Here is a 71,780-nt window from a genome sequence, read left to right on the forward strand (position 1 = left end):
CACCAATAAGTTTGAGGCCTGATGTGTACAGCACATGCATTTGTCCATCACAGTTGATGCACTGATTTCTCTGTTGGTTTTCCTTTAGCACATGCATTTGTCAAGCAGAACTGTCTTCTGCCGAGGAGCTCCAGTGCAGAGAGGGCCCAACTACATAACTCTCAAAGTAAAGAGTTCTCTTTAAATTGACAGCCAAAATCTGAATGCATACCTATATTTAGAAAGTGGGCATTATTCAAAGAGGCAGGTGACTGGCTGGCATAATGTCCAGCAGTTTCAGTATTCAGTAGAACTGCACAAGTCAGGACTTGCTGGCCAGTGTACCCTCCCTCAAATCATTTTCCTACCAATTTCTCCCTTTTATATGTACAAATACCTTTCCTGTTTATGGGCCCGATCCTGCAACTCCTTCTCATGCAACTTGTCCTTACCCACCACAGTATTCACTGACACTACTCACTTGCATAAGATTTTGCAGGACTGAGCCTTTTGGTTTTTTTTTTTTTTAAACTTCCCCTCCCAGGTAAAGCTTGAGAATTCTTGGAACCTGTTTGATTCTGGCGTCTGTAGCTGCCCTGGGGAAAATGGCCCTTAGTGCATAGCCAGAAGACAACTGGAAACTACAAAAAGGCATCCCAGCACCTCAGCTACAGGCTGTCATTAGTGTTCCCACTCCAAAAGGATTGCTCACAACAGGGTGAGGTGTATGGAAATAAGCTTGATCCTCAGCTGGTGTAATACAGCCTAGCTCTACTTTGAAGTTTTGAGTTTGAGCCCTGGAGGCTTCAATGCAGCTACACTGATTTTACCCCAGGTGAGAATCTGAACCAAAACACATCACACATTTTACTCTGCCTTGGGAGAACCAGCATCTCTTTCCACTTGCCCAGAGATGGCTACCAGCAACTGAGTTGTCAAATTTCTCCCCTGTAGATTTCAGCTGTTGCTGTAAGGCCCACTGGGGCTTGGCAGGCCTTAGGGCTTCTGAACGATTTTAAAACTAAACAACATCTTTTTTTTTCTTTTTAAGGGAACATTTTTCAAGACTCCTTATCACTGAAGTGAAATTTTTTTTAATTCTTTGATTCAATACACAAAACTGTAACAAGGAGTGTTTCCTAAAAGCAACAATATGCTTCGCAAAGCACTGTGAACCCCTTCCTTGCACATCTCAGGCAGTTGCTGAGTGATACACTTGCTGTGTATCTGGAACCAAACCCATACCTTGTCATGTAGTGGGGTAAGACGTATATTATATAATGAATGGACAGAATTCCTCTCAGATTCAAACAGTTCTCTTATATAAGGGGGCTGTGTCCTGTGTTGGGGGCCCTTAAAGCAATGTAATACAGATAACAAGATTAAAAGAATATTACCACTATTGGCTGGGCTTTAGCATTCTTTTAGTGTAATAGCACCTCCTTGGGTACTGGACGTATATGTATAATTTAGTACATGTGTGAAGGTGTAATTTAATTCAAGTGTTAAGCATTCAGATGTAATTAAAGTATTTACATGAAACCTGACATGATTTTTAGTCTTTTTTTCTTTCCTTTTCATTTTTCAAGAAAAATGGCTGAGCACATACACACAATGCATGCTGAATCAGCATGTTCCAAGCACTGTACTAGACACTGAATACTTGACCAGAAACACTCCCCCACCTGAGGAGAAAAAATATTAACAAGTAGGTATGGACAAAATCGACAAGATTGGACTTGCAGAGTTTCTGCTATATGCTTTTCTCTGGGGGAGAGCAAACAGTGGGGTGAGGTATCCCACATTGCAGATCACAAGGATGCATGATCAAGAAGTGTAGAAGCCAGGGCTTCTGTGGTTGGAGCTGTGTGTTCTGGCAGCCCAGCTTCTCAACAAGTCACATTCTCACTGACATCCCCACTCATCCCAATAATAAATCCCTCTGAGATTGCAAAAAAAAGTGGGGATGAATACGGTTTCAAGAAGCACTGAGAATCCCTTGCTGATATACACTAGTGTATCTATCAGGGTTGCAGAGACCATAGGAATTGTAGAAAATTGATAAGGGAAGCAAAAGGACACAAGGCGAACTTGACAGCCAGCATAGTTAAGGACAACAAGGAGGGTTTTTAAACTATATTAGTAACAAAATGAATCTTAATATATTTGTCTATTACTAGACGGAAATGATAGAATTATCAATAACAACATAGACAAGGCAGAAGTGTTTAATAAATATTTCTGTTCTGTATTTGGGGAAAAAACAGATTGTCACGTCATCTGATTATGACATACTTTCCATTCCTGTAGTATCTCATGGGGATATTAAACAGCAGCTACTAAAGTAAAATATTTTTAAAATCAGCAAGTCCAGCTAACTTTCATCCAAGAGTTTTAAAGAACAGTGGCTGAGGAGCTTGTTGGACTGCTAATGTTGATTTTCAATAAGTCTTCAAACACTGGCGAAGTTTCAGAAGACTGGAAGAAAGCAAATGTTTTGCTAATATTTAAAAAGGGTAAATAGGGTTGTCAAGGTTCCCTCCCCACTCTGAACTTCAGGGTACAGATGTGGGGACCTCCATGAAAGACTCCCTAAACTTATTTACCAGCTTAGATTAACAGTAAGCTGCCACCACCAAGGTGTTTCAAATCTTAGAGGAGAGCCACTTGGAACTCTGCCTTTCCCCAAATATTTCCCAAGTCCCCAATGTCCCCTTTCCTGGGCAGATTTGAGACTATTTCCTCCCTCCTCCCCCCAAGTCCTTACACCCTTTTTTCTGGGTAGGCTTGAGAGTATACCAATTAGTCCTGGTGAACACAAATCCAAAACCTTTGGATCTTAAAACAATGAAAAATCAATCAGATTTTTAAAAGGAGAATTTTAATTAAAGAAAAAGGTAAAAAACCTCTCTCTAAAATCAGGATGGAAAATAACTTTACAGAGTAATCAGATTCAAAGAGACCAGAGGAACCCCCCCTAGCCTTAGGTTCAAAGTTACAGCAAAACAGGGATAAACCTCCCTCTAGCAAAGGAACATTTACAAGTTGAGAAAACAAAGATAAAACTAACACGCCTTGCCTGGCTATTACTTACAAGTTTGAAATATGAGAGACTGGTTCAGAAAGATTTGGAGAACATGGATTGATGTCCAGTCCCTCTTAGTCCCAAGAGTGAACATCACCAAAACAAAGAGCACAAACAAAAGGTCCCCTTTCCCCCCTGTCCAAGATTTGAAAGTATCTTGTCCCCTTATTGGTCCTTTAGGTCAGGTGTTAGCCAAGTTACCTGATCTTCTTAACCCTTTACAAGTAAAAGGATTTTGGTGCCTCTGGTCAGGAGGGATTTTATTGAATTGTATACAGGAGGGTTGTTACCCTTCTCTTTATAGTTATGACAAGGGTAACCTGGGTAATTATAGGCCTATCAATCTGACATCAATCCCAGGCAAGACAATGGAGTAGCTGTCAGAGGACTCAATTAACAAAGAAATGAAGGTACTATAATTAATGCCAATGGGTTTACAGAAAGTAGAGCCTGTTTAAAACTGACATATTTTTGACAAGATTACAAGTTTGGTTGATAAAGGTAATAGTATTGATGTAATAAACTTCTGTAATATTTGGCTTGGTACAGCATGATGTTTTGATAAAAAAAATGAAAATGATATAAAATTGACATGGTACACATTAAATAGATAAAAGCTAGTTAACTGAGAGGTCTCAAAATGTAAATGTAAATTGGAATTATCCTTGAGTGGGTGTGTTTTGAAGGGGGTCCTGCAGGGATTGGTTCTTGGCACTACACTATTTAACATTTTTACTTAACACGTTATGACTTGGAAGAAAACATAAACTAACTGGTAATGTTTGCAGATAACACAAACCTGGTTACATAATGAAGAGAACAGGTCACTGATGCATAGTCAGCTGATTCTCTTGGTAAGCATTGCGCAAGAAAACAATATGTGGTTTAATGTGGCTGAATATAAATGTATACATCTAGGACAGTGATTCTCAAACTGTGGATCAGGATCTTGTTTTAATGGGGTCGCCAGGGCTGGCACTAGACTTGCTGGGGCTGGGGCTGAAGTCTGAGCCCCACTGCCCAGGGCCAAAACCCAAGCCCAACAGCTTAAGCTTCAGCCCTGGGTGGTGGGGCTCAGGTTACAGGACCCCTGCCTGAGGCTGAAGCCTTTGGGCTTTGACTTTGGCCTTAGATTTCCTGCCTGGGGCAGCAGGGCTCAGGCTTTAGCTTGGCCTCCTAACTCTGGGCAGGGTCAGGCTTCAGCCTCCACTCCTGGGATTGTGGAGTAATTTTTGTTGTCAGAAGGGGGTCGCAGTGCAATGCAGTCTGAGAACCCCTGATCTAGATACAATAAATGTAGGCCATACTTACAGGATGGTGGACTCTATCCTGGCATGCAGTGACTCTGAAAAAGATTTGGGAATTGTGGTGGAGAATCACTGAATATGTTCTCCCAGTGCAATGCTATGATTAAAAGGACTAATGCAATAACTGGGTGCATAAACAGGTGTGTCACAGGGTCCACTCACTGCTGGTGGCAACTCCTCCTGGCCATCCTGGGGATTAGCTCTGGCCAGGCATTGTGCCCTCCTCCCATGGTGTCTCTCCCAGTGTTCTCTTGCCATCTGCCCCTCAGAGAGCTCCCTTTATGTGATTTGGCCCTGCGGCCAGGTCACCACATGTATTTCCCCTTGCAGGTGTGGGGAGTAACAAAGTCTTTCCAGAACAAATTGTTCCAGTGTGACGTTCCCCTCTGGTGTTATCCAGACCGGTGATCTGCTAGGTCACTCCAATCCTTGACTCTGGGAGCAAGACTTATCCTGCTCAGCTGTGAGAACAGCAGCACATATACTAAAATTGGAGCTACATAGAGAAGATTAGCATAGCCCTTGTGCAAGAATGACACACAAATTTGGGATGCGTTCCATATTTTTTTGGAGGGAGGGATAGTACAGGTTTGAGCATAGGCCTGCTAAATTCAGGGTTGTGAGTTCAATCCTCGAGGGGACCATTTAGGGATCTGGGGCAAAATTCTGTCTGGGGTTTGGTCCTGCTTTGAGGAGGGGGTTGGACTGGAGGACCTCCTGAGGTCCCTTCCAACTCTGATATTCTATGATTCTATGAACACCCACTCCTGGACTGTCCACACAAAGCCTCTAGGAGCATGTAAGCTGCTCCCAGCTACTTGCAACCAAATGACGCTAGCCAATATCTCCAGTCCGAGATACAACCCTAGGAACCTCCATCTTGCAGTGTCCAGTTATGCCCTCTGGGCACTGCAAGCTTATATAAGTTTATCAATTAACAAAGAAATTAATATATAACAGGCTTGTTATCCTAAGGGGAGCCTCTGACATGCTTCAAACCAAACACACTGCTTCAGGTAAACAAATTAACTATAAACTCATAGACTCATAGACTCTAGGACTGGAAGGGACCTCGAGAGGTCATCGAGTCCAGTCCCCTGCCTTCATGGCAGGACCAAATACTGTCTAGACCATCCCTAATAGACATTTATCTAACCTACTCTTAAATATCTCCAGAGATGGAGATTCCACAACTTCCCTAGGCAATCTATTCCAGTGTTTAACTACCCTGACAGTTAGGAACTTTTTCCTAATGTCCAATCTAAATCTCCCTTGCTGCAGTTTAAGCCCATTGCTTCTTCTCCCTCCTCCTGATGACACCCTTTTAGATACCTGAAAACTGCTATCATGGCCCCTCTCAGTCTTCTCTTCTCCAAACGAAACAAACCCAATTCCTTCAGCCTTCCTTCATAGGTCATGTTCTCAAGACCTTTAATCATTCTTGTTGCTCTTCTCTGGACCCTCTCCAGTTTCTCCACATCTTTCTTGAAATGCGGTGCCCAGAACTGGACACAATACTCCAGTTGAGGCCTAACCAGCGCAGAGTAAAGCGGAAGAATGACTTCTCGTGTCTTGTTTACAACACACCTGTTAATGCATCCCAGAATCACGTTTGCTTTTTTTGCAACAGTATCACGCTGTTGACTCATATTAAGCTTGTGGTCTACTATGACCCCTAGATCTCTTTCTGCCATACTCCTTCCTAGACAGTCTCTTCCCATTCTGTATGTGTGAAACTGATTGTTCCTTCCTAAGTGGAGCACTTTGCATTTATCTTTATTGAACTTCATCCTGTTTACCTCAGACCATTTCTCCAATTTGTCCAGATCATTTTGAATTTTGACCCCGTTCTCCAAAGCAGTTGCAATCCCTCCCAGTTTGGTATCATCCGCAAGCTTAATAAGCATACTTTCTATGCCAACATCTAAATCGTTGATGAAGATATTGAACAGAGCCGGTTCCAAAACAGACCCCTGCGGAACCCCACTTGTTATACCTTTCCAGCAGGATTGGGAGCCATTAATAACTACTCTCTGAGTACGGTTATCCAGCCAGTTATGCACCCACCTTATGGTAGCCCCATCTAAATTGTACTTTCCTAGTTTATCTATAAGAATATCATGCGAGACCGTATCAAATGCCTTACTAAAGTCTAGGTATATCACATCCACCGCTTCTCCCTTATCCACAAGGCTCGTTATCCTATCAAAGAATGTTATCAGATTAGTTTGACACAATTTGTTAAAATAGATTATAAGTCAAAGCACAACAAGTCAGACTTTATTAAATGAAATAAAACCAAAACACATTCTACACTGATCTTAGCACTTTCAGTGCCCTTACAAACTTAGATTCTTTTCACCGCCGGTTGCTCTTCAGCCAGGCTCTCCCCTTTGATCAGCACTTCAGTTGCTTGGTGTGGTTTCTGTAGATATAGGTGGAAGAGAGAAAGAGAGAGCGTGTCAAATGTCTCCCTCTTTTATCATGTCCTTTCTTCCCTCTTGGTTTTGCCCCCTGTCATGTGAGCATTACTGAGGCCATGGCTACACTGGAGAGTTGCAGCGCTGTAAACCCACCACCAGTGCTGCAACTTACTCATCGTCCACACTTGCAAGGCACATACAGTGCTACATCTCCCTGACTCCAGCGCTGGCTGTACTCCTGCTCTGCTTGGGGTATAAGGATTGCAGCGCTGGTGATGCAGCACTGCTCCGCAAGTGTGGCCACCAAAAGCGCTGTAATTGGCCTCCGAGGTATTCGGAGGTATCCCATAATGCCTGTTCAGTCACTCTGCTCATTAGTTCGCACTCTACTGCCCTGGCCTCAGGTGACCTGCCCTTTAAATACCCCGGGAATTTTAAAAATCCCCTTCCTGTTTGCTCAGCCAGGTGTGGAGTGCAATCAATCAGTGAATCTTTCCAGGTGACCATGGCTCCGCGCGCCAAATGAGCCCCAGCATGGAGCAATGGCGAGTTGCTGGACCTCATCAATGTTTGGGGGGAGGAAGCTGTGCAGTCACAGCTGCACTCCAACCATAGGAATTACGATACCTATGAGCAGATCTCAAGGGCCATGCTGGAAAGGGGCCATGACCGGGATGCGGTGCAATGCAGGGTTAAAGTAAAGGAGCTGCAGAGTGCCTATTGCAAAGCCTGCAAGGGAATTCGCCACTCAGGTGCTACCCCATGACCTGCCGTTTTTACAAGGAGCTGGATGCGATACTTGGGGGTGACCCCACTGCGAATCCGACGACCACGATGGACACTTCAGAGTGGGTGGTGGGGAGGGTGGGTTAGAGGAGGGGGAAGGAGAGGAGGAGCGGGGGGGAGGAAACCGAGAATGAGGGTACTGGGGTGGGGGGAGACACCCCGGAGTCCCAGGAGGCATGCAGCCAGGAGCTCTTCTCAAGCCAGGAGGAAGCTAGCCAGTCGCAGCAGCTGGAACTTGTTGGTGAAGAAGAAGCAGAGGAGCGGGTTCCCGGTAAGCACCTTTTAGTTTCAGGATGGAAATGTTTCGGGAGAGGAGGTGGGGTTATGGCTGCATGCATGCATGCATGGCTAGATGTGGAATAGCCCATTGATGTGGTCTATCACGTCGCGGTAAGACAGTTGTAACTCCCAGCGCTGCACAACTCCAAGTGTAGCCAAACCCTAAGAGAGATTTACAGCCCCGAAAAGAGATTCAATGGCCATGGCTACACTTACGGCTGTACAGCGCTGGGAGTTACAGCTGTCTTCGTACATCTTGTAGGGAAAGCTCTGCAGTGTGGCCACACTGATAGCTACCAGCTATCCCATAGAGCACCTCGTCCCATTTTGGCTCCGTGGGTTGTGGGAAGGGGACAGAAGGGTGTGGGTCATTCCGCTTCCTGTCCTAACACCCCGTGGTGCATCGCTTCACATCCCAGCAGTCACACTTTTTCCATCCACATTTGGCGCCATTGTGAGTCTCACAACTGTTTGTGTGCAGCATGATTTCTGTGGGAAATGGAGCCCAAGCTGCTGAGGACTTTGCTGATGAGTGTCGCCAGCACATCACGTTTGGCAGTTGAGCTATTCCTTCAGCTCCAAAGTGACAGTGAGGTGTTCGAAGCTGATATCGAGTCGCCTGACGCGTGTGACACTAAATTGCTTGTGGCATTCACGGACATGCTCAGCATCATGGAACTCCGCTTTTGGGCTCGGGAAACAAGCACTGAGTGGTGGGATCACATTGTCATGGAAGTCTGGGATGACGAGCAATGGCTGCAGAACTTTCGGATAAGAAAAGCCACTTTCATGCGACTGTGTGAGGAGCTCGCCCCCATCCTGTTGTGCAAGAACATGAGATTGAGAGCTGCCCTGCCGGTGGAGAAGCGGGTGGCTATTGCAATCTGGAAGTTGGCAACTCCAGACAGCTACCGATCGGTCGGGAACCAGTTTGGAGTGGGAAAGTCGACCGTTGGAATCGTGTTGATGCAAGTTTGCAGGGCCATTAATCGCATCCTGCTAAGAAGAACCGTGACTATGGGGAACGTGCAGGACATTCTGGATGGGTTTGCACAAATGGGTTTCCCTAACTGTGGATAGGCGATAGATGGGACGCATATTCCTATTCTGGCACCACCCCACCTGGCATCCGAGTACATTAATTGGAAGGGGTATTTCTATATGGTTCTCCAGGTGCTTGTGGATCACCGTGGGTGCTTCATTGACATTAACACAGGCTGGCCTGGAAAGGTGCATGATGCACGCATCTTTCGGAACACTGGCCTGTTCAGGAAGCTGCAGGCCGGAACTTTTTTCCCAGACCGGAAGATCACAGTAGGGGACGTTGAAATGCCCATTGTGATCCTGGGAGACCCCGCTTACCCGTTAATGCCTTGGCTCATGAAACCGTATACAGGGAAGCTTGACAGGAGCGAGGACCGGTTCAACTACAGGCTGAGCCGGTGCAGAATGACTGTGGAGTGTGCTTTTGGCCGTTTGAAAGGGCCCTGGCGTTCTCTTTATGGGAAGCTAGACTTGGGGGAAAGCAGCATCCCTGCGGTTATATCCGCGTGCTGTACCCTCCATAATATTTGTGAAGGGAAGGGTGAAACATTCAGTCAGGAATGGACCTCCGAGTTCAACGCCTGGAGGCCGAATTTGCACAGCCAGAGAGCAGAGCTACTAGAGATGCCCAGCACAGGGCTACAAGGATTAGGGATGCCTTGAGGGAGGAATTTGAGGCTGAAAGCCAACAGTAATATTTGGTGCCTTGCACAGGAGTGAAGTGCAATGGTTACAATGACTTGCAGTGCCTGTTTTTTCCTTGGGGTATGGTATCTTTCACTTTCTGCAATAATAAAAACTGTTTTAAAAGCCAAGAAATCATTTATTGAAAAGAAAGTAAATAAAAGGGCAGGGGGGTAGGGTGGTGAACTGTACAGTCAGAGGTTTGAATATGTCTTGTCTGGAGTGCTGTGCAATGACTGCTGCACTTCAGGATGCTATACTACATGGTGATGGGGATTGAGTGCAGAGGGTAAGGGTCGTAGTTCTTAGGGCTGGTTGGTGAACATACAGGTGTTGGCGGCAGCTGGTGGTGGTAAGAACTTGTATGCTGGAGACGGGGGTTTGGAGCTGACATTGGGGCACAAGGGAGAAAGCTTTGTGACGGGGGGGGCCAGCACGGTAGTGCTCTGCCTGCATGGCTACGAGCGACTGGATACTGTCCGTTTGGCGCGCCAGGAGGCTTATCAGCTGCTTTGTGCTTTTCTTCTTAGCCAATTCCTTTCTCCTGCTTTCTCTTTCCCTCCAGTGTTGCATTTTCTCTCTCCAGTCCTGCAGCTTCTTACTCTGTCTGGCAGACTGATTCATAACTGCTTTCACCATATCTTCTTTGCTTTTTCGTGGCTTTTTCCTCAGGTTTTGTAGCTTTTCAGCAGTCTGTGATAAGGCCAGTCCATTTCTAGCAGTAGTCAAGGACACTGATATTAGAAAAAAGACAAAAATTGAAACATTTAACAGAAAGGCAGCATTGTGTATAATCACAGTGAAGGTGTTCACAGTCTCACTTTAGCATAATTTCCACATACCAAACACAGCACAGAGAGCCCACAGCAGCGAAGACATGGTGAGTAAGGGGTAATGAGTGCAGGAGTTAATTAATCCTGGAAGCCATGTCGCTGCTGCGGCTCCCTGGGAAGGGGAACGGATTGGTTCAGGGCTGCACTGGGGTTTCTGTGCATTGGGGAAAGCAGAGAGCTGCGGGAGGACCTGCACTGAACGCTATCCCTACATTTTCCACAAGAGTTAATCCTGGAAGATATCTCACTGCTGCGGGTTACCTGGGAAGCAAGGGAGGGTCTTCTACAGCAATGTGGATTCCGCCCTGGCCCCTATGCAGCTTGCCTGTGTGCAGCAATGGTCCCCCCACCCCTCGCGGCACAATGGCGCGGACGCGTTAGCCTGACTGGGACAAGGACCACAGTGGCTCTCCCTATAAACTTGCGCAAGCGCATTACCCATGCTCTGGCAGAAACTTTTGAAGAGATTACCCAGGCCGATTACCGCGACGTGATAGACCACATCAATGGGCTATTCCACATCTAGCCATGCATGCATGCATGCAGCCCTAACTCTCCCTCCTCTCCCAAAACATTTCCATCCTGAAACTAAAAGGTGCTTACCGGGAACCCGCTCCTCTGCTTCTTCTTCACCAACAAGTTCCAGCTGCTGCGACTGGCTAGCTTCCTCCTGGCTTGAGAAGAGCTCCTGGCTGCATGCCTCCTGGGACTCCGGGGTGTCTCCCCCCACCCCAGTACCCTCATTCTCGGTTTCCTCCCCCCCGCTCCTCCTCTCCTTCCCCCTCCTCTAACCCACCCTCCCCACCACCCACTCTGAAGTGTCCATCGTGGTCGTCAGATTCGCAGTGGGGTCACCCCCAAGTATCGCATCCAGCTCCTTGTAAAAACAGCAAGTCATGGGGGCAGCACCTGAGCAGCGGTTTCCCTCACGGGCTTTGCAATAGGCACTCTGCAGCTCCTTTACTTTAACCCTGCACTGCACCGTGTCCCGGTCATGGCCCCTTTCCAGCATGGCCTTTGATATCTGCCCATAGTTATCGTAATTCCTACAGCTGGAGCGCAGCTGTGACTGCACAGCTTCCTCCCCCCAAACACTGATGAGGTCCAGCAACTCACCATTGCTCCATGCTGGGGCTTGTTTGGAGCATGGAGGCATGGTCACTGATTGCACTCCACACCTGGCTGAGCAAACAGGAAGGGGATTTTTAAAATTCCTGGGGCATTTAAAGGGCGGGTCACCTGAGGCCAGGGCAGTAGAGTGCAAACTGATGAGCAGAGTGGCTGAACAGGTATTCTGGGATACCTCCTAATAGCCTCCTTATAGCTGAACAGGTATTCTGGGATACCTCCTAATAGCCAGGATTAATAGCGCTTTTCGTGGCCACACTTGACAAGCAGCGCTGCATCACCAGCACTGCAATCGTTATACCCCAAGCAGACCAGCCTGTCCAGGGCTGCTGCCACTCTGTCAACCACAAATCCTGTAAAGAGATGTGTGTGGGAACAGGATTGATTAGGATGAAGGATACTGTATGGGGGCAGAATTGATGGAGAAGTAGGACTGATTGTGGACACATGCTTTGTTGGGGAGTTTCATGGGGTTGAAGGACTGATCAGCAGGCTGTGGAATTAACTGGGGAGCCTGTGTGTGTATGTGAGCAGAATTAGTTGTACAAAGAGCTACAGAATTATTTGTATTGTGGGATGTATGCCGTATGCAGTAAATTGTGGGAAGCATGCATTTGTTCAGGGGAAAGCAGAATTAATTGTTACTCTGATTAAACCAATTCCAGTTTATGCACCTTTAAATTTACTGTCTTTTTATCAGAAGATGCTGATAAATAAGGATTTAGCGATCTAACTTTAGGCACCCAAGTTTGAAAATTTGGCTTCAGTGACTTGCATATTCATTCTTATGCTGCATTCCTTGGAGTTCATTAGCTATCATTTTTGTGTAGACCTGAGGGTTTGTGCCATACAAACCAATTATTATTTTATAATCTTTGTTTAAGGTGAAGGAAGGAAAACTCAGATGTCCTGTGGTTTGCAAATGCCATGCACTGTCACTGGGTTTATCACTCAAAGAGAAAGCACAAAGAACAGGAAAACTGAACCCAGAGATGCTGTGTGACTTACATCTTTATTAACAAAATTAAAAGCTAATCCCAAATTAACATAATCTTTATCCATGGGCCAAAACCAGAACCATTTATCTGATCCTACTAAACTTCAGAGCACAGATAAAATGGGATATAGATTTTTTATTCTCAATTTTTATTCTGCAAAATCATAACCTGGCTAATGAGATTTTACAAAATGAACCTGTCTTTCTTGTAGTTATTTTGATTTGATTGCAACACTTCATATATTTGATCTGATTGCATTGCAAAGATTACAAATTCATAGGTTTAGATGCAGGGTTTTGGTTCAGGCCCATTGTTTTGCATAGACTGAAAAGTCAAACATGGGGAATAAAAAGCATTCTATTTTTTTTCTAAGAACTAATAAAGCTATGGGGTGAAATCTGGCTCCATTAAAGGCAACAGCAATTGTGTTATTAACTTCAGCTGGGCCAGGTTTTCACCCCCAGTCTCTACATGAACATTGAAACAAAAAGTACAGATAGGTTTTTCACAGCACTCAACTCTTAAAAGGAGCAGACACAGATTATCTCCCAACAATATAGAATTCTGTTTGTATTTCTCAATATAGCCATGCTTTTATGGTGACTTTTTCAGTTGTGGTTGCTGAGTGAGACAGCAAGAGGTAGCAAAGATTGACCCGTTTTACAAAACAGAGAACACTGATGTGGCCCAAGGGGAACTGCCTTCCCCACCTGAAACTAATCAGATTTCTCAGTCATTTGTGTTAGAACAAAAGCCAGTCTCCTTTCCTTGTCTTTGTGCATGCCCACTAACTGAGAAAGAGCTAGATAGTGTACTGAGAAATGCCTAAACATCAATCATGATACAATAATTAACCAGACCACATGCTGTACAAGTTCTTACCCCAAATCCATTTCAGGTGAAGAGAAAATCCCAGTCTGGTATTTTGCCTGTCACACTCACAGATGAAAAATATTAGCTAAATGAGCATTTAGAGTCTGGCAGACTGAGAACTCTACAGTCTGTTAATTTACTTGTAGTCAAGAACTTGAAATGGATTTCTGTGTCTATCCAGCAAAGCCTTTGAATTGTGAGATGAACCACAACTGGATGGTTGTATCCACCTGATAAGAAGTCCAGCTCCAGTACCTGAACTCAGAAGAAAATGGAATGTACCAAAAATATGAATCTCACCCATTATGCCACTGCAGCCAGGTTTGGGAATAGTTAAAAGTGGTAAGCAGTGGAGATATCTGAAAAAAAAATAAGGAAAATGCAGCAGGAAACATGCTCACCCTTCCCCTTCCAAAGCCCCATCATTGCAGTCAGGGAGAGGGATGGTGGAAATCCCAAATGTTATATTTTGTCCAGCTGGGGAAGATGGACTATTTCAACAAGAATACTTACAAGAAAAGTATGGGTGAGTGAAATATTATTCCTTCCTTTCTCATCAGTTTGCATCAACATCATAGTCTGGGGCAGTTTTTGTGCCTGTGCTGATAAACTTTCATGGCAACTTTGCAAGGCTAAAATTTTCTCTCTGTAAATCTGGGAGTAGATTTATAGTTTAGGAAAGACATCACACTATCAGCCCTAGGACCTGAATTCCTCTACTTATCTATAGAATAGGGATAGCATAAGTAGCAGTGCAATCTCTCCCAAACCTCGCACCTCATTCTTGACTAGGGGATGACCACTGCATTGATAAAGTCATTCAGTATCTGTACCACTTCAGCCTTGCCTGCTCTGATAAGACAGTTAGAAGAGTGGAAATGTTCTGTGGTGTTCCACTAGGAACTCAGCTAAGTCCATCTAACTCATTTCAAACAGACTACCATAAAGCAGCCATTAAACAGAAACAACTATTGGAGCAAGAAGTCCATCTGCAGGGAGTCAACTGCAGGATCAGGGTCTTAGGCCCAGTTCCAAAGGTATTTAAGTGCCAAACTTCCATTAAAATAAATGGAAGTTAGGGGTCTAAAATTCTTAGTCACTATTATGTTGGATTGGATTTGATCTCAGGACCTAGAGGTGAAATGCCCCACAGTCTGTTATCCATTCCTCCTAAAAGGCTACAGGGATTTTCCTATGTGAAATAATTACCTGCTAAAGGAACAGATCTTTGGTAAAAGATTAACATTTGAGCTCAGTAAATCCAGCCATTTCACAGGTTTCTGCTGTTGCTTCCCTACATGTATTGCCAATTTTGTCCTATTAAATATTTTAATGAGTGTAAAAGCTGTCCAGTTTTATATCTTGTCCCATATAATTGAAAATATCTACTCCGCCTATTTTATGAGATAGGCATCTATTCCAAGTGATGGACAATACCAGTGGGTTTCCACTGGGTGGGACTGGATATTAAAAACACCCTGAACCCCAAGAATTAGATCAAATCTGGCACAGAAGCATGAGATCAACAGCCACTTGCAATAACCCCAAACTGATTAGTTATCATTATGTCCCAAGGAACTCCTGCAATTAGAGTGTATTAAGATATTTTCATATGCACAATTGCAACACCAGAGGATGCCACACATTTAGTTTCTAAACAGGCAGACACACCAGTGGGTGACTGAATTTACAAGGTAGTTTTGGAGTTGGTAATACCAGTCATGAGGCTCAGTAAAGAAGCAACCCTTTTCTTGCAGACAAGCCTGTTAAGAATCCAGGGGTCTTTACTCTGTGTTTATCTAGTGCTCACTCAGGAAATATTCTCATTGACTTCACTGAGAGTTGTTCCTGGGTGTGGACTGATTGTGGGGATAATCAAATAATCCCTGGACTGACACTAGCTAGGATAAAAAATAAGGTTAATCAGCCCAAATGCCTCAGGGAGCAAGATTATCAACAGGGGAGGAAGACCTCCTCCCCCACCCAGCTGTCCAGCTTTTTCAAATCTTACACTTTCCTCCAAGGTCTCTAGACTGCTGAAGCAAGGATGACTGACTAGATGAAGCACTGGCCCATGACAGTACAGAAATTCCCATTGTTCTTTCTGTTTGGGGAGAGTGGGAGAAAGGATTCTTCACTGCCCAAGAAAATGAGCAGCAACCTAATCCAGGAACTGGTCCCCAAGGACTTTCTCGCTGCTCTCCTGAAAATAGAAGTTTATTCCCCATTCCCCCAATGATGTTACTAGATGAGCTCAAAAAGTGGCAGTGTGATTAGGTCACCTGCACTGTGTCTGCAGGTATTAAGTCAGCTTCCCTTCCCTGTAGGACTATGGCTATTCCTGACAGCACAAGTTACAAGTTGTAAAGGCTTTTAAAGAGTTTAATGTAACCCTAATTCCTTGCAAAGGTCTAATACAAACCAGGTGAGGGAATTCCCTTCACTAGAAGGCTGCTGGTTTTTCAGTACAACAGGAGTAGCCATATGCGGCTCCTTGAATAGGCACTGACTTTCCAATGTGCTGAGAGGTGCTCTCTGCTCAACCCCTGGCTCTGCCAAAGGCCTTGCTCCGCTCCACTCCATCCCTTCCAGCCCCCACCCCTGAGCCTGCCATGCCCTTGCTCCTGCCCCCCACAGCTGATCAGGAGGGAGGGGGAGGTGCTGATTGGCAGGGCTGCCAGTGGGCAGGAGGTGCTGGGGGCAGGGAGCTGATGAGGGGCTGCTGATGTATGACTGTGGCTCCTTGGCAATGTACATTGGTAAATTCTGGCTCCTTCTCAGGCTCAGGTTGGCCAGCCCTGTAATATAGCTTTCTGGCTGTCATGCCGGAGATTGCTGTCTAGGGGGAGTAGGAGGGTAGCAGGGGCTCTGACTTTGCCAAAGTTATGGTGGGGGGAGAATTTTAAGTGTGAAATTAAGATTGGTTGGTTGGTTGGTTTGTTTTCCTAATCCTTGTGGCTTCAGTATGACATCAGCAGGCAGGGTGCTACTGTGGTGCAGTGGGGGCGGTGCTCAGAGCTCTCCTGAGGCCTGTAGTCCTGCCCGTCCTATGAGAATCTTTTCCAGGAGCGCCTAAAGGGAGATAGCATGAGAAAAAGGGGGTTAGAGCTCTGGAGTCCCACACACTTCCCCATTACAGCGACAGCACTAGGTTAAAGAATTCCGAGCACCATGTGTGATAGGGGTGGACCCTGAGGATCATGTAGCCTTGAGGGGCTCCTTCCAAATCCCCAAGGCTCAAAGACCTGAACTACAGTAGTTAGGTGCACCTGGGCAGCAATGCTCAGGGGTAGTTTCAGTGGCCTGTGCCAGGCTTTCACTGCAGGGACAGCAGGAGAGATTGGAAGGACTGGGAGGGTGTAGGGGGAGTACGGAGTGGGAGTCGCACAGCTGTTTGAGGTTGCTGAGGAGGAGGGGAGGATGGAAAGGGGGAGTCAGAAAGTGAATGTAGGATTGTGAGGCAGTGGGTTGAGGGGAACTCATAAAGGGCTCGATTCCCAGCTCAGTGTAGTCAATGGCAGCACGCTTAGTGACTGCAGTGTGTAGCGGATCAGGCCCAGGGTCCACATAAACCTTGCAGTGGTTACTTGAATGTGTGCTCAGAAAGGTCAGAGGTTATGAGCTGGATGCAGGAGTCCTTGGGTGAAGTTTTCTGTCTGGTGTTATCTGGTCTAATCTCTTGCATGATTAGGGAGCTCCCCCGATCTGTATCTGGCTCCCGACTTCAGGGAAAGCTGGGATGACTGTTGGGCTTGGTCCTGGGAAAGGAGTAGCCCAGCAGTTTGCCAGTGGGCTGAACTCTCATAGCACCAGCCAGACTGAAGGGAGGAGGCGAATGGTGGGAGAAGGGCAAGGAGGCAACAAAATACAAATTTCCCTCCTGCTTGTGGCAGCACTGATTGCGGAGTTGGGGGGTTCTCTTGCTCCCTATGTTTCACTAGAAAGGATGATTTATTATTGAAATTTAAAAAAAAAAAAAAAAAAGAAAGTCAAGGCTTCCTCTGTGGTTTTGGGGAAGTAGGTGATGTCAGACTCATTAATCATGCATTGGCAGCAGCACTCTGTCATTAGGGGTGTGGCAGAAACACCCAGCCTGGGCAACTAGAGAAACTTCAGTGGTTGAGCTGCAGTTGGTGTCATCACAGGAAATAGGCAACTGAAAAGTAATGAAATCTATGCAAAGCAAAGTCTATGAACTGTTAGGAAACCCCTGAATCAGCACCCTGGGAATATCACAGAAAGAAGGGGTTCAGGCTGCACAGGGCCAGGAAACAAATTGCTGTTTCTGGAACAGTTCTCCCAACTCTCTGCCAGTGCCTCATCCACAGCACTTTTGCAGGAGCCCCTCTTCTCTGATTCTCTCCTTCCACTTCCCTCTCCCTCCTCCAAGCTCTCATTAAGGAGGCCAGCAAGGAGTCAGGTCAGACCACATCCATTTGGATATTTCCAGGTTTGTTTTTCTAATTTGTGTATTAATACAGTGATCATGACACAAGGGACCATCAGCCCCAGTTAGAGTTGTGCATAGGACAGTTCCTAGAAGGTGCAAGCTTCCTGACACATTCCTATCACAGCATCTCAGTCCCATCCTGCAAAAGCCCAGTAAAGACAATAGACATATAAGTAATTGTAATCTTTTCTGTGACAAATCACAGAGCGCAGAGCTGCCCTAGAGCTGTCACACTGTGTGTGAAGAGTGCAAATCCTGTCAGCAGCACAGCGTCCAGTTTTTAAGTTAGTTGTAGGTGTGTGGAACTGGCTCACATTCAGAAATTAACGGTTTGGAAGCAGCTATAGCTACATCACACTCCTGAATGAATCTGGAATCTATAAAGTCTCCAGCAAGGCAGAGCTGGTGACTCTTTTCCAATCACCAGCTTAAAGGTTCCACATACAAGACTGCATCCTAAATTCATTTTCAGGCTATTGTTTGAATTAAAATTGTTATGAGTTACTCCAGAGAGGAGGGGTATTAGATTCCATACTTTGTGTGCTTTTGTATTACCTTCCACACTTCACTCCAGGACCCAGCAGCTTTCCTGTCTCCAGTGCTACAAATCTCTGCACTTCCAGGAAGTGAAACACACACTAGAAGAAAGCATCCCCATTTCTGTAGCAGAAGGTACAGAATTTAACTAGCTGGCTGTGTTACAGTACCACATGCTACATTGCCATCTCACACTCATTGAGGCATCTGCTTATCCTAACACATCTGTGCCTGCCTGTCTGTGTAACAGGAGGGAAATGTATTCCACATGCCACTGTCCTCAGTCCTGCTCAAGTTGAAAGGAAGAGGAAAGTACCCACCTAGGGTGCGGTTTTTGGTGATGCTAACAGCTCTATGAAAAGCAGAAATAAGACAGAGAATTGGGCAGGAAGTGAGGTCATCACTTATAAGCCTGTGGCTGCGCTGATGTCATCATGCAACTTGGTGGCAGGAAGTGATATGGGAGCAGGAGTCAAAGAGGAAACCGAATCAAACAACTGAGGTTAACAAACTTGGCATTCATCATGTGGCATCTCCAGGGACTTTCTAAGAAACCAAGATTGGGTTTGGCTCCCTGATGTCAGTTAGCTTGCTTTGCACGCCAGGTTAAATGCCACCAACGGTAAAGGGATGAGGGTGCAGCTGTGCTGACCGCATGTCAGTGTTAATGACAACGGCTACCTCTTGCTGGTTCCCTTTCCCTATCCACTCAAGGGAAAGCATTAAAGGACCAGTTTCCTGCAAACTTCATTCTGCACAAGTCTTTGTGAGAGACATGGGCTCAAGCTGGAAAGGTCAAATCTGGATTCAAATTTTTCCAAGGGTCTGGTGTATTCAGAACCAGGGTTTTAGCTGTTTCCCATCTCTAGTTTTTTATGACAATGGTATTACATTTACCTAGCACCATTCATCCTGGAGAATCTCAAAGCACTTTACAATCAGATATACACACTATATGCTGTTGTCATTTCATCCACCACTAAAACGTTAGCATCTCTGGTGAAATCCCAGCAACCTTTTAACAGCATGCAATACTAACCTAGAGTTTAGGACTGGAAGATGAGAGGAATAGCGTATTGGAAGCAGCATGGAATTATCCAGAATGAAATTTATCCATGACAATAACAACTTCCACACTCTCCTGAAAAGAGCAGACGAGCCTTCACTCCTATTTTTAAAGCCAGAAGGGACTTAATCTAGTCTGACTTCTTGCATAACACAGCCCAGAGAATTTTATCCAGTGATTCATGCATCAAGCCCATAATTTCTGGTTAATCTTAAGTACTTTCAAAGTGGCCAGAACCTCAGTCTCATAACTTGTTGGAAAACCAGAAGTACAATGCTTCCTCCTTCTGCCTGTAACAGCATCCTGGAATATTCAGTACTGATACAGAGGGAAGTATCATACTGGCTTGCTAACCCTACATGATGTAGTGTTCCTTGGAGGTCTCGCATTCAAGTACTAACACACCCAACACTGCTTAGTTTTTAAGACCCAGCAGAGTCCTAGCATTTGGTGTTATGGATGCTGGGATATATGCATGGTTTACTGTAAGGATGGCTGTATATTTTAACCCTATATAATTCTGTTTATCTAATCCCAAACCTCCTGTGGCAGGCGGTGACATAGAATTCAGGTCATTGCTCTCTTGGAGATATCCTTCCTGGGTTTCTTTCTCCTGGATCAGTAGCTGAGGCTGTAAAGAAAAAAAAAAACACCAACAAACACAGAAATCATGTCAGAGAAGATAAAATACAAATCAATCCAACCAAGCAAATTAGTCGAACAAAAAAAAATCTTTAATTAGTGCCTTTTAAATGATTAGCTGTGCAGGAGTGAGGACAGGCCCATCTTCTCAGCCTGCACCCATGTTGGCTGTATGTGCGCATGTGCTCAATGTGTACTGTGTGTGGTGTTTGGATGTGTTCCTGTGGTGTATGCGTATGTGATGTGTGAGAGTGTGGAAATAGTTGTTGAAGACGTTCAGTTATTATGATATTTGTGAAGGAGGCAGCCCCGCAGGGCTGCCCGGGGGGTGGGGGGGAGGGGAAGGGGCAATTTGCCCCAAGCCCCGGACCCCACAGGGGCCCCCATGAGAGTTTTGCAGAGCCCCTGGAGTGGGGTCCTTCACTAGCTCCAGGGGCCCCTGAAAACTCTCGTGGGGCCCTGGCCCCCGGAGCTTCTTCTGCTCTGGTCTTCGCCGGCGGGGGGGTCCTTCCTCTCCAGCGGAAGGGCCCCCCGCTGCCGAAGATCCTAGGCCCCCGGAATCCTCTGGGCGGCCCTGGCAATCTTGGCTTAATGGGGAACACTATCTCCTATGATGTAGGTGCACAAGACAGCAACCTGTCAATTTATCTAGGAAATCCCATAGCCTGCCTGTGGAATATCAAAAATAGAAATTGATTGCAGTCTATGAAATGGGTAGCCATTCGGCTCTGCTTTTGTCTAATTTCTAGCCCATTTAACCCATTTGCAGATGGAAAATAAAGAGGCTCTTATGTGCACCAGTGTGCTGGATATACAGAAAGTTTGATACTCATATCAATTTGCCATAGGTCCTGAAACTATCAAGATAAACCCGTTGGTCTACTATCCTCAGTGTGATAATAAAAGCATCAAGGAGGAATAAAGGATGGCATCACAATGGGACACAAGCCACTTGTCAGATTTCACCATCGGTATACATAGATTCCAAGGCCAGAAGGGACCATTGTGATCATCTAGTCCAGGGGTGGGCAAACTTTTTGGCTTGAGGGCCACATCAGGGTATGGAGATTGTATGGCGGGCCATGAATGCTCATGAAATTGGGGGTTGGGATGCGGGAGGGAGTGAGGGCTCTGGCTGGGGGTGTGGGCTATGGGATAGGGCCAGAAATGAGAAATTCAGGATGCGGAAGGGGCTCTGGATTGAGATGGGGGGTTAGGAGGGAGTGAGGACTCTGGCTGGAGGTCCAGGCTCTGGAGTAGGGCCAGCTATGAAGGTTTGGGATCCAGGAGGGGGCTGTAGGCTGGGGGTGGAGCAGAGGGGTTCAGAGATTGGGAGGGGGCTCCAGGATGAGGCAGGGGATTGGGATGTGGGAGAGGGTACAGGCTCTGGGCTGGGGGTGTGGGTTCCAGGATGGGGCCAGAAATGAGGGGTCATGGTGCAGGAGGGGGCTCTGGGCTGGGACAGGGAGTTAGGGGGCAGGGGAGGGAGCTCTGGACTGGGGCTGAGGGGTTCGGAGTGCAAGATGGGGCTCCAGGATGGGGTTGGGATCTGGGGTCGGGGGGTGAGGGCTCCGGCTGGGAGTGCAGGTTCTGGGGTGGGGCTGGGGATGAGGGGTTTGAGGTGCAGGAGGATGCTTTGGGCTGGGATCAAAGGGCCCAGAGGGTGAGAGGGGGAATCAGGGTTGGGGCATGAGAGGGGGTCAGAGGTGCAGGCCCTAGGTGGCATTTACAGGACGCAGTGGTATGTCTCCCCTCCGGCTTCTATGTGGAAGTGCGGCCAGGCAGCTCTGTGTGCTGCCCAGTCTGTGGGTGCCACCCCCGCAGCTCCCATTGACAGGGAACCTTGGCCAATGGGAGTGGCAGAGCTGGTGCTTGTGGTGGGGGAAGTGTGCGGCACCCCCTGGCTGCCCCTATGCTTAGGAGCCTGAGTGGGGACATGCTGCTGCTTCCAGGAGCTGCATGGAGCCACGGCACATGCAGAGCGGGGCAAACCCCAGAACCTGCTCCCTGGTAGGAGCTTGAGAGCCAGATTAAAAGGTCTGACAGACTGGACACAGCCCGTGGGCCGTACAATGCCTATCTCTGATCAACTTTGACCTTCTGAACAACATAGGCCACGGAGCTTCCCCAAAATAATCCCTTTTGAACTAGAACATATCCTGTTTGTTCTTTTTAGCATCCAATCTTGATTTAAAAATTGCCAGTGATGGAGAATCCACCATGACATTTGGCACATTGTTCCAATTACCCTCAGTTAAAATTGTATACCTTATTTCTAGCTTCAATTTCCACCATTGGATTATGTTATACCTTTATAGATTATAGAGCCCATTATCAAATATTTGTTCCCCATGTAGGTACTTATGGAGTGATCAAGTCACCCCCATAATATTCTCTTATGAATTGGTTGACTTGCACTTGTGCTCTAGTTTCCTCCCTTGCTGGTTCTTCTGTGCACTATGGTACTCTAACTACTAAGAATGCTTCATGGAAAGAGGGCTCCTAGATACTACTATGTCAGCGGCTTAGGTCCAAACATCAGTCTAACCCCAGCTCCTGGAGTCTTATTAGCGTTTTACAGGTGTATGTTAAACACCAAAAAGCATTGCGCTTTACCCATCTGGGCTGTAATTTAATCTGTTTTCACAAACTAAGGAAGATTTGGGCCAGAACAGTACGTGGAAAGGTGACCTCCAAAGAAGAAACAGAGGATGCAGGAAGGAGTATTGGTGGTTCAGTAAGGATTTCTGTCAATACTAAGCCAGTGGCCCCGTCTGGCACCAGGGAGAGCTGCACTGCAGGATAAGATGCAAAATTGAGGTCCTGGCCAATTGTGGTCATTAAACATCCCATGGCACTTTTTTCAAGAGCAGTGGTGTAAGCCACAAATTCTATCTTGGGAAATTATAGTTTACCTCCCTGGATTGCCCTTGTAATTTCATATGCATAAAATGTCTTTCATTTTCTCCTCTCCTAAAACTCTTGTGTAATGTTGCTGTGTTCTGTTACATACCCGCTCTTTTCCACCCAGCCTCATCATAGGCATTGAATGAGGCAGGGGTCCTGTAGAAAAAAAGAGTATGGGATCATATAATTTAAGACTGTAGCATAATGCATCGGCACAAAGGAACGAAATTATAGTTGCACAGGCATCCTTAATGCTGGCATTCCTAAGTTTTGAGTGTTTGACTTTGCAGCTTTAATGTTCTTTTAACTAGAGTTGGTTAAAATCAGAATTTCTGTCCTGTGGACATGGTGATACTGTGACATTTGGTTTCAGCCTGAATTGGGACAGAAAAGTGAAATATCAATATTGTTCACAGAACAGTAAGTGCAAAAAAAAAACCCCACAAAAAAAGATTGAAAACCTTTCATTTCAACATTGCTGAATCAAACTCTTTCATTTTGGTTCGTTGAGCCCATTGAAATGTTTTGCTTCAGCCTGGTTCAGCATTAATCTGTGCCTGCAAAAGTCACTATGGTGTCTCATAGAAGTTTCAATTCAAGGTCCCCCTATTCTCCTCTGTGGGCTGGTGCTCCCTGGCAGGACCACATTTTCATGATGCAGATGCATGATTATGTTAACTCCCATGATGCATCACATAATTTCAACCAGAGAGGAGACCATGGTGCATAATGGGAGATGCAATCTAGTCTGGGAGTCTGGTCCATAGAGAAGAATACGGGCAGGAAGCACCTGAACTACCATCTCCCATGAGGCACTGCATCAGCTCAGGTGGACACAGACTAACATCAAACTGCTCTGAAACAAAACTTTGTGATTCAATTTGAGCTGAAAATATTCTGATTTGGGTCAGCCCAACCCAAAATGATCTACTTTGTTTAGATTTTTCTGATGGGAAATAGAAAAAAAAAATCCCGTTGGAAAAATTTTAATTTTTGTGAAAACTGAAATTTCCAATGAAAAAACATTGATGGAAAATTCCCAACCAGCTCTAGTTTTTAATGTTGTTTTTTGGGATGTAATATATAAAAATGTGACAGGATGTTTTAGCTGTGAAAGGACAGTGCAAGGCTATGCCACATAGGGACAATTCTTATTTTACTTGGTTTTGTGTTCAAGAACCCTCGGTAATTGTATTTGGATACTCACTGCCTTTTGATGCCTTTTCTGTCTGAGGTAGTTAGTTATATGGTCCTCATTAACATAGTATCTTAGTGTCTCACAATCTTTAATATATTTATCCTCATTACTCCCCTGGAAGGCAGGGCAGGGCTGTTATCTCCATTGTATAGATAGGGAAACAGAGGCACAGAGAGATGGACTGACTTACCCAAAGTCACACAGGAAGTTTGTGGCAGAGCAGAAAGATCAAGCCCCAGACTAGTGCCCTAACCACTGGATAATACTTTCTCTAGTGGAACAGCCTTTTCTGCCTAGCTCAATTATTGGGAGAATAGTTGGGAGAATCTCTTAGTTCTTCTCTCTCAGTTCTTCCTACTTCTCCTCATCTCACTTCCTCTTTAGAGCCCCAGGGAGGTATCCGCATGCCTTTACATTCATGCCTGGCTGCTCCCCTGCCCCTGCCTCCCCGCCCCCACATTGCACTTCAAATGCCACCTGGGGTGATCCTGGTTTCTACCCATGTCAGGCACACTGAACATTTGCGAAGTGGGCTGAGAGTCATGGCTGAGCCAGTCTCCTTCCTACATGTTAGTGTCAGTTTAACCACAGGGCAGACTATGCCAGCAGGTGTTTGACAGCTGGTAAGTGCTCTGAACGTAGCACAGCATTCCCCCCCACCCACCTCCCAGTCATGCTCTTTACGGAGCCTCAGCTTTCTGTACATTTACTTGCTTAGATTTCTGCAGCTCTATAATAATAGTGCACCCAACCTAGGCCTTCCAACTGCTGCTAAACTCATTGCTCAGATAAACAGAGGCATCACTGCCACGATGACAATGTTTCATGCACTCATCCCAACAGAAACCCCACCAGAGCTCCACTCACACAAGTATCTGGCCTCACCCATCTCCTTACTGGCCTGGGAGAAAAGATGGGTCTTGCGGCAATAACTAGAGATGAACAAACTCAGATTATTATAGATCATTGGGTAAATTTATCAGGAGTATAAACCAACCACCACTGCCAACTCTTATCGAGGACTGGCAGCTTCTCCCTTTGCATACACCTACTGTAGCTTGATGGTAACACAATTCACTGGAATAAGACCTCTTTGTCTATCCCCCTTGACTGAGGCAAGTGACTGAGATCCCTTTTGCCTCCTATACCTCTTAGAAGTTCAAGTTTGCTGCCTTTCAAGGTCAGACTGCTTGGAACACCCATATGACAGCAGATCTCCTTAAAACTACAAGTGGTGAGAATAAGAACAGAGAAAAATGGAATTTAAGCAAAAGAAGTGTTTTGCTTAACAACCTTCAATTTACACTTCCCAAAAGCTGCTTTCTCAGCTCATTTACAGAGAAGAAAAGGCACTCCCATGTGTTTAAAGAGCAATTATCTTCTCTGGCCTCCCCTGTCATGCTGGACCCAGAAAAAGAATTTCCTACCACCCTGTTTATCAAGTACCCTGACATCATCTCCCCTTCCCTCTCTCCCCCAAACCATTTTTTTCTGCCAGCCTCCCCAGCCAGGTTAACCCCCAGGGGAATCTCTCTTTTCCCAAGCTTCAAGTTCAGCAGCTCACAGATCATTCTGAAGTTCCTACCTAATCGTGTTTGTACAGCACCTAGCAAAAGGGGAACCAGGTCCATGACTAGGACTCCTAAGCACTACAGTGACCTTCAGACCTTCAGACCTTTCATCTGTTCCAGAAGGACTGTGGGTGTACTCTTCAGCTAATCTGCTCACCATGTACAGTGTTTTGGGATTTGGATCCATGAGTCACACTTTCAACTCCTGAGTGCACAGCATATAAAACTGTCCCATTCCCATCAGCCCAAAGGCCTCTTCTGTTGTGAAGTCTCCTCTCCCATATACCCATCTCCTCCAAGCTAAGCAGCAACTTCAGAATAACCTTCAATACCCTGCTTCCAAGCTCCCTGAAATTTCTTTCTGTGTGAAGTGATTTTAAACTTGTCATTCAAACACTCTTCACTGGCCATTGAGATCATGCTGTTAATATTGACTATTCAGTAAGGGAGCTAGAAACTACATCTTATCTACAGCAGCTACCCAGTTCCATGTGCGCCTCCATTCATAAGCCTTTAGAAAACATAGATGGTACCACCTTCTTTATGTATAGGAAACAGTTCAAGAGCTATATTGCCTGTGGAATTAGATGTGTGATTTCTATCTCCACTTACCCAATAGCTTAGCCTCTGGCTGTGCAACCACTCAGTGCCCACTTCATGATAATGCTGTCTGTCATGCTCTCCCTTCTTATGTTGGCATTTTAATTCCTACTCAACACATTATCTTTCCTGCAGCTGCAGTCTCTTTGTCTCCAGCTGGTGTTTCTTCCACTCCCAGACCTATTTGCCCATGGCACTCTGCCCAGACGATGCTCTGCTGTTCTTCCTGCCACTGCAGACATTCCATTCATCCTCCAAGCTCCCCGCTGAGGTCTCATCCTCCACCTGAATTCTCCAGCTTCTCCTGCTGTGGCCCTGGTCTCCCTCAACTTCCTCAGTCCCCAACCCAGCTCCTGGCACTGGCTGTGCCTGGTTCCTCCCTTGTGAGGTTTCTCCACTCTCTGCAGTTCTTGAGCCCCCATTTGGCTGCATGTGACCTTGCTGGTCATGATCCCATGAATACAACACTTGCTTTTGTTGATTGTTGAAGTTGCTAAAGTAGTTTTCTTTCCCCACACAGCTCTATTGCTACTCCTCCTTTAACATCTCATAGCTCACCTCCTCCTCCTGCCTTTTCCTAATCTTAACCCAAAAGAAAATAAGTATAGAACAGATTTTATCTTTTTTCTCCTCTCTAATTCTTGTTTTTCCAATGGTTGATTCTTATGAGTTTTTACCACAGCCAGACCCAATATGCTGCTAGCACTGCAAACCAAACACCACCACCAACTCCCATCTCCTAGGTCCTTCAGCCGCACCCCTTGTGTTTGCCTGCCATAGCCTGATGGCCACACAACTCACTGGGATAGGACACCTTTGTCCATGGCCCTTGACCAAGACTGGGAGCAGAGCTCCTTTCGCCTTCTGTACTCTCCTTAGAGATTGTTCCCTTCAGGGCCGGACTGCTTAAAACCCCCATGCAACAGTGGATTTCCTTAGAATTAGAGGCATTGAAAGTAAAAAGAGAGAAAATAGAATTAAAACAGAAGATGTGTTTAAAGTATTGCCTCTGGATTTACACTTCTCACAAGCTGAACTAGATGTGGCCTTTTCTCAGCTGGATGCCAGAGAAGAAAAGGCCATTTGATATGTAAACAGCATTTCTGTTCTCTGGCCTTCCCTGTGGGACATTCAATCCTGAGCTGTGTCCAGAGGACATTCCCCCCTCACCAACTGTTTGTCAAGTGCTCGCTCCTAGGAGTACTGTATTAGAGGATCTCGCCTTGCAACCCCTCCAAGTCGTGGCACTTCCCCCATGGGAATTCTGTCCCTCCAAGCCTCAAGTGCAGCCCTTCATTGGTTGCTCTGAGAAAAGCCAATGAACCTATCTGGCTGATAGGTTTATCATGGGTCTATCCCTTGTTCTGGGGATAAGTATCAGAGCATGACTTCAGTCTGGCTTGGGTGGAGTATTTTAATCCTATCCTCCCCTCTATACTTATCTTCCTAGGTTATAAATATATATTATTGATGAATCAGATCATCTGTCGCAGAAAGGATCTCAACTTGGACCAGTCTGGTCAAAGCCATCAGAAGGCTTGGGAGTGGAAAGCTTGCAGAACTGATTGAACGCAGCATTAGTTTCTGACACAAGTTCCCACTGATGCCTGTGGGTTCCCTGAGCCCCAACTCCCATCTCCCACAGCCTTCTTTCTTAAGAGAGGAATTCCATGGGCATCATCTTCTGAGTTCATAGATTTTAAGGCCGGATGGATGCACTGTGATCATCTAGTTCAGTGGTCTCCAAACTTTTTACGCCCAAGATCACTTTTTCAATGAAAGCCCACCCCTTCTCCAAAGCTCCGCCCCACTCACTCCATTCCCCCTTATCTCCATCACTTGCTCTCCCCCTCCCTCCCTCACTTTCACTGGGCTGGGGTAGGGCTTTGGGAGGGGGTGCACACTCTGGGCTGGGGCCTAGGGGTTTGCAGTGTGGGAGAGGGCTCTGAGCTGAACCTGGAGCAGGGGGTTGGGGTTCAGGAAGGGGTGAGAAGTGCAAGCTCTGGGAGGGAGCTTGGGTGCAGGAGGGGGCTCTGGACTGGGGCAGAGTGTTGAGGTGCAGGAAAGGGTACAGGCTGCTGGCACTGGGAAGGGGGTCAGGGCTGGGGCAGGGGGTTGGGATGTAGGATGGGGTATGGGGTCCTGGCTCTGGGAGGGGGGTCAGGGATGGGGGTTGGGGTGCAGCCTCCTGTCGGGCAGCACTTACCTCTGGTGACTCCCAGTTGGTGGTGGGTGCAGTGAGGCTAAGGCAGGCTCCCTGCCTACCCTGGAGCCACACCCCTCCTGGAAGGGGCCAACGTACCCCTGTGGCCTCTGGAGTGGTGGGGGAGCATGTGGCTCAGAGCACTGCTCCTGTCTGCAAGAACCACCGCTGTAGCTCTCATTGGCCACAGCTCCCCGTTCATGGCCAATGGGAGCTGCAGGGCTGGTGCTTGCAGGCAGGAGCAGCATGTGGAGAGAGATCTCTGCCTCACCACCCCCAAGGCCGTGGGGTGTGCTGGCTGCTTCTGGGAGCAGTGTGGGCCCAGGGAAGGCAGGGATCCTGTCTTAGCGGCAGCCACATTGTGCTGCCGGAGATCAAGATTGAGTGGGAGGTACTCTAGGATCGACCAGTCGATCATGATCAACTGGTTGGTGACCACTGATCTAGTCTGACCTCCTGCATAACAGGTAACAGAATTTCACTCACAGATTCCGGCAACTAGCCCATATCTTATGGTTGAGCTAGATTATTCTCTTTACAAAGACACCTAATCTTCACGTAAAGAATTAAAGTGACAGAGAATTCACCACATTCCTTGGTAAATTGTTCCAACAGCTAATTACCTTCTCTGTTAAAAAGACACACCTTCGGGCTAGAAATAAGGCATCTAGCTTCATCTTCCAGCCCTTGGATCTCTTTATGTCTTTGTTTGCTAGATTAATGAGCCCTCTGCTGTCAGAGTTCTAGGTTTCTCACTCCAGTGACCTTCTCTTTTCCTTGAATTGTAAAATTCTCCTTTTGAAATGAACCTGAGATCTAGGAATCCCTCCATCAGAATTCCCAAGGAAACCACCACTCTTGCTGAGAAGCTCAGGAATCTTTGCTTTTAAAGTGTTGGGATTAGGGAGTAGAAGAGAGTTGCTTCCTGAATTAAGTGTAACATATTGCCAGAGGTTCTTGGATAAGAGAGTGTTTTTGCAGAATGCTCAGCCCTGGGGGTGGGCGGGAAGGAAGGAAGGAGGAAGAATCTTGCTCTCCTGTCTGGCCAGATCAGTGCTCAAGACCCAAAGAAGGTTGCATCCAAGCTTCCTAGGCTGAAAGAGCATCAGCACAGCTAAGGATCTTGAGAAGAGGAGCAGACCAGAAAGATGGGGGATTCTCTGGGCTTTGAGAGAAGGAACTCAAAGAGAGGGAACAAAAGAGGATTTTGATGTCATTGTACTTACCCACTTTCGAGGTCTCCCTCTTGGTCTTTTCTCAGCTGAAGATTCTACCTTTAGTTAAAACAAAAGACATGATCTAGTCCTCTTTCATAATTTATTGCACTTGTGATCAACACACTAAAGCTATGTCCGCATTACAGTAGCACAGCTACAACATTGTAGTGCCATTGTGTAGATGCTTCCTACAGCAACTTCCTTCATCACTGTAGGAACCCCACCTCCCCAAGTGATGGTAGTTGGGTCGACAGAAGCATTCTTCAGTTGATCTAGCTGCATCTACACCATGCATTACATCAGCATGAGTGCAGCACTTGGGTGTGTGTGTGAATTTTTCATAGTGACAGTGCTCAGATATGTGAATTTTTTTTACATTCCATAACACTGTAATTATTTTGCCCTAACTTTTAGTGTAGGCCAGGTCTAAACTTGGTCAGGGTGGCTTCATTTTAAGGTCTTCCTGTGTGACCGTGGATTATGATTAAGAGTATAACAACTAGGAGGAGGTGGCAGGGTCTTAGGAGGAAGAAGAGTAGGCAAAGAGTGGTGATGACCTGGTAGAGGCAGAGGAAGAAGAGGAGGTTGCTGGCCAAGCATCAGAGAGGAGAAGGACAGGTAGATGTGGATTAGGAGCAAGCAAACTAGGATTAAGACTAGGACACCTAGAAGGAGGAGCTCTATGGGAAGGAGGACTTGGGAGATGACTAAACAGATGAAGCAGAAGATGGAGGCAGCCTAGAGGAGGATATCAACCAGGCAGAATTGGAGGATGTCAGAGGAGGAGTAGGTTTGGGATGAAAACAAAAACAAGTAGTAGGAGGAGGAACCAGGAGGTGGAGATTTAGGAGAAGCAGGGGCGACTCCAGGCACCAGCATGCCAAGCGCGTGCCTGGGGCGGCAAGCCACGGGGGGGGCGCTCTGTCGGTTGCCACGAGGGCGACAGACAGGCTGCCTTTGGTGGCATGCCTGCAGAGGGTCCGCTGGTCCCGTGGCTTCAGCGGACCTCCCACAGGCTGCCGCCGAATTCGCGGGACCAGGGACCTCCCACAGGCAAGCCACCGAAGGCAGTCTGCCTGCCATGCTTGGCGCGGCAAAATACCTAGAGCTGCCCCTGAGGAGAAGGACTGGGCAGAGGAAGCAGAAGCAGTGGGCTGAGGAAAGGAGGAACATGATTAGGAGGCAGAGAGTGCCAGATCGGGATTATATGATGATGGAAAAGGAGAAGCACTAGGAGGAGGAAAGACACAGTGGAAGAGGAGGAGAAGGATGAGGAGGAGGACCACTACTAGGAGGAGTAGCGTGAGGAGAAGGAGAACTATGAATAGGAGGACAATTAGAATGAGGAGGAACATGATGCTGAGGCTGACGATGACTAGGATGATGGGCAGGACAAAGAAGAGAAGGAGGTAGCCCTTTAGGTGCCAGAGGCTTAGTGTGAAAAGGCTTAGGATGACTACAAAGAGGACTAGGCAGGGCTGATAATGAGGAAGAAAGATGAAGGTGACTAAGCAGCAGCAGATGATAGAGGACAATCAGTGGTGGCAGACAGAGGGTGATGATGTAATTGTAACAGTGGGAGCAGGGCCGCCCAGAGGATTCCAGAGGCCTGGGGTAATTCGGTGGCGGGTGGTCCTTCCGCTCTGGGACCTGCCGTCGAAGTGCCCTGAAGAATCCCGGTGGGGGCCCCTGCCACCGAATTACCGCCGAAATGGGTCCCGCCGCCGAAGTGCAGCCTGGTCTTTGGAGGTAATTCGGCAGCCGGGGGTCTCCGCCGCTGGTCTTTGGGGCCCTTCAGTGGCGGGTCCCAGAACAGAAGGACCCCTCGCTGCCGAATTACCGCTGAAAACTGGGCTGCACTTCTGCGGCGGGTCCCGCTTGGGCAGTAATTCGGCTGCAGGGGGTCCTTCTGCCCCGGAGTGGAAGGACCCCCTGCTGCTGAAGACCCGGAGCGGAAGAAGCTCCAGGGACCCAGGCCCCATGAGAGTTTTCCGGGGCCTCCGGAGCGAGTGAAGGACCCTGCTCCAGGGCCCCCGAAAAACTCTCCTGGGGGCCCCTGCAGGGCCCAGGGCCTGGGGCAAATTGCCCCACTTGCCCCCCTCTCTGGGCTGCCCTGAGTGGGAGAGGCGTGTAAAGTTTGTCAGGGCTTAAAGACTTAAACAAAACTTAAAAAGGAGATGACACAAACTGCCTCTCTTTAAATGAGAGAGGGCCTCTCTCATGTTCCCCCAGCAAAAGCGTGGAGGAGAGGAGGGTTTGCTTGCCAGTGAGCTCCGCATCCTCCCATAAGCTGAGCATGTGCCACAGTCTCTTACCATCTGCCCGCTGCTGGCACTCAGTTTTTTGCTTCCTTTTGGCCTTCCTCGCGGTTTCTTTAGGGGCAAAGGTCCCAGAAGCTCCTGCTTGGACAAAAGAGGGTAACTGTTACTCTGACACTCCAAACACCTACCAGTCAAACGATAACTTCCAAGTATGTAGCTCAGTGTATTTCCTGCTGTGGCCTGTGGACCAAGAGTGGCACCCAACACACTTGCTAGTCACATGGCACTGGCTCTGTGCCACTTGTTTCTGGTGGCTAAACTGCATCAGAAGACAGCTAAAGTATATTTGCAGAACATATATTATCGAGAGAGGAAGGAGGACCCAGTAGGGAGGTGTTAGCCTAGGACCTGACCACAGGCGTTCAATTCCCTGCTCTACCACTGGCCTTGGGCAAGACACAGTCTCTCTGTGCCCCAGTTCCCCATCCTACCTCACATGGTGGTTGTGAGGTGCTCCAATACTACAGCAATGGGAGATCGAGACATTCCCAAGATAGATACATCCTTTCTGTGCTAATAATTGCTAAAGGGATGTTATGCCCCTGGGAATAGGAGGTGTCCGTTGTGGTCCCGCTGTGAAAACATGATAGGACTCCTGATGTAACCCCTAAAAGTTCCTAGGAAAGTATACAGATTATACCGGCTGCTAGGAATCGCGCATTCTAGAACCAAAATGCAGCCGCTGCTGGGTATGGAACACAGCAGCACTCAGAACAGTGCAGGATAGCAAGCAAAGAACACCTGCTCCAGTTTAATCTGCCTAGGGAGTTCAGCAAATAATTACCTGAACTGGAATTTTGCCAACACACCAGGGTTAACACCTCAACTCTTGCTGAAAGTACCAAAGGACCACAAGTGGTTAGAAAGCCCTCGGTTTTATGTCACCTCTGAGAGACGGGGTATCTAAGCAGCACAGTGCCACCTATTCAGTGCTGACTCAGAAGGAATCTTGCTTTCAATGGATCAGTACCCACAGGAGAATAAAGCTTTATAGAAGCATAGAAAAGGAAGAAGGGAGAAAAAGGATTTGGTGGCATAAAGCAAACCTATATGAATTGGTGCATGCACATTGGCTCACATTCTAGGAGTTCCTTATTTAAACTCTGATGGGAAAAAAGTAAAAACAAGCAGAGTTCTTTGTTTTAAGTTTGTAAATGAGGAGAGTGAGAAATATGTTATGTTGAAAGCCCAGGAGGCAGAAGTCCTCTGTTTATCCATAGGACAGAAGCTGTACAAGCGCTCTCTTCCCCTCCCTACTAACATGCCTTGGTCCTGCCCTGAAAGGCCAACCTCTATAGAGAGAAAGCAATTCAGCTATGTAATATGATGCATGATGATGTTATGCAGCAGAGTCCTGTGGCACCTTATAGACTAACAGACGTTTTGGAGCATGAGCTTTCATGGGTGAATATCCACTTATGTTATGGTCCACTAAGAAGTGGATTTAGGCCTCAGATTCATTTCACAAAAGCTACCAAATGGCCACTAGGTGCTACTAGCTTTCCATCACTCCTGACCTGATCTCAGTTGGAACTGCCATGACCAAGAAATGAAAGGATCTATACGTATCTCATTCTGAGTCTTCTAGGAGCCACCTGCCTACAGAGATAGGTATAGGGAATTCACAATGTGTCAGCTCAGTCATAAACTTAAACTAATCCTTTTCAAGAATTTCATTGTTTGGGTATGTGAAACTGAAGTCCTGCCCCTGTGGCCTGATTCACTAACATCTCTCTCCGGAATTCTCCCTGTGTATGAAATTTACCAAAATATCAGATGTTTGCCTTTCTGACCTATTGTTGGATTCCTAGTCTTAAAAAAAAAATGTCTCATTCATGCCTAAGTATAATATCAGTTTGTATACGGGGCTCACAAATGAGGGATGATAAGTTTATCCTGCCATGATGAGGACTTTTTTTTTTTAAGGGGAAGGAAGGGGACAAAGGAAAATAAATACAAGAGCTATCAGGAAAGTGACCAATAGGAAAGTGACACAAATAAAGACAATGAAGATGCTATCAGAAGGCATGTGTTGATTACAGTTCCATGTTCTCAGTTGTCAATGTTCTGGAACCTTACTCACTATCTGAACACACTGAGGGTCCTATTCTTAACTTGTGCACTCAAAAAATTGACTTTCAAATTCATAATGGTGCTGCACCAGATTTTACCTTTGATTTGTCCGTTATACCTGAGACACTCCTATTTTTGAAGAGTTGCATGGATTGATATTTCTCTGTATCTGCTTCATCAGGGTTATTCTGAGAGCACACTATGAGCTTAACAGAGTATACAGCTGGTGAGGTGGGGACACAGGCTGCATATACGTAGACTTGGTAGAATTCTTTTTGTGTATGTAATTTTGATGGTTACATCAAGGTTTATTTTTAAGCATTTTTTCTATTTGTATAGATTTTAAATTTTCACAGTTGCACAAATTTATGGGTTTCAAGAATTTTTTAATTGATTTAAATTTTCATAGTCGTGGAAAATAATGGGGGGTCCGACCATAATTATTTAATGACCATCAATGTTGAGATTCAAAAAGTTAAAGCTTTATAACCATTCAAACACAAATTGCATGGCAAACTATACCAAGTAAATATCCTTAAGTCAAACACTAATAAGTTCTTGAGCAGCATTTTTCTTTCTTTGCCTATCTGTAAATTTCAAAGATTGATGGAAATATTTTTTCATTGATTTGTGTGCGTAGGGTGAAATCAATATTTACTGACATTAAATAAAAATCTAATCCTTCCAAGCCTACATATAGGTGTGTGCATAGCCAGAAGGATGCCTTAGCATATGTGGGTGTCATAGACTCACAGGACTCATGCTATCTCTCAGCTCCATACAGTTCCTGAGAGGAACCCCCTTCCGTGTGACAGCCCTTCTCGGGTTTCCACTCTCTCTCTCAGGGCTTAAGGCGTAGGCCTCTCTGCCTCCTGGAACTGCACTTCTCTGAACCTTCAGCACGCCTGTCTCTCACCGTGTGCCCCCTCTGGGAGTCCACTCACTCTGGACCCCCAGGGCCTCCACGCTCAGAGGGAATGATGCAACCCTGATCTCTAGACTGGAGTGACTCTCAGCCAGCATAAAACAGAAGGGTTTATTGAGCATCTGAACCCAGCACAGGAAACTCTCTGGGCCCTCGGGCCTAGCTAACCTCAGCACAATACATCTAGGTCTCTTCTACATCCAGGTGGGTTCTGGCTGCTCTCTTTCCCCAGTCCAGAAGCCCCCTCCTTCCAGATAGTCATCCTATATTATCTCCTGCAACAGCTCCTCCCCTGTCCTTTGTCTTTGGTCCCAGGTAAACATGTCTTCTGGGCCATCTCTCTTCTGTCCTTTGTTTCCACTGGCTGGATCTGGCTGGTCAGGTCACTGGGGTCCTCTTTCCTCAGCCCTTTGTCCTCCCACTGGCCAGAACTGGCTGACTGCCAAGCTGGGGTGGGCCTCCTGGTCACCAGGTCACCAGTTGCTAGGGTCCCCCATATCTAGGCAATTGTCTGGGGTTCTGGCTGTTAGGCGAGGCCACACCTGGTCCTCTGTAGCAACAAACTCCCTTTCCCACCACCTCATTAAACACACAGCAAACAGGGAAGCTAAGACCCACACAGTATTCATGCAAAACACTAAGAAAATCCTCCACTTCATCACAGTGGGTATCTCCGTGTGTTGCTTTACACACGTTTCATTACATGGAGGTGCATATGCTGATGCATATATTTATTAATCTGCACTCTATCTATATATTGGTGCATATATAAACACAAATACATATATTTGGTTTTGTAGGCATACGAATGTGAGTACATTGTATATCCATATAGGACAAAATTCTGTTGATTCCAGCTGTGATGCATGGAATGAGGAGTGAAAGAGCATATATCCTCTTCCCCTCATCCCCAAGTTACTCACACAGAAGCAAAACAGTAGTAGAGCCTGGGGAATAACTGATTTTTTCAGTTCAATGGGTGAACCAAAAAAATCCACCCTGAAATTAGTTTTGAGTTAAATAAATATTTTGTTCCATCTGAAAGGAAACACATCATTTCATTTTCAAATGTTTTTCACCCTTTTGTGTGTGTTTTTTTAGTAAAGATAGCTGAATTTTGAAACAGAGTCAAAATATTTTGTTTAAACTCTTTTTAAAAACAAAACATTTCAATTTGTTTGGAAGTTCCTTCCCTTTTTCTGCAGCCAAAACAATTCACCATATTCAACCTGATTTGCAAATAATTTCAGTCAACCCCAATTTGCATTGTTCAGTGAATAAACTATTCACCAAAATAATAGCATCTAGCTCTCTTGAGAGCTAGAATAGGGCAGTGATTAACTCTCCTGATGAGGCTCCATGGCCCAGGTGGGTGTGGGCTGCCAATTTGGAGACATGGTTGAGACACCTAGGTACTTGCCATTGGTGGTAGATAACATGTAGTGTACCATGCCGTCCCTTTCTTGAGCAGGATGGTGCTTATTAGTCTAACAACACAGCATTCTCCATTGTCTTCTTAAGGCTTTGGGCACTCACCTGTGGCTGCTTCTTTGGTCTTCCCCTCTTCCTCTTTGGTGGCTCAGGTAGAGGGGATGAGTCAGGGTCTATTTGCTTCTCATTGCTGCTCATGGTGCCTCTTGCCACGTCTTCCAGATGATGGCCTGACAGGCTATTTTTCCATGGGCAGCTGATGCTGAGAAAATCGCACCTCCTTGCTCTCTTTCTCTTCTGTTGCAAGCAGAGCCTGTCTCCACCTGCAGGGACTGAAGTGAAGATAGAGTCAGGCACAACAGCATGTCACCATGGTTGCTCATGAGGAGAGTCTGAGGACACAGCTGCCTTCTAGAAGCACAAGAACATTTCATGAGCAGTTATTTGTTCTCCCCACCTTCTACTCTGACATGAAAGCCTTGCGCTGCTATTTATTTTTAGGAGGTGAATGTGGTGCTGGTGTTAGCCCTTAGGCAGAAGTTCTCTAATTATTCATGCAATGGATATCATATGGACAGCGACAGCAGTGGGGTAGATTCAGCCCAGGGACTGTAGAACATTTAACTCCTATGGATGACAGGTGCTGTATCAGCATTACTGTTTCCAGTAGGATGGTGTAGCCTTTGAAGGACCCAGCAAGGATGTACAACTCAGGGCCAGGTATCTCTCTGGTGGGTTTTCATTTCAACACATTATTTTGTTTGGCTCCTGTATAACTGCTTTAGACAAACTAACATCGACGGAAAGATGTCAGAATAGCAGAACAGTTTAATGTCTACTCTATCCCTTCCCATCTGCCCCTTCTCTCCCCAAGTCCCACTGAGAGCCCTCTTTGATTGGAATCAGCTCTGGTCTTAGGACGTGTATGGTTCCAAGAAGTAACTCAGGCCAGGAGCTGTTGAGAGCACAGGGGGAGCCAGTTATTTTTCTTGCTCATACTGGAGGAGACCAAGCGCTGTTGCCAGGGAGAAGAAGGAAGTCAGACAGTGAAGCTCCTCACTCTCTGACCCCAGTGCTGGTGATGGGAGATTGGGTCAATGGACCTTCTCCTTGGGTTCTGTTGTCAGAAGAGGGTGGTGGAAGTGGAATAAATCCGGCCTTGAGTTGAGGCAGATAGGTGGAGCCCCCAGCAGTTACTTGTGCTGGTTATGTGTCAGACCATCCCTGGTGGAGGACTGAGCAGCAAGTGCCTGCCTGGTTCTCAGCACAGGTTCAGTTTGCTCCTCTGCCTGGGAAGGACGCTTACTATACTTGCCATCTGACCTGTCAGATCTCTGCTCTTCATTTCTTACTGCACTGAATACAGAAAGCATCTAGAAGACTATGCTAAGCCTAGTGAACTGAGCCATGCCGGAGTGACTAGGCAGATGGAGATTGCAGCCTCAACTGAATCCCCTTTGGGCAGGAATTCTGATCACAAAATAAATAGTCAATAATAGCGTGGCCAGGGAACCAAAACCATTCTCTGCTAGGGAATCACAGCACTGAATATGCATAGACAATGTGTCCCTCTCCCTCCTGCATAGAGCACTTAGCTCTTTCTCCTCTTCTTGCCAATCTCAAGACTCCTAGTCCATTTAATCTCTCCTCCTGTGGAAGCTCCATCCCCGCCTCAACCAAGGATCATTGTTATTTCCCTTTTCAGGGACAACTTCTTTCTCCCTTTCCTGAATGAGGGGTTGGAATGGTGAGTACTCACCACCAGCATGCTTCCTTGCATCAGGGTGTGATGTTGCAGGGGTTTTCGTCTCCAGCATGTCCATCAGGTTGTCTGTCTTTGCACACCACTCAGCTATCCAGCTGAGAACAGGCTAGTCCAAACCCTTTTGGAGGTAATACCCCATCCTGTGCTCAGCCCTTGCCCAGGATTCCACTGCTTTCCCCAGCTCTGGTATCCCACACTGTTCCACCCCAGCTTCATCTTCTTGAGGGCTCTATCTGCCAACAGCCTCTGATCCTTCATCCCTTCACAGGAGCAAGCCAGCCCACTGCCTCTCCCTGAGTCTGCACACTCTCAACTTATTTAAGGCCAAGGTATCTGCTAGCACTTGATCTGTCTTTAAATCCTGCTCCTTTTGGCTGGCTGACAAGAAGCTATCTAACCACCACCCAGGTGAAGTGAATGTTCCTAAGTGACCTTTAACCTTTTCTCACCCACAATGGGGTTCCACTCATCACAGGGGTAACATTTTTTAAAGAATGCTCCTAAGTCACTTAGGTGAATCCCATTTTCAAAAGTGATGTAGGTACTTAGGAGCCGACGTCCCACTGGCTTTCAATGAGATTTAGGCTGCTGAGTGCTTGAATCATTGTAGAAGATTTTACTTGAGGTGACTGAAGCGGAACACGGTATCCCAGGGGATGGTGCACTGTCGATTTATAGAATAGCATAAGATTTTCTGTATTATTCTAAAATAATGCCTAGAGGGAATACACTGGATCCAGTTCCTGTTCACACCTGAACAGCAGTGTTTGTTAAATTCTACCCAGCTGCACCTTTGGAAACTGGGTTGCACAGGTGTCCTGGAGGGCCTAGTATTTCCCTCAGTTTCTTGTGGCTTTGAGACTTCTAGAATAGTGGTGGAGAGTGGGTTGTGGAGGCTCCTTGTGGCATACATAGAAGAGAAGATGAGTAAGCAGGTAGAATAGACATGGCTATAGTGTGTAGATGTGAAGTGCATGACAAGATGTTAGTGAAGCCTGCTTGCTGAGCAAAGCAGTGGTGAAGAAACTGCAGGTAGCCCATGGAGAGTGGGTACCTAATGTATTTGGAGAAATGCTACTCAGACAATGAAAACAATTTAGTTTCGATGGACATTTTTGGACCACCTCTAATGCAGAAGGAGAGCATTACTGATGGGGCATGGCTGACATTGCCAATGAAATAATCATAATTCCTAGCCTTTATATTGCTCTTTTCATCAGTAGCTGTCAAAGGGCTTTACAAAGGAGATCAGTGTCATTATCTGCATTTCACAGATGGGCAAACTGAGACCCAGAGCAGTGAAATGATTTGCCCAAGGTCACCTAGCAGGCCATTGGCCAGACTGGGAATACAATGTAAAGGATGTATTTGGAGGGGAAGTGTGCAGGGAAAAGGGGCAGAATTAAGGTTGTTATGGTACTTTAATTCTGCACATTCATATTTTTAATTGTTTGGGTTTTATTTTTAAATTGTGCCGACTTAACTTAGAATGTTGTGACCTTTGAACATTTGTTTATTGTAAAACTACAATGACCTAATAGGATTTTATCTTGTGTATTGATATAATCTTTCAACCTTAATTCTAGCTCAACCAAGCTTTTGCATGGGGAATTTCCATCCCCCTCTGCCACAGCCCGCTCTTTATTTGCATGGATTAATCTGACACACCTTGCGGTTGCAACCATAACTTTGAGTCTAATGAAGGTTGTAATGAGTGCGGGATCCAACAAAGGACTTGACAAACCCCTGAAACTGGAGCTCTGGGTCTTGTGCTGGATCTGCCAATGAAACTTACAAATCCCTCCAGCTTTCCCGCGGAGTTCTAGCAACCATCCCAGGGGATGTGTGCATGCAGGGAAACTATCCCCCTGATTGTAGCCTTTCTCCGATGAGTAGCTTAGGGGTGGACTAACCCCAGACTTTGTGTGTTGGGTGTAAATGTTCAAGCTCAGCAGGCACAGCAGCAGAACTCAAGTGTTTTCCTTTGTACAGACTCAGAGAGGCCTAGTTCCTGTACGGGGACCACTCTCTAAATCCTACCAGACCGATGGCAAACTTTATAGTGTCTGGCAAGCTTTAAAAAGTCTATCAGGCCTGCAGAAAAATGTATGAAGCTGGAGCTGACAGTGTGTTCATACATTTTTTTCCCCAGAGGTGTGTATTTGTTGGGGCATGGGGATTAGAAGAGACTTGCAAGCAAAAGTCCTTAGAGGGATGGGGGTGGCTTCTAAACACCACGGGAGTTGATGCTAGGCCTGTACAAGACAGCAGCACTTGTAACAGTCATAGTTCTTACATAGCACTTTTCATCGGTAGATCTCTGGGATTTACAAATGAGGTATCCTCATTCATGTTATATTGGTGGGGAAACTGAGGCATGGATAAACAAAGTGACTTGCTCAAGGTCACCCAGTATGCCACTGGTACACATGGGACTAACCCAGCTGTCTGGAGTCCCAAGACAGCACTCTAGCCACTACATCATGGGATTTATAAATGCCACAAGAGACCTTGTGGACCTGTGATGAATTTTGCAAGGTGCACACAACCTTTTTTTAAAGGACTATCAAGGGGGTAGATAATGGAGCTCTTGTTATAGCCTTCACTATAGAACTGCGGCTGTCTCTTTAAAATGAAACATTCACAGAGCAAAACTCTCGTCCCATTAAAAAAAAAGCCATATTCCACTCTCATTTATGATGATATAAATCCAGAGTAACTCCATTGACATTAATATGGTCAGATGTGATTCACACCGGTAGCTGTGAGAGCAGAATTTGACCCAAGCCCTGCATCAAACTGAGGAGGATAGAATACTGAATACACAGGGACTGAGAAGGCAAGGCAAAGAGAAACCTTTCATTTTAATAACCGTAGCAACAATAATCTGTTTTCACCTTATAGGAAATTACTTTTACTTTCCGAGAAACCAAACACTCATGTCTCTACAGAGACTGCTGGCAGATCAAGAGATATCGGAGCTCACTGTCATTTCCTATGAACTCTTCAGCCAGTGCACTAGGCTGTCTGGGAAGTTAAATGTTCTTTAGGAGAAGGGGACAGTGGCAAGAGTTTGGAAAACATCCCCTCCCTGGAAATTCCTATATGTAAATGAAGCCATCCTGCCTAGCTTGTCCCTGACATGTCGGAGAAATATGCTTGCAGAAACAGCGCAGCACCAAATCACCTGGAAAAATTCCACTCTTGTGAAATGTTAACGAGGGAGGCGAGTTTCCAAGTGTGTATACCCAGTGCCCCAGGAACCTGCAGAGATGGGTACCAGTTCTGTGTTTTCTGTGCCCATCATTGACAGCAGAACCCTTTGCTTTCAGGGGAGGGAGAGATGGGCTGCTTCTAAAGCAAACCATTGACCAGGTATTTTATAGTGGTGGTGAAAGGTTCCCAACTCACAGTCCACGAAACTGGAATCTTCTCTTTAGCCCCATAAGGTACAAAGACAGCGGGTGTGCAAGCTTCCCTGCTTCATACCTGTACTGAGGGGCTAAGGAAGAAGCTCTATTTGGGTTCTGAGGGTTCAATTCTTGACGGTACCATAGATTCTCCTGTGCATCCTCGGGAAAGTCACTTAGTCTCTCTCCGTGCTTCAGTTCCCCAACCAGAAAATGGGAATAATCCGTTAGGTGTTCAGAGACCATGGTGATGGGCATGGGGTAAGTATCTGAATAAGCCAGGGGGGAAAAGTTTTACACTGTCCATTCAGTCCCTCCATAGCCAGCAAGGCTGCTGAGTCCTGCCAGCTGTGATGGCGGCTTTCAGGATCAAAGGTCTGTCTGCTAAGAAACAGACTAGTGCCACCAGCTCATTTCACATAGGGGCCACCAGACAGCTACCTCCACAAAAGGGCTATTTACTACTGACCTCGGCTGGGTTTCAACCAGTGATGTAGGTGTAAATGTCTCTATTTCCCATTACCCAGCTCCTGAATCATCCAATTTCAATCCCTTGTAAGAGGGATTTCTAGACACAAAACTCATGTTTAGTGCCATTCCAGTCAATCTATTTGTCTGCCCAGCCACCTGGGTGCCAATGAGAGTAGTGTCCAGGTGCAAAATCCATGAAGATAATCATATAAATCATCACAGTGGGTTCTGCTCTTGCTATCTCAGAGTCCAGTCACTCAGTCTCGAATTCTCCCTCTCTCCCTCCCCTGCTCCTGGGAAAGGGCAGATTTTCCCCTTGCCTCTAAAAACAGACAGACTAGGTGCGAAATCCTGGCTCCACTAAAGCCAATGGAAGTTTTGCCACTGACTTCAGTAGCGCCAGGATTTACCCTAGAACTCTTCCAGTAGGAGGTTCCACAGGCAAGGACCCAGAATTAAGAATGCCTTGACTCCAACTTGTGCCACTTTCACCGTAGCCCCTTCTAGTTTGTATTCCCAGTGAGCACCGCTGTCTTGGTGGAGCATATAGTGAGAGGAGGTCCCTGACATACCCTGATCCAAGACCATGGAGGACTTTGAGCAGATTTTCAAAGGCATTAGGCACCTAAAGATACAGATAGGCCCCAAATGTGATTTTCAAAAGTGCCTAAGTAGCAAAGAGTCCTGTGGCACCATATAGACTAACAGACGTATTGGAGCATGAGCTTTTGTGGGTGAATACCCACTTTGTCGGATGCATGTAGTGGAAATTTCCAGGGGCAGGTATAAATATGCAGGCAAGAATCGGGCTAGAGATAACAAGGTTAGTTCAGTCAGGGAGGATGAGGCCCTCTTCTAGCAGTTGAAGTGTGAACACCAAGGGAGGAGAAACTGCTTTTGTAGTTGGCAAGCCATTCACAGTGTTTGTTTAAGCCTGAGCTGATGGTGTCAAATTTGCAGATGAACTAAAGTTCAGCAGTTTCTCTTTGAACTCTGGTCCTGAAGTTTTTTTGCTGCAGGATAGCTACCTTTAAATCTGCTATTGTGCATCCAGGGAGACTGAAGTGTTCTCCAACAGATTTTTGTATATTGCCATTCCTAATATCTGATTTGTGTCCATTTATCCTTTTCTGTAGGGACTGTCCAGGTTGGCCGATGTACATAGCAGAGGGGCATTGCTGGCATATGATGGCGTATATTACATTGGTGGACGTGCAGGTGAATGAACCGGTGGTGGTGTGGCTGATCTGGTTAGGTCCTGTGATGGTGTCGCTGGTGTAGATATGTGGGCAGAGTTGGCATCGAGGTTTGTTGCATGGATTGGTTACTGAGTTAGAGTTACTATGGTGCAGTGTGCAGTTACTGGTGAGACTATGCTTCACGTTGTCTGTGGGCGAGGACTGGCCTGACACTCAAGGCCTGTGAAAGTGAGGAGTCATTGTCCAGGATGGGTTGTAGATCACTGATGATGCGTTGGAGAGGTTTTAGCTGGGGACTGTATGTGATGGCCAGTGGAGTCTATAAGGTGCCACAGGACTCTTTGCTGCTTTTACAGATCCAGACTAACACAGCTACCCCTCTGATACTCAAAAGTGCCTAGGCACCTAACTCTGACTGAAATCAGTGGGACTTAGTTTTTTCCAAACACCCTTCTGAATGTTTAGGCTCCTAAATGCCTTTGAAAATCTGGTGCCTTGAAGATTAGGACCAAATCCTTGAACTAGATGATTTAGAAGCAATCAGGGAACTGGTGGAAAACATGCAGAATTGGTCTGATGTGCTCACAGCTGCCAGTCACATTCACACCACAGCCCACAGGCTGGAATCTGACAGGCCTTGGCTGGCTGCCTTAGGCAGCAGGGGTTACAGTAGCACAGTCTTGTGGAGATGAGCATATGGGTCACGGGTGCTAGGCTTTCATCTGAAAGGAATGGGACTGCTGCAGCCTGGTCATTGCCACTTTTCCAGTGAATTTGCCTAGGAAAGGTATTTTGGGGCAGGTTAACATCCCAGGTTGCACTGCCTATCAACCCAACCCTGTGTGTAGCAGGGAGGTGCCATTAATCTGAAAGCTGACATGGGGTGGTGGAATTGGAAGCACAAACTTTTTTCCTTTTTATTCTTCCATTGCCTCAGCCTCTGTCTTCTCCCCTCTCCCCACACACCAGGGGCTGAGTGCATGCTGCCAGGTGTGCACTGTCATCTCTCACAGTGTCTTGCAGTAGGAGCTGTCCCTGGCCCTCAGGATTCTGTACACAGGAAGACTGGTGGTATTCAGGACTGACTATTCAAAAATAGTTACTAGCCTAAATAAAACTTAGGAGCCTGACTTCTAATGAAGTCAATGGAAGTTAGGTGTCTAACTCCTTTTGTGCATTCAGCCTTTAGTTCCTAGCAGCTATAAGTCCCCAGGATGTCTTCCTAGGAGTATGGGCACAGGAGGGCATGTGCCATCACATGGAATTGTTAATTTCCTGGAGTGTGGATGGCCACATTTCTTACAGTGATCGGTAGGCTCCAACAGTCCCGCCTTCAACATCTACCAGGGTCCTGGAGCCTTCACAATCAGGACTATGACAAGGCAGAGCATGGAGGAACCTTGAGTAGCACTGCTGAGTGATGGATATGAACAGAGGTCAAATGTCAGTACTCACACAAGGGAGCTCTGCCCAGTGGTTAGAATGGGGAAAGGTGCTCAGGAGATCTGGGATCTATTCCTGTGGCTCTCCCACAGCCTCTATAGCTGCTTTGTGCCTCAGTTTCCCTGTCTAAAATTATGGCATAAGTAATAATTCAGATATTAATAGTCATCCAGCTCCAGAGGGTGGGGGAAATGGAGGGTTAATTCACTACAGTTTATAAAGCATTTTGGGATCCTCGGGGCGAAGGAGCTAAAGAAGGGGACCGTGGTTATACCTGATAGCTCACTGCACTTGCTGTGTTAGTGAGCACAAGGGCAAGCGCTGGCTTAGGAGATGATGAGGAGGCACCAAGGAAGAGTGTGCTACAGCCCAGGATTTGTGGGCATATGTAGGGATTGCTTTCTACACCCTGCTGTGCGGTGAAGGCAGCCTTGTTCCTCCCAAGGGGCCAGGTTGGCAGGAGATATGTTGGCACGAAGTCATGAGTTAGAGTCCCCCGCTGAAATCCTGGGGCCACAGCAGCAGCTTGAGTACAGGCTGGGACTGCTGGGAGCTGCAAGGTATTGCTGAAATGCTCAGCTAACCAAGGTGTCTGAGCCATGTCCAGCCCCAAGCCAGAGAGGAAAGGTGCGGCCAGAGCCCAGCTCAGGGAGATTCACATACACGGGTGGTCCTGAGGTTGAGGGCATGGTCCTAGGTCCCAGATTCCCCCAGCACCCTCCCACCAAAAGTACCAAGGTCCATGTCTGGATCCAAGATACCTGAAGTGCCTCCCAGGTTGCAGAAGCCCTAATCCAATCAGCAGATCCTTTTCAAGATCTTTGTCCCAGGTCCCAGATTCCCCTACTAACCTCCTTCCCCAGTTCTTAGTCCTAATTTCCCTGCTTGGACACCTTGCCCCCAAATCCACCTCTACCCATGGAAATCCAGAGCAGACCCAGTGGGAATAATCCAGAACCAGGAGAGAAATAAGAGAATAAAGAGAAGCCTATTAGCACAAACTAAAAAAATCCTATGCTTCTCTTATCCCAAATAGCATCCAGACTCTATGCAAAGCTCCAACCCTCAGCAGTCACTGGGGCACCCAAATCCAGTAACTGGCATTTACTATGTGGTGTCCTCATGCACTCACCCAGGAGAAGGTCTTCTGCACGGCCAGTGAACAAAGATGTGTCAGGGACCAGGCAGAGGGATGGACTAGGATCAAATGTTGCTCCATGACCTATTTCTATGCAGGGCTTTCTGGTTCTCAAGATGCAATTAACAATCATTGCTTTCCCAGATCTAGGTGATCTCCCCATTTCTAACAGATGAGCTGTGCAAATGCATTTCAAATGCAGGCTCAGTAAAGCGATAAGAAAGAAGCAAAATTACCTGTCAAGAACTTGGACAGCTCCTCTTGACCTGGCCCCAGTACAGCTAATGGTGAAAACCGGGGAGAAAGAGACTGAGATCTCCAGTGACTGACATTCCTCCTGCACTGGGGAGAGGGACCTAGCTTAGGTCTCTGCACACATTCATTTCAGGAGCCTTACAATGAGCTGCGCGCTATTTATTTCACTCCCTGTTAGTGATATGGAAAGCAGTGCAAGCGTTGCCTGTGATCTCCTTCTGATGGCAGTCCTGAGTAGTGACAGCAAGTGAAACTGAAAAAAAGTTCACTTTAACTCAGCTGGAATCTTGCAGTAAATTGACCAAAAAAAAAAAAAGTCCCCAACTAAACCACTGAGCCAGGCAGACCTTAAAACTGCCCTGCTTACTAAAAATAAGAATAGAAGGGACAGATCACTTCACAAATTCCCCACTTCCAACAGGGGTGGGTTATATTTACTCTGCCTTTATTTTACGACCGTTAGAGAAGAAAAAAAAACAACTGTAGCATCAGTCTGGCTTGAGATGAGACAAAGTGGTTACCATGCTGGGTACAAAATAATTTTAAGGACTTTTGCCATGAGCCATAGTTAACACCCAGGGTTGGAAAGTGGCCCAGGTTAGGGTTAGGTGTGCTTTGATGGAGTTTAAAAAAGTGATATTGTCTTGCTGTGTACGTATCATATTGATGTGAGTGTTAATCATGGCTGCTGTGAGTATTTTGCAGAGGAGAATACAGACTTTTAATATGCATGGTTTGGTTTCTGGCATACTGGTGTGTATTTCAGCATCAGCTAAAACAGGGAGTTTGAGTAAGAGCCTATATCTATATTTTATTTATTTAAATTCTACCTGCACTCCACACCCTGTGTAACCCAACTGAGGCACCTAAGAGACAGACTCTGGTACTCTCAAGGCAAGTAGTAACCTACACAAACAATACATTGAAATGAACCAGCAGCCTAATAACTCTCTCTCAGAATGGTGCATAAGGACTTTCCTTGAGACTTAGATTCCTGAGTCGCTTTGAAAATGGAACTTAGATTCTTCTTGAAAATGTTACCCTTGAATTTATTTGTACAGGAAAATTGGCCTGGTGATTAAGGCACTAGACTAGGATTCAGAAGATCGGCGTTCAGTTCTTGCCTCTGCCACATGGAGTTTAAGGCTGGAAGGGACCATCAGATCATCTAGTCCAGGGGTTCTCAAATATCATTGCACTGTGACCCCCTTCTGACAACAAAAATTACTACATGACCCCAGGAGGGATAACCGAAGCCTAAGCCCACCTGAGCCCTGCTGCTCTAGGTGGGGCAAAGCCAAAGCCTAAGCCTAAGCCCCACCAGCATGGGCAGGGAGCCAAAGCCCCAGGGCTTCAGCCCCAGGTGGTGGGGGTCAGACTCGGGCTTCAGCCCAGGGTGGTGGGGCTTGGGCTTCAGCCCGTGGGTTCCAGCAAGTCTAATGCCAGCCCTGGTGACCCCATTAAAATTGGGTTGTGATCCACTTTGGGGTCCTAACCCACAATTTGAGAACCGCTGCTCTAGTCTGACCTCCAGTATAGCACAGGCCACCCCAGCCACCTCCACACCAAGGCTATCCACCAAAATTAGTGCAAAGCATTACAGTCCTCAGGACACTAAACTATGGTGTGCCACAGGCAGAGAACAGGAGGGACAGAGGTGTGTCAATGCCCAAGATCTCTGCCAATCTGACCTAGATGAAAATTCCTTCCTACATCTGGTGACCAGTTAGACACTAAGCACGTGAGCAAAATACACCAGACAGTGCCCAAGAAAGAATTCGCAGTGCCACCTCCGAGTACTGCCCACTCTGTCTTGTGTCCCATCTTCAGCTGTGGCCTCTCTGCTGCTTCAGAGGAAGCAGACAACAATTAAACCAGAACAATGACACACCATAATACATGGGGGGGGGGAAATCCCTTCTAGACTTTACAGGTGACCGCCTGAAGCATGAGATTTTAGGATCTTAAGATATGAACTGGAGGGGATCCCATGGCTGCCATGTTCAGTGATACATACAGTTCCACTCAGACATGTATCAAGCTCTAGCCTAAAATCAAATAGGTTGTTTGCCCCCACAACTCTTAGCGGGAGTCTGTTCCAGAACCTCACTCCTCTGATGATTACAAACCTTTCGGTGTGACCTGGGGCAAATCACATTCTCCATCTGTAAAATGAGGATAATAATACTTCTTTTGTCTGCCTTGCCTATTTATGCTGTAAACTCTTTGGGGCAGAGACCATCACTCACTAAGCATTTGCACAGTGCTTAGCACAGTAGGATTGCCACCTGTCCATGTTTTCCCAGGATTATTCCTCTTTGGAGGCAGCTGTCCTGCAAGCGTGCTCAGTACGCATTGCCAGCTGTCCAGTTTTATGGGCTCAGGAGCATCCCAGATGTCCTGTTTTTTTGTAGCTCAGAGGTGCCAACCTTATAGCACAATGGGGCCCTGATCCTGGCTGGGGCCACTAGATGCTAATATAATCAAAATAATAATAATACATATGTTATAAAAAGATTGATCTTTTGTGCAACCGTAGTCATCCACAAAATCAAAAATACTTTGAGTTTAAGGCTACCAGAATCTAACTAATTAGAAATTGCTCATAGCACCCAACACTCAAATTGCTTATATACACAAACTGTAATCTTTTTAAGAAGCAAAATAATTACATGTGCTCTTAATTAGATAAATACCATTAGAGATGCAAACATAGAATAACCATAGTGTATGGGCCAGAACATAAAATGACACCCATTATATTAAATCAGGAACTCTTCATGATACAGCAAACCATCGGACAAAAGAAATATAACACAGTTCATTATTCTGCTTTATAAACATTAGTTAAACACAAAAGAACTATGTTAAAAGAACATTATTAATGTTGTAAATTCAAGCCCTCAAAAGTTAGGAAATGAGAGTTACCAGGTTAGCAAATACAATCTTAGTTCATTTCTCTTGTGTGTACACATTATGAGACAGTCTTTAATTCCATGATCACGTACTTTGTAGTTTCACAGTTTATTGCAAGAAGGGACAATAGATCATCTAGTCTGACCTCCTGTGTATCAGAGGCAATTCATTTTCACCCAGTTATCTCCTTATTAAGCTAGATAGGCTTTAGCTAAGCTCAAGTTATCTTCCACAAAGGCATCCAGAGATGACATCAAGATAACCTCTTGGAGGACATCAAGAGATGGAGGATCTAGCACTTCCTTTAGTAGTACATTCCAATGGTTAATCACCCTCACTGTTAAAAATATGTGCCTAATTTTTCATTTAAATTTGACTGGCTTCAGCTTTCAGCCACTGGCTCTTGTTCTGCCTTTTCCCGCTAGATTAGAGTCCTTTAGAACCTGGTATTTTCTCTCCATGAAAGAACTAATGCACTTTAATGCTCTCAGTCTTCTTTTTTGATAAACTAATCAGAATAAGCTCTTCAAGTCTCTTGCTGTAAGGCATTCCCCAGCCCTCAAATCAGTGTTGATTCTTTCTGCAGCCTCTCCAGTTTTTCAACATCTTTTTTTAAATGTGGCCATGAGAACTATCAGCAGGATTCCAATATTGGTCTCATAAATGCTGTAAACAGAGATGAAATCAGCTCTGTCCTCCTCCTCACTGCTCCCCTGTTTACACATTCAAGGATTGCATTAGCCCTCTTTCCCACTGCTTTGCATTGTTGTTTTTCCTCAGGACCCCTGCATCATTCAGTGCACAGGGTGGATGGTGCTCAGTGAATGATCAGCTAGTCGAACTTCCTTTTATCCTTCTAGTTCAATGTATGGCCTAGGCCTTGTTTACTGCCCACTATTCAAACCCTCTTCTGAAGACAGAATTATTAATTTCCTTGTAACAGAGCTGGCCACTTCCCAAGCACCTCTTCATGGTACCAATGTACCCTGCCTCAGTTTCCCTTTGTTTGGACTCCTCAAGAGCTCAAAAAAAGCTTTCACAAGTCCAGTAACACCCCTCCTTAGGGTCTGGGTTTATTAACAAAAAGTTTAAAATACTTCAAACCATCCTCAAAGCCCCAAAATAATTTAAATGGCCTTTCCTAGGCTTCTCCTACCTGGAGTCGTCCCACTAGCCTCTGCTGCTTTCCTGGTTTCTCAGGATACCTGCAGCATCTTTCCATCAATTTCCAACTGACTTAGCTTCTCCTTCCTGAGGAGCCTGTTCTTTGCCCCAGCTCTCAGCCTCTCCCCCAAGATTGTCCACAAGCCTCTCCTTCTCTAACACTCCCTCCACCCCCAAGGCTTGGTTTAGTCACATAACCGTCTGTCGCACATCTCAATTCATTTCCTCCATCTGGGGAGGCAAATAGCCTGTGTCACAGGTGGGCAGGGCCCATCTCCTCTTGAGGGGCCAGCCACCCTGTGACATTCTGTGTGGGCTGTTTTATGGCGCTTCACAAACATTGATTAGTCTATTCTCACAACATGCCTGGGGGAGAGGGTGGGGCTGGCATCTCCATTTTACAGATGGCAACCTGAGACACAGAGGTTAGGGTCAAAAGTAGAGGTGGTCAAAAGTTGTCTGATGGAACAGGTTTCCATCTGAAAATGCTGATTTGATGGAATCTAAATGTTCTGTGGGAATACCTGTTTTGGCTGAAATTTTCAGAACCATGGGCAGACAGCTAGCATGGAAATTTCACCTGGAGAGTTAAAGCTTGTCAAAGTTACAAGCAACTAAAAACAGGGTTTTCTAATGGGAAGTATCAGACAACCTTAATACTAAGCAGAGGAGCTACCAGTCTAGCCTGTAATAAGACATATAAAAACCCGTTAACGTTAAAGTCAAAAGAAGGACTACCACTGACTTCAATGGAAGATGGAGCCAGCCCCAAAATAATTGAATTGGACCTTATAAGTAGGGACTGAGTTCCGACTGTTTGGGTGCTGATCACTGAGGGTTTCTGGGGTAGTAGTGTATGCGCATGAACTGAGCTATAAGGCAGGTGTAACTCTCACTTGTGCTTTCCATAGGGCTGGGTTTTCCATCAAGGTGTTTGACACTGCACCTTTCCTTGGCTGCAGTAAGCCACTTTCACTGCAAGGGGATGACATTTTTATTTTGGAATTTCCTTTCTTTTTGTTGTGAGGCCAGGCTCCTGCTGCTTCATGTAAACAAAGCAACATGGGGCAAGCCAGGGCTGCCCGGGGGTGGGGGCAAGTGGGGCAATTTGCCCCAGACCCCCACGAGAGTTTTTTGGGGCCTCTGGAGTGGGGTCTTCACTTGCTCTGAGGGCCCCGGAAAACTCTCATGGGGCCCAGGACCCTGGAGCTTCTTCTGCTCCAGGTCTTCAGCAGCAATTCGGCAGCGGAGGCTCCTTCTGCTCTGGGACCTGCCACCAAAGTGCTGGGTCTTTGGTGGCAATTCGGCAGCAGGGGACCCTGCCGCTGAAGACCTCAGGCCCCCTGAATCCTCTGGGCAGCCCTGGGGCTAGCTCCCTCTGGCAAGTGTGGTCCACAAGCCCAGGGCACTGGAGATAAGAACCAGCTTGTTGAGTCAGCAGAGCAGGGAGGTATTCCTCCTCTCCTGAGATCCAGAGTACCACACTTACAGGATGAAACTGATTAGGCCTTGACAAAATTGCAAACTGCTGTGATCATCCTATGTCATGCTAGGGCAGGGGTTCTCAAACTGGGTCAGGACCCCTCAGAGGGTCACAAGGTTATTACTTGGGGGATCACGAGCTGTCAGCTTCCACCCCAAGCCCCACTTTGCCTCCAGCATTTATAATGGTGTTAAATATATTTAAAAGTGTTTTTAATTTATAAGGGGGGTGTCATAACCTTAGTCCCAGATTTGGACCTTAGTGTCCAAAATATGGGGGTTAGCATGAAAACCTCCAAGCTTAGTTACCAGCTTGGACCTGGTACTTGCTGCCACCACCCAAAAAATTAGAGTGTTTTGGGGCACTCTGGTCCCCCTGAAAAACCTTCCCTGGTGAGACCCAAATCCCTTGAGTCTCACAACAAAGGGGAATAATCCTTTTTCCCTTCCCCCCTCCAGGTGCTCCTGGAGAGATACACAGACACAAGCTCTGTGAATCCAAACAGAGTGACTCCCCCTCTCCGTTCCCAGTCCTGGAAACAAAAAGTACTTTCCTATTCCCCCAGAGGGAATGCAAAATCAGGCTAGCCAATTCAACACACACAGATCTCCCCTGATTTCTTCCTCCCACCAATTCCCTGGTGAGTACAGACTCAATTTCCCTGAAGTAAAGAAAAACTCCAACAGGTCTTAAAAGAAAGCTTTATATAAAAAAGAAAGAAAAAATACATACAAATGGTCTCTCTGTATTAAGGTGACGAATACAGGGTCAATTGCTTAAAAGAATATTGAATAAACAGCCTTATTCAAAAAGAATACAAATCAAAGCACTCCAGCACTTATATTCATGCAAATACCAAAGAAAAGAAACCATATAACTTACTATCTGATCTCTTTGTCCTTACACTTAGAAACAGAAGATTAGAAAACAGAACTACTTCTCCAAAGCTCAGAGAGAGCAGGCAGCCAGAAAACAAAGACTCAGACACAAACTTCCCTCCACCCAAAGTTGAAAAAATCCAGTTTTCTGATTGGTCCTCTGGTCAGGTGCTTCAGGTGAAAGAGACATTAACCCTTAGCTATCTGTTTATGACAGGGGGTCGCACTGAGAGGCTTGCTATGTGAAAGGGGTCACCAGTACAAAAGTTTGAGAACCATTGTGCTAGGGGCATATGTACTGAGGATGGCAATGCCTTATAAGGGTTGTCTTGTAATTATAAGATGGTCACTAACTCCTTTTAGGAAGGATCCAGATTTTCCCACAATGCAATGTAAATCCCTGTCTGCATTCTTATTCCTTATTCATTTTTGCTAGTAGATTGGCCACCACCGTTTACTACAATACACTTCACAGAACACCCATCACAGATTTACTGGGATGTAACTGACATCTATGGGGCAGCAATAGACATATAGATATGAGGGTGGCTTCATTCACAGGTACCACAATGCCATTAGGACCTCTCATATGCACAATCTTGGTATCTCTTATGAAGTGGGATAAAAATGATAGTTTCACAATAATTGATTCAGTGTTCGGAATCCAGAAATACTGTTATTGAATATTTTGTTTGGAATGAAGGATGAGTCAGATTTTGTAAAGATAAAACATTTATCATGCCCTATTTGTAGTTCAAGTGTAATCCTTAATTTTGGATTTCCTAATCTTTTATTGTTTGATGGACAGCAGCCACAAGTGTCATGTGCCACTGAGTCCCCGGGCGATGCTCTGGAACTGCTCCCCACAAAGCCAGTCAGGACTTTGGGGAGCCTCCTCTCCCTTGGAGCAGACTGTCTTCAGGGCAAGAAGCTCACACGGCTTCACCTTCCTGGCTCTGACCTTGGAGCATTCAGCATCTTTTGCCCCTCCGTGTGCTTCCCACAGCAAGTCCACGCAGGCGAAGTCTGGGGAAGCCAAAGGGTCCTGCATGCACCTCCACTTCGCAGTCAGACATGACTCTTAGCCAGCCAGTAAAACAGAGGTTTATTAGATGATAGGAACACGGTGTAAAACAGAGCTTGTAGGTACAGAGAATGGGACCCCTCAGCCAGGTCCATTTTGGGGCCCAGCAAGCCAGACAACTCCATCTGCCCTCACTTCCCATCCCCAGCCAGCTCCAAACTGAAACCCCCTCCAGCCCCTCCTGTCTGGCATTTGTCTCTTTTCCAGGCCAGGACGTCACCTGACCTCTTTGTTCTCCCACACCTTTAGCATCCCCTTGCAGCAGGGAAGAGCCCGGGCCATTATTTGCCAGGAGATAGTGTTGGCCAGAAACTGAGGCACCCACACAGTATTCAGAGGAAACATTAAGAATAGTCCCACTTTGTCACAACATGAAACAAAACTGTTTGTTGCTGAATATAAATATGGGGAAGTGGCCAGGAATGGCAGAGATCGATCAGGTAGAGAATAGTTCTGCAATGGACCATATGATCAAATAGGGTGCTTTCCTCTCATTTGTAATTCCCACCAGATCATGGAATCGATTCATCTGACTGGTAGTAGTATCTCTATTGAGGGTACTGTAAAAATCAACATGGCCTGCTTCTACTTAAAGACTGAAATAACTTTCACTTCAATTCAAAACTAATTTCAGTTCTGAACTTATCTCCATTGCAGCAAGCGTTAAGGGAGCAGAACTAGCTGAGTGGTGATTTGCATTAAACATCCCCTTTGGGATTTACTTGCCCCAGTGCGCCAGGCAGGAGATCCATCCTGATTCAGAGTGGCTATACCCGTGTTTCAGTCCCAAAGTGCTGCTGCCAAGGTAGTTATCTGAGATCAGCACCATGGATCCAATGGCAGAATTTGGCCCCTTTTGAAGAGGGGTGAATCCTGGTGAACTAAAAACAGCATAAACATAACCAGGCATGAGCCAAAAGGTGCAGGGAAAGCAGCTCAGAATAACAGAGACAGGAAACAATTTATCTCAGTGAAAAGCCATGTTAGACAGCCTCTTTCAATGGCAATGTGGGTTCGGTTGGTCTCACATCCTTAGCATAAATCAGTGGCCTGGTGGGACAGGATTTCCATCCTGTGCAGCCTGTGCTAGAACAGTGAGAGTTTCCTGGCTCCAGCTGCACACGATGATTTATGGCCACATTTCACACTCCCCAGAAGGAGACGGTTAATGCAGGGCAGATAAGAGTAGGGGGCATGTCGGGAGGACACCTTCACTGCAGGAAAGCAAAGTGCAGCTGCAAGATTAGAAAGAGTCTTACTGGAACCAGCACAGGGGTCTATACAAGGACCAGTACTGGTGTCTTACTGGGATAAATATGGAGATGAGTACCAGAGTATTACTGGGATCTATACTGGAACCAGTGAGGGGTTTGTACTGGGACCACTACTGGAGTATCACTGGGACCAGTGGGGGGGCGGGTCTGTACTGGGATCAGTGCTGGGGTCTGTATGGGACCACTACTGGAACCAGTATTGGAGTTTGTACTGGGAACAGTACTACAGACTGTCTTCAGACCAGTGTTGGAGTCTTACTAGGACCAATACAGGGGACTCTCAGTATTAGTTCTAGACCTGGTCCCAGCAAGACCCCAGCATTTGTTCCAATAGACACCCCAGTAGAGTCCTGAGCACTGGTCCTAGTATTGGTCCCAGTACCAGTCCTGTAAGATCCCAATACTAGACCCAGTAAGATTGCAGCACTAGTCTCAATACAGACCCCAGTACTGGCCCCAGTATTGGTCCTAGAAAGAACCCAGCACTATTGCAGGAGTGTTAGATTTTTAAAAGACTAATCTCCTTTAAATGAAAAAATTATATGTAATTATTTTTTGTAAAATGTATATTAATTTACATCAAACTACCATACACTTTATAACAGGAAAAATATCTGCAGTTGTGGTTTGAGGGCGTGACAGACCTAGCGGACAGCAGGCAGATTTAAGAGTAAGATGCACAAGGGGGTACAGATACTTTCAGTCTTCCCTGCTCATCTAGTGGCTACTGCAATGGTCCCTGTCAGGGCTGGCTCTAGTCATTTCGGTGCCCCAAGCATAGCGGCACACCGTGGGGGGCGCTCTGCCGCTCGCCGGTCCCGCGGCTCCAGTGGACCTCCCACAGGCGTGCCTGCGGATGCTTCTCCGGATCTGTGGGACCAGCGGACCCTCCGCAGGCATGCCTGCGGGAGGTCCACCAGAGCTGCCTACTGCCCTCCTGGCAACCGGAAGAGCGCCCCCCGCGGCATGCCGCCCCAAGCATGCGCTTGGCACGCTGGGGCCTGGAGCTGGCCCTGGTCCCTGTAGTCCAAATCCTCAAAGATGTCCTAACTCTCATTGCAATTTAGGTGCCTAAATACCTCTGAGGAGCTGGACCTGTGAGACAAATGCAGCCCAGAACACATGGTGACTGACAGAAGATGTACTTGCTAGGCAAACATGTGAGTAGGCTGGAGGGAATGTATGCTCATGTCAGCAGCATTTCACTCAGATCTTGGAAGCCCCAATTCTTATAACACCTTTGGATTTCCACGAACACCTTCCTTGTATGTAGTGAAGGAAGGAAACAATGCAGCTCTCCTGAGTGCTCTCTGCGCTGTAAGGGGTTACGGTTGTCTCCTTGCCTTCCACAGAGAATGCAGACTAATGTCAACTAAAGTCCCAGAGGAGGTGAGAACTGATGTTTGCAGCATTTCCCAGGCATCAGCATCGGTTTTGTGTACAATAGCTCGATTTGACACACATAACCTATAGTTTCCTTGGGGATCACCTCACCTTCCCTCTCTGTGCATTCCTTGCAAGTGCTTTTTCAGAGTGCTGGGGATTTCATGGAGGGATTGTGTGGTATAATCCTTCCCCAAGCTCCCCAGACCAATGCTGCACAACAGACCTGTACCATCTTTCTCTCCCTCCTTTCTGTAACTCCCTGGGTTCTCAACTACATCTCAACTAGGACTAACGATCATTTAAGAGCCACATGTTTCTAGTGTTTTAAAGAAGGAGGCAGTGTTTCCCAGTAGAGCAAGGAGCTGCCAGATCTAGTCTTGACTCTGCCACTATCTTGTCTGAAGCAAATCACTGAAACCCCTCTGTGCCTCCATTTACCTAACTATACGAAGTTAGCAAAACTCAGCCACCTTTGCAAAGCACTCTCCGATCCTAGGATGAAAGATGCCTTCAAACTACCAAGCCTCTTTATGAATGAGCTCTCCTCTGACATCTAGTGATGAGCTGGGGATGAGCCACCAGTCAGTCATTCCATCACTGTGCCATCTCCCGCTCTGTCACTGCATCACTCTACTGTAACCTCTGTGCTGCCTTGAAGTCCCACCACTTAACGCAGCTCTCAGTTATTGTGGGGGCCTTGCTAGTAGTGTGGGCTGCTCAGTCTCTTTCCTGGGTTAGTGTTTATGTTATGCAGTTGCTGGTGAGTATTTGCTTCAGGTTGGGAGGCTGTCTATAAGTGAGGACTGGCCTGTCTCCCAAGATCTGTGTGGTGGCTAGCAGCAGAGTGGACGACGGCATGGTGGCAGCAGCAGGCAGCATTGCAGACAATGGGGCAGCAGAGGCATTGCTTGATTCCTTCCCCGCAACCAGGAGCATCAGAAGCTCCCTAGAAGAGTGTGTGGGCCATTGGAGTCTGAACCATGGCCCTCCTCTGTCATGCCTCTTTCCCCCTAGGTACTACTCTCACCATGCCTTTTCCCCGTACTTTGGGATATATGTCTTTCTTATGGTCATATGCTTGTGAATCATGCTAGCAGCATTTCCCCAAATTAATGCCTAGTTCCTTCCCCTTTAAATTAAAAAAAAAAAAAAGTTCTTTGCTATACCGTGACTCAGTGCTTGCAAGAGGGGAAGTATTACCTCTTAAAGGTGCCCAGGGTGGTGTTTCATTTTCCCAGAAAACTGGGTGGGGTCTTGAGCCAGTTCTGTGTTGTATTCTTAAGAAGAACCCTCTAGATATTGAGCTCCTGTTGCTACTGGCTCCACCTGGCAGAAGGGTTACATGATGATTAATAGGACCCTACCAAACTCATGACCACAAAACACACGTCACGGACCATGAAATCTGGTATGCCCCCATGAAATCTAATCTTGTGTGCTTTTATCCTATACTATACAGAGTTCATGGGGGAGACCAGTGTTTCTCAGATTGGGAGTCCTGACCCAAAAGGAAGTTGCAGGAGGTCACAAAGTTATTTTAGGGGGGTTGTGGTATTGCTACCCTTACTTCTACACTGCCTTCAGAGCTGGGTGGCCAGAGAGCAGCAGCTGTTGGCTGAGTGCCTAGCTCTGAAGGTAGCACCCTGCCAGCAGCAGCACAAAAGTAACGGTAGCAGAACTGCAACGCCTCTTGCAACACTGCCCCCCCCCCCAAACTCCTGTTTGGGTCAGGACCCTTACAATACTGTGAAATTTCATATTTAAATAGCAGAAATCATGAAATTTACAGTTTTTAAAATCCTATGACAATGAAATTGACTAAATGGACCATGAATTTGGTAGGGCCCTAATGAGTAATAAGCACTACCTGTTCAAAGGCAGAGTGGTTACTACCCTTCATGTTGCTGAAAGAGGATCCTGTTTTTATATTCAAATCTTTCTATTTATATTCAAATCTTAAATACCTCTTGCGATAGCAGTCATAAGTAGAAAGCTGAAGATCGATAAAGTTCTGAAACAGAAAAAAAAAATCAGACTGTGATAGAAGAGAGAGAGAGAGATCCTTTCCCCAGTGAGACAGAAACCCAGAGCCTACTAGATCGTAATAACAAATACTTTACTATTTAGCACTTCACTGGCACCTTCCAGTGAGGGATTTCTATAAACTTTAGAAATATTGTTAAACCACAGCCATAGTGCAAAAATGGCAAGTTGTTGGGTTTTTTTAAAAAATATTTGTTCTTATTTAGGATTCATGAAGAAAAATCAAGAGGTTGAGTCCTAGTGTTCAGGTCTTTCACACAAGCCTTTAGTTACGAAGTGATGGGATAAGGAAAACACATGGTGAAAAATCACCAAGGTCGTCATCCTCCAAATACTTATGCACATGAGAAACTTTACACACTAGAATATATGTATGTAAAGTCTATAGCACAGCATGCACTCACCCTCATGGTGCCTTCTCCTGGTCAGTCTAGGAATTAAGTTCTTTCCAGCCTCAGAGTGCCTCCTGCTGGCCAGTTTCTCCCTACTTGTATCTGCTTCCTCATCTCCACCACCTCTGGCCCTATGTCCCTCCCAGACCCCAGTGCCCCTTACTTTGGGGTGCTGTCTTCCTCAGGGGAACCCCAAGATCCCCTATGCCCACCTTGCCTCAGTGGTTACTGCATCTAGCCCCTTTACTCAGGAGCAAACTGCAGTCTACAATGGCCACTCATCATTAGCTAGGGGGTTGGACCTGCTGCCTTTCCCTGCAGCTCCAGTACCTCCTGAGGCCTTACTGCCAGGCCTCAGCCTGGGAGGTAGTCAGGCCTGAGCTCCCCACTCATCCTGCCCCTTCCACAGCACTGCTCTGTCAAAGGTATCCTGTCTCTCCCAGGCAGCAAGGTCCTTCTCACTCCAGGGTTGAAGTGAGACTCTCACAGCTCCTTACTCACAGCCCTCTTATTGTGACTAACTATTCAGCCAGCCTCCCTCAGCTGCTCTCACTCCTTTTATCCCAGGAGTAACTGACCCGCTACATAGTCCCATTGAAGTCTATGGGACTACTCATCTGAGTAAACTTCAGTATGTGCCTATTTGCATCTTAGATGCCACAACAGTGGTATAGAATGATCCTCAAAGGTATTTAAGATCTACGGTAAAGTTCTAAATACTTCTGTGGATCTGAGCCTATATAAGTGCAATAGAGGCACCAACTGCATTTGATCAATATTACACAAGCAGCAGTAATTAAGCCTTTGTTACTATCAATTAGCCAATTTTGTAAAGGCATTGTCCATAATCTAAAGCTGTCATTTTGCCAGATAAATTCCAACATGGTGTAAACTGACAGATTGAGTTCTAACTATCAGAAAGGAGAGATAAAAAGGGAGTGACAAAAAGTCACTCCATGACCCACAGTGTTACATAATTCTGAAACCTGGCTAAATATTGTAGGTATTTAAGTAAATCACCTTCTGATGATATTGATAAATCATCCTTTTGGGCCAACAGGAGATAATTAGGGCCTGGGTCCTGCAAATTAAAACATGCCACGAGAATCATTTTCCTGTGCCCTGTTAAAAACTTGATTTCAATGGAAGTTAGGAACCTACATGCCTTTGAGGATCTGGGCCTTAAAATGTAAGAGCAGGTTTTCATCATTTAATTATTTCAGGTTTTTCAATGGGCTTTTAATAAGGTGCCTGATTTAGGCCAGATCTATACTGCAAACATACATTGGTATAACTACATTGCATGGGGATGTGAAACATCCACACCCCTGAGCAACGTAGTTCTAGTGACCTAATCCCAGGTGTAACAGCGCTATATCGATGGGGGAGCTTCTCCTGCTGACATAACTACTGCCTCTTGTGGCGCTGGATTCACTATGCTGACAGGAGAAGCTCTCCAGTCAGCATAGTAGCAGCTTCACTTAAAGCACTGTAGCTGTGTCCTTGTGGTGCCGTATGTGTAGACAAGTCCTAAGACACTCTACAGAAATGCAGGGGCTCTTTTGTTGCCTCACACTAGGCTCAGGTGTTTAAACCCTGTATTACAATTCAGGGTAAATACTGCTGAGACCTGCTGGCAGGCAAGTACAGTTATCTCCAAACAGGATATAAATGGGGAGAACACGACTATGGGCTTGGCTATATTTGTCAATTAGTGCGCAATAAAGGAGCCCCATGCACACTAACTCCCCATCCACACTGGCAAGGCATGTGGAGTGCTCTGACTCTGCGGCTAACGTGCTCCTGGTACTCCACCTTGGCGAGTGGAATAACATTTGCTGCACCCCTGCTGGAGCACTGCGGTGCCAGTGTGAACGAGGTGTTGCATTACTGCACTCTGATCAGCCTCTGGAAAGGTCCCATAATCCCCTTAAATCAAATGGCCACTCTTGTCATTGTTTTGAACTGAATATGCGGAAGTGCCCTTTGAAAGCTCTGTTTCTGACAGCTGACTGCTTATCTGCTACAAGACAAAGCAACCATTTCTGTGAAATGCTGTGTGTGAGAGAGAGAGAGGCGGGGGAGGAGAAAGGGGGTCTGCTGCTGTCTGAACTTACAAGAAAACATGCTGACATGCTCTCAGCCCCCCTAAAACCCACTCTCTCCCCACACCCCTTACACACAACACATTCCCTGTCACACTCCACCTCGCTCACCTCCATTTGAAAAGCATGTTGCAGTCACTTGCATGCTGGAATAGCTGCCCATAATGCACCGTTCTCAATGCTGCTGCAAGTGCCACAGATGTGGCCACGCCAGTGCGCTTGAAGCTGTCATTGTGGACAGACTGCAGCACTTTCTCTACTGTGTTCTAAGAAGGCTGGTTTAACTCAAAGCCCTCTACATCTGCAAGTGCAGCCATGCCCTATATGTGAACTAAAAACCTAGGCTAGAGAAAGTAATGGAAAGAAACCCTATAAACAGCCAAGCTTAGGAAGAAGGCTTAGACTAAGGGCTTGGCTATACTTGTGAGTTAGTACACAATAAAGGAGCCCCGTGCGCACTACTCACTCCCCGTCCACACTGGCAAGGCACGTAGAGCGTTCTGACTCCACGGCTAGAGCACTCCCAGTGCTCCACCTCAGTGAGTGGAGTAACGTTTGATGTGCCCCCGCTGGAGCGCTGTGGCACCAGTGCGGATGCCTTGGTCTGTTAATGCACTCTGATTGGCCTCCAGAAGTGTACCACAATGCCTGTTTTAGCCACTCTGGTCATCACTTTGATCTCTACTGCCCTGCCCTCAGGTGAGAAACCGGCAGACCCCGCCCTTAAATTCTCTGGAATTTTGAAATCCTCTTCCTGTTTGCTCAGCCAGGCGTGGAGTGCTGTCAGCGAATCTTTCCAGGTGACCACGCCTCCACATGCCAGGCGATCCCCAGTATGGAGCAATGGCGAGGTGCTGAACCTCATTAGTGTTTGGGGGGAGGAAGCTGTCCAGTCCCAGCTGCGCTCCAGCCATAGGAATTACGATACCTTTGGGCAGATATCAAGGGACATGATGGAAAGGGGCCATGACCAGGATGTTCTGCAGTGCAGGGTTAAAGTGAAGGAGCTGCAGAATGCCTACAGCAAAACCCGCAAGGCGAACAATTGCTCTGGTGCTGCACCCCCCGCCTCCCCCACCAGCTGTTTCTATAAAGAGCTGGACGCGATATTTGGGGGTGACCCCACCTCCACTTCGAGTACCACCATGGACACTTCAGAGCCCAGTTCAACAAGGCAGGAGGAGGAGGAGGAAAGTGGGAGCAAGAGTGCTGAGGAGGAAGAAAACACCCAGGAATCCCTAGATGCATTCAGCCAGGAGCTGTTCTCAAGCCAGAAGAAAGGAGGAGGAAGGTAGCCAGTCATGGCGGCTGGTGCTTGGGGAAGGACAAACATCAGAGAAGGTTCCCGGTAAGCGGCTTTTATTTTGGGAAGGAAGTTATTCAGTGTGGACTCCTGGGGTGAGGAGGATTAGGGCTGCATGCATGCTTAGATAGGGCGTTGATGTGCCCTCTCACATCGCAGTAATCAGCCTCAGTGATCTCCTCAAAGGTCTCATCCAGAACTTGGGCAATGTGCTTTCGCAGGTTTCTTGGGAAGCCACTGTGGTCCTTGTCCCAGTAAGGCTAACATGTCCGAGCCACTGTGCCATGAGGGGCAGAGGGACCATTGTTGTACACAGGCAAACTGCATATGGGCCAAGGCAGAAGCTACATTGCAGTAGAAGACCCTCCTTTGCTTTTCAGGTCACCCTCAGCAGTGAGATATCTTCCAGAATGAACTCCTGTGGAAAATGTGGGGACAGCGTTCAGTATAGGGATCCCTGCCACTGTTGGCTCTCCCCATGGCACAGAAACCCAGAGGACAGTACATCTGTGAAACAATCTGTCATGCCTGACCCTGTGCTTACTCACCATTTTGGGGCTCCCGTGGATTATGTGCGCTTGCTTTGGGATGGGCGAATTATGCTATTGTGTAGACTGTGCTTGCCCTTAAGTATGGGGGAATCATTGCTCTGTTTGGTGTGAACAATGCTGCCTCTGTTAAGTGTTGCATTTTGCCTTTACAGATGCAACCTTGAGATCTCAGCCATCCGTGTTATCACCGGCTGGAAGACTCCAAAGAATCAGAAAGAGGCCACGTAGAAGCAAGGAAGACATGTTGCATGAAATAATGCAACATTCAAGTAATGAAAATCAAGAAGTGCAGGAGTGGCAGGAGAGTGAAAGGAGGATCCGCCAGCAGAATGAGGAATGCTGGCACAAAAGCGCGGAGCTCCAGCAGCAAAGCACGGATCGACTGATAAGCATAATGGAGCACCAAACAGACTCTATCCAGGCACTTATAGACATGCAGGTGGAGCACTACCGTGCCTTCCCCACCCCCCCCCCCAGCCCTTGTCCCAAAACTCTTTTCCTTGTGCCCCCATTTCACCTCCAACCACTTTCCCCAACATCTGGCTTCTTATCACCCCCAGCTGTCTCCAACACCTATAGCTTCACCACCCACCCTGAAAACTACGACCCTTACCCACTGCACTCAACCCCAATCATCATGCAGTATTGCCATCCTGAAGTGCAGAACTCATTGCTCAGCACTCCAGACAAGACATACTCAAATCTGTGACTGTACAGTTCCCCACTCCACCCCCTTGCCTTTTCTGTTTCCCAAGCAGTTGTGTTTCTTTTCAATAAATGATTTTTGGCTTTGAAAACATTCTTTAACTATTGCATAAAGTAAAAGATACCTTAGCCGACGAAAGAAAGAGGCATTGCAAGTCAGTGTATCACATGTAGCAAACACAGATTCCTACTAACATTGGAACCACTGCACTTCACTTCCGTGCAGGGCACCAGACATTACTGGTGGCTTTCAGCCTCAAATTGCTCCCTCAAAGCATCCCTAATCCTTACAGCCCCATGCTGGGCCCCTCTAATAGCCCTGTCCTCTGGCTGTTCAAATTCAGTCTCCAGGTGTTGAATCTCCGAGTTCCATGCCTGAGTGAATCGTTCATCCTTTCCTTCACAAATGTATGGAGGGTACAGCACGCGGATATAACCACGGGGATGCTGTCATCGGCCAGGTCCAGCTTCCCATACAGAGAGTGCCAGCGGCCCTTTAAATGGCCAAAAGCACACCGCACAGTCATTCTGCACAGGCTCAGCCTGTTGTTGAACTGCTCCTTGCTGCTGTCAAGGCTCCCTGTGTAGGGTTTCATAAGCCATGGCATTAAAGGGTAAGCAGGGTCTCCAAGGATCACAATGAGCATTTCGACTTCCCTTGCAGTGATCCTCTGGTTTGGGGAAAAAAGTCCCAGCTTGCAGCTTCCTGAAGATGCCAGTGTTCCAAAAGATGCATGCGTCATGCACCTTTCCGGGCCAGCCTGCGTTAATGTCAATGAAACACCCACGTGATCCACAAGAGCTTGGAGAACCATAGAGAAATACCCCTTCTGATTAATGTACTCGGAGGCTAGGTGGGCTGGTGCCAGAATTGGAATATGCATCCCATCTATCACCCCTCCACAGTTAGGGAAACCCATTTGTGCAAAGCCAGCTACGTCATACATGTAACCCAGAGTCACGGTTCTTCTGAGCAGGATGCGATTAGTGGCCCTGCAAACTTACATCACACGATTCCAATGGTTGACTTTCCCACTCCAACTGGTTAGCGACTGATTGATAGCTGTCTGGATTGTCAGCTTCCAGATTGCAATAGCCACCCGCATCTCCACCGTCAGGGCAGCTCTCAATCTTGTGTCCTTGTGCCGCAGGGTGGGGGTGAGCTCCTCACACAGTCCCACGAAAGTGGCTTTTCTCATCCAAAAGTTCTGCAGCCACTGCTTGTCATCCCAGACTTGCATGACGATGTGATCCCATCACTCAGTGCTTGTTTCCTGAGCCCCAAAGCAGCGTTCCACAGTGATGAGGATGTCTGTGAATGCCACAAGCAAAGTCATGTCATATGCATTACTCCAGCCAGGGAGCAGGGTTGGTGGCTGCTCCATGTGGCTCCCAGAAGCAGCGGCATGGCTCCCCTCTGGCTCCTACATGTAGTGCCCCAAGCGCCACCCCTGCAGCTCCCATTGGCTGGGAACCATGGCCAATGGGAGCCGCACGGGCGGTGCCTGCGGATGGGGCAGTGTGCAGAGCCACCTAGCCGCATCTCCGCGTAGGATCTGGAGAAGGGACATGCCGCTACTTCCAGGAGATAAGTGCTACCCGTACCCTGCACCCCTGAGCCTCCCCCTACTCCCCAACCCCCTGCCCCAGCCCTGATCCCCCTCCCAACCCCCAAACCCCTCAGTCCCAGCCCGGAGCACCCTCCTACACCCCAAACTCCTCATCCCCAGCCCCACCCCAGAGCCCGTGCCCCCAACCAGAGCCCTCACCCCCTCACACAGCCCAACTCCAATTTTGTGAGCATTCATGGCCCGCCATACAATTTCTATTCCCAGATGTGGCCCTTGGGCCAAAAAGTTTGCCCACCCTTGCCTTAGATTGTAAGATCTTCAGGGCATGTTGTGTGTTTTTGGATGCTAAATAGTTAATAGTCCTTTGGCAATACTTTGGCCATGGGGGGTAATAATGCTCTAAAGGTGAAACAACACCATGTGCCAAGAAGAGGATGTTAAAGGAAATATGTGTGGTAGGGGTGTTTGAGGAGATTTAGTAGCATGCAAGTCCAGAAGAGGGAGATCTCACCTGTGGCCGCTAGATGGTGCTGCAGCCTCATACTTTCTCATTCTCTGAATTATCCGAATGTTTGATTATCTGATCTGGCCCTGGTCTTAATTAGAGCAGATAAATGGGGTTCTGCTTGTATTTACATTTCTTTGCATGTGTGTTCATTTCCCTCCTCCGGGCCTTCACCCAGAAATTGACGGACTGGGTGACGCAGTGGTTCAGGCCTGATGTCCAAACAATGGGGCAGATTATGGATCAGGTGATCCTCAAACTGTTCGTGCAGTTCCTCCCTGGTAGCATGCGGGTCTGGGTGCGGTGACATCAGCCTGGCACTGTAGAAGCCACGGTCAAAAGGACGGAGGAATATGCAGAGGCAGTTTCCCCCCCGAGGGAGCATTGGACCCTGCGAGACACAGAGGGAGGCAAGAAACTCTCTGAGCATCCCGCTCGGAAGCCAGTAGACAAGTGACGGGAGGAGCACAAGGGAACCCCTAGCCACCCTGAGACAGCTTGTATGCTGGCGCTGTGGACACCCAGGGCATAAGAGCCAGGACTGTCTGGTGATGAGCTGTGGGGCTGCTGTATTCTGCAGTTGAACCAAGGTTGGGGGGCGGAAGAAGAGGCGTGGAATAGCCACCATCCCCGTGTGGGTTGGGAGAAAGCCCCAGAGGGGTCTAGTGGATACGGCCTCAGCCCACTCCCTCATACAGCAGCGCTTGGTGAAGCCGCATTGGCTTGTCCCTCGAGAAAGGATGCTGGTGGAATGCATCCACGGGGATGGGGAGTATTGTCCCATGGCCCTGGTACCCCTGGAGGTGAAGGGAAGGTTTGCCTTGAAGCGGGTTGGGGTAATAGAGAGCCTGCCCTACCCCATGGTTGGATTGGAACTCCGACCCAAAAGGGAAAGAGGGCATGGGGAGGAGACCAACAGAGAAAGCAAGAGAGAAGGACATGGAGGGAGAGGGCAAGAGTAAAACCCTGAGAAAGGGGATCCCCCACTCCCTCAAGAGGAAAATGATAGGAATCCTAGACAACACAGCCAGGATAGGAACCCTATGGGATGGACCAAAGAGGGAACGGAAGTCCCAGGACGGGACCACCCAGGGGAGGGAATCCCCATCATAGAGGAAGAGAAGCCAAAGAAAGTTGAGAGTGTAGGAACCCAAAAGGGGGAGGCTCAAACTCCAATAGGCAGAGGCCCCGAACTGGAGACACAGGGCAGCCTCGGGGCAGTTGGTGCCAATCCGTCTCCCTCACCAGGGAAGGAAAGAGAACGCCCGGGGTGACTTGCCCAAGGTTGCGACTGGTATGACAACCTTTGGCGGAAGTGGACTTTTGGGGTGGCCCACCCCCTACCCAATGCACCTTTTGTGGGTGGGGCATGCCAAAACCCCATGGGGTTGAGCCCGGGGACCACTCAGATGGGCAGGGAGGCCATCCCCAGAGTAAAACCCGAGGCCGAGAAAAGAGGGGCCGAGCAAGATCAGGCCCAGCATCATCTTACATCGGGAGGTATGTAGCAGAGTGCTGGTGCAAAAGCACCTAATTAGCCCCTGCCCAGTCAGCTCCAATCAAGGGAAGCAGATTGGGGCTGATGGAAAAGGCCTGAGGACTGGCAGCACCTGCTGGCCTGACAAGCCAAGGGCTATAAAGGCAAGGGGCTGTAAGGGAAAAGTCAATCAGTCAGGAAGCTGGACACCTCCTAGCTGAAGGCTGACTCTGTCTGTAAAGCTTGGGATCACCTTAAGTAAATAAAGACATGGGTGTTGCACAACTCTGAAGACTCTCTGTGCCTTATTGTGGAGAATAACCAAGCCCCAGGAAGAGGGGTGGATCGTGAACCCTGTTACACAGTGGTTTTCAAGCGGGGGTCTGCAAACCAGGGCAGAAAGTTCAGAGCGCTGGTACCCTGAGGCTGAAGCCCAGAACCCCCAAGGCCCCTCTGCAGATGAAGCCCTGAGGGCCTCCAGCCCCAGAGCTTTAATAGCATGTGGGAGGAGGGAGGGGCTCAGAAAGACAAAAGCTGAGAACCTATGACCTATTGTTATGCCCCCTGAATATCTTCCCGAAATATCAAAAGAACATAAAACACATACAAACCCCAAACTAATTGGCTGTATTATGGGCTTTAAATATACAGTCCTATTGCAAACACATAGAGGATTTGCTGTTAAAGTGCTGCTGCCTTGTGGAAATCTCTGAAAAAACATTCCACTTGAAACCATTCTCCTGCTGACATGTATCTTCCGGCATACTGTTTATAGGGATATTTACATGAAGCTTAGATTTGTGCTTCTTAAAGTTTCCTTTTTTACTCCTGTTGCTCATGTAGAACTGATAAATGAAATTGTTTTTACTTGTTCATTTTATTAATGTAACTTCTGTTCACCATTCACTACACTTGCCTACACTGTAACTTCTGTTCCATATTGTAATTCAAACCCCATTTTAAAACACTCACTCCATTTTGTAAAAGCTTCCTTCAACCTTCATTTTTGCAAACCCTGCTGTAATCTTATTAGTTTAGTTTAGATGTGTGAATGAGGTATGTATGAATGATGGAATCAACCTCCAGCCCCAGCCTGTCCTGATGAGATAAAGTTCAAATACCAACGGCTGAAGACCTAGACAACAGCCCTAAACAAAGTAAGAAGCATCCACCCTAAAAAGAAAAGGACAACAGAACAACAGAAGGAAGATCAAAGCCAGGTTCAAGGCTGAAAGTCACGCCTGCAATTAATGGGTGATCAATCTAAACCCAGAGGCAGCGTGACACAGCAAGACCTATAGACTTTGAATCCAAACTAAAAGCCTATAAAAAAGAAGGGTGAGATGAGAAACTCTGGGTAACATTCTGCTGCCAACATGGAAGTACATCAGTGCCTGCCCAACAGAGATCCAGCTCAGCCTTGTGCCCAGCTTTCCTGGCCAGTTAGCTGCCACAAGCCACGAACCAAGCTGCAAAATCAAGCCATGAACTTAAGCTATTCTTCAGGACTGGTTAACTAAGGCAGGCACTGCAGAAACACCTGATGAATATGGTGTGTGTTGTGTGTGTGTGTGTGGTGTAGGTATTAGGTATTTATGTGAGTGTAGTGTGTGTATAGGTATAGGTAGAATGTGGTGTGTAGAAGATTAACATATTAGTTTATATAGTCATAATTGATTTATAATAATAAATGTGGCATCTTTGCCTTGTCCCCTTTAATAAGATCCTGCTGATTTTTATTGGTCTAATATAATTGGTACAACACTCATCCCCCTATAGTCATAAATCTCTGCGACATCACCATCGCTTCTACATTAGTTAACTGACAATATTGTAATAAAAAGGCTGCAGATGGGAAATAAATATTGTCTCGGCTGACACAGTGTCCTCTTTACACTTTCATTGTAAGCTCTTTGGGATGGGGCCTCTTTGTTATTTGTACAGTGCCAAGCACAGTGGGAACCTAATCCATGACCAAGGCCCCTACTTGCTACTGCAATATAAACAATAAATAATAATTCTCTTTTAGACTTCTAGTCAACTCTCTCCCTTTGAAACTCCTAATACACTCCACTCTGAAACTTCTAGCTGAAGTCAACACAATAAGAGTATTTAATGTGATCAAAAAGACTCCTCTTCTATTTCCTGCTTCCAATGTTTGGGATTAGAAAATTGTACTGTTTCTATTTTATATTTTTCTAAAGGCTTGATTCTGGTCTCATGCTGGTAAAAACCAGGAGTAACTCCTGAAATCAATGGACTTCCATTAACATAGACCTGGGAAGAGATTAGAATGAGGTTCTACTTATTTTAGAGATGATGGAAGAAGACTGGAACAGGAAGCAGCCCAAGTTTGTAACTATGTTTAAATAGCCCTGCTGAGAGTGTGATAAAGGCTGTGGGTCTGAATCACACTGCAACTGCCTGATTTCATACAAATGACCGCAGTCAAGAAAGCGATAGGGATGAAATTCCTAAAACTCAGAATATGTGTTTTCTGTCCAGTAGTTCCCAAACTGGGGTTCGTGAACCCCTGGGGGTTTGTGAAATGTTACGGGGGTTCTCAGGAAAAAATTCCCTAATGGCAGACAGAGCTTTCCCTAGGGAGCCCAGGCACCATAGGGCCAGCAGCCCAGAGCCCCTGGACTTCCAAGAGCTAAGCAGATCAAAGCAAGCATATCTATCACACTGAGGAAAATTAAACTTCAAGACTCCTTATAAGAAATGGAAAGGGAGGTGGATATTTTTTGCTGTTTTTAAAATTAAATAGGCAGCTGGCATTGTTTTTTAAATTATTATGAAGAACAAGTTTAAGCTTTGTTGTAACGTGCGTTGTTTGCCTGGACTGCTCAAGACCTGAATGCTTGTGTAGGAGGAACTCTTTGAGTTGGCTTCTTAAATTCCTTCAAGCTTGTTTCATGTCTGATACTCCTTGATGAAACATAGGAGCCTTGTCTTATAACAGGCTTATTCAAAGCTATGAAAGTGAGATGTTGGAAGAATGTTGCCGTTTTCATAATGTAATAAAAATACTGTAATGATAAATAATAATTAATAATAGTATGTAATAAGCATGTCATATAAACAAATTTTGTATTTCCAAGATCACTGCTTTTATAATTTATACTCAGGTAAAGGAGAAAATATCTGGAAATATTCATTTTAGGAGGGGGTTTACGAGACTTGACATTTTAGTGAAAGGGGTTCACAGGCTGTTAAAGTTTGGGAACCACTTCTGCAGACATTCTGTAGATTTCTTCGTGGTTTTCTGGACAGTTTGAGTGGCTCTTTCAGTGTTTGGAGTTGCCAGTGCAAACAGTTCTAATTTTGCAGCTATTTTACCCACACAATCACACATCCTGATTGCAACACCATTTTGCCTGTCCTAAAAAGTGTGTCAGGCCAGAAAAGCGTCATCACATCTTGAGTATGTCACATGATGAACACATTACATTTAGAAGTGATTTTGTTTTTCCATGGTATCACTATGTTGCATCATAACTGTGATATCTGTCATGGAAGCACTAGGAGCATTATCGAAGTCCACAATGGGCTTTGGATCAGGCCTTGGAAAGAGGCAAATGCTCTATATATTTTTTGTAAAGGAGAAGGAAGGTGAATAGAGTGAATCAAGCCATTAGTCTGTGAAGACCACAGAGATACAATAGCCCAGAAGATTCTGTACATATAAGTCAACTATAGGGAACATCCTATCCTCAGAAGAAACCTCCTGCTGCAGTTTTGCCAGCTTCCAACATGGTGGCTGGAAATGACATCATGCCAGTTGTATGAAGCCTCCTTTCCTTTATCCGTTACCCTAAGATAAGCAAGAATGAAATCAGGACAGTAGTTTGAAGTTTCTTTCCTCCGCTCCCCTTAAATTGTTAGTTGGAAAATAAAAGCAGACTGATATGTCTGAATTTTACCAAATTACCAGGCATAAAAATCCACTGTAACTAGGGTAGATTACAAATTAAACTGAGCACTAATTTAAAGTATAACCCCTTGTCCTTTTCAGCTGTAGATCTCACAGTGCTTTACAAAGGTGAATTGCTATCATTAGGCCCATTTTACAGAGATGGAAACTGAGGTACAGAACTAGCCAATTTTTCCTAAAGAAGGATGTCTATGTGTTTAATATATGGAGATATACCTATCTCATAGAGCTGGATCAAGTCCAGCCCCCTGCCTTTACTGGCAGGACCAAGTACTGAGTTTGCCCCAGATCCCTAAATGGTCCTCTCAAGGATTGAGCTCACAACCCTGGATTTAGCAGGCCAATGCTCAAACCACTTGTTGGTGTCACTAAGCATAACCCTACATAACTCGGGAGGGTGGAAGGCCACAAGAGTATGGAGCCTTCCTGGTTTTAGGCCTCAGCAGACAAGAGTCCCTCCATGTCTGAACTTTAATCGACCTAAAAGGCCAGGTGTAACAGCCGTTATCAGTTGCAACAGTTCTAACTGGTCTAAAGCAGAAATAATGAAGCTTGTGCACCTTTAGCAGAAGGACAAGATACCTTGCAGAAGGAAAACTTACTAACGAGCTGCTGCGGCCAAGATTACTTAATGCACCTGCGCTTATGGAATTGCTACAGGGGGAGGAAGGAGGAGGAGGGAGGGGAAACGGGGGATTGCTAGTCAGTGAGAAAAGTTCTCATGGATATAAAGGAACAGACTGCTTGTTTTAGGTGTGCTTGATT

At 46.5% G+C, this 71,780-nt stretch overlaps 1 protein-coding gene and 1 non-coding gene across 2 annotated transcripts; one reads left to right on the forward strand and one right to left on the reverse strand.

Moving 5' to 3' along the window:
* Positions 1-4,834: 4,834 nt before the first annotated feature.
* On the forward strand, positions 4,835-4,938 carry LOC115655668. Its single transcript, XR_004001455.1, has one exon. It is a non-coding gene; the product is annotated as a U6 spliceosomal RNA (small nuclear RNA).
* A 12,696-nt stretch (positions 4,939-17,634) lies between these two features.
* On the reverse strand, positions 17,635-46,301 carry LOC115655223 (high mobility group protein HMGI-C-like). Its single transcript, XM_030570469.1, has 6 exons — positions 46,223-46,301; positions 36,666-36,892; positions 32,126-32,209; positions 29,820-29,867; positions 20,013-20,103; positions 17,635-17,642 (listed from the first exon to the last, which is right to left on the reverse strand). The coding sequence occupies exons 2-6, from the start codon at positions 36,756-36,758 to the stop codon at positions 17,635-17,637; spliced, it is 324 nt and encodes a 107-aa protein (XP_030426329.1). The 5' UTR covers positions 36,759-36,892; positions 46,223-46,301.
* Between the last annotated feature and the right edge of the window lie 25,479 nt (positions 46,302-71,780).

The sequence above is a fragment of the Gopherus evgoodei genome, chromosome 7 (assembly GCF_007399415.2).
Source record: "Gopherus evgoodei ecotype Sinaloan lineage chromosome 7, rGopEvg1_v1.p, whole genome shotgun sequence".
In the NCBI taxonomy this organism is placed as follows: Eukaryota; Metazoa; Chordata; order Testudines; family Testudinidae; genus Gopherus; species Gopherus evgoodei.

Bases quoted from the DNA above. Each gene is read 5' to 3' on its own strand.
- LOC115655223 (XM_030570469.1), bottom strand. From the start codon at position 36,758: ATGAGCAGCAATGAGAAGCAAATAGACCCTGACTCATCCCCTCTACCT. The intron at 29,868-32,125 runs GTAAGAGACTGT...TTTTAACTAAAG, and splicing joins GTGCCAGCAGCGGGCAGATG to GTAGAATCTTCAGCTGAGAA. The intron at 20,104-29,819 runs GTAAGTACAATG...TTTTCTTTACAG, and splicing joins GAGGGAGACCTCGAAAGTGG to CCTCAGCTACTGATCCAGGA.